This window comes from Aethalodelphis obliquidens, unplaced genomic scaffold (genome assembly GCF_003676395.1).
Source record: "Aethalodelphis obliquidens isolate GAN/ISIS:26980383/991018 unplaced genomic scaffold, ASM367639v1 scaffold118, whole genome shotgun sequence".
Lineage (NCBI taxonomy): Eukaryota > Metazoa > Chordata > Mammalia > Artiodactyla > Delphinidae > Aethalodelphis > Aethalodelphis obliquidens.
Window position 1 is genome coordinate 2,789,176 of NW_020838062.1, and position 58,369 is coordinate 2,847,544.

Consider the following 58,369-nt stretch of genomic DNA (forward strand, 5'->3'; position numbering starts at 1 on the left):
CCCCCCCAGTGCCGCCAGCGCCCCCGCCGCCCGCCCGCTCCCGCGGGGCGCCGCGCCCCCGGCCATGGCGAAGAAGAGCGCCAAGAACGGCATCTACAGCGTGTCCGGCGACGAGAAGAAGGGCCCCCTGATCGCGCCCGGGCCCGACGGGGCCCCTGCCAAGGCCGACGGCCCCGCGGGCCTGGGGGCGCCTGGCGGCCACCTGGCCGTGCCGCCGCGCGAGACCTGGACGCGCCAGATGGACTTCATCATGTCCTGCGTGGGCTTCGCCGTGGGCCTGGGCAACGTGTGGCGCTTCCCCTACCTGTGCTACAAGAACGGCGGAGGTGAGCGCGGGCCCCTCCCCCGCCTGCCGCCGGCCCCGCCGGGGCGCCCGTGCGAAGTCCAGGGGGTGGGGAGGCCCCCCCGGGACGGCCGGGGGCGGCCCCTCGCCCGCCGTCGCCGCGCGGTGGCCCAGCCGGGCGGTCTCCGCCCCCCCCCCCCGGCCGGTCATGTGCCTGGCAGCGTGTGGGGGGAGGGGGCCGGCGAGCCTCCTGCCGAAAACGCCGAGCTGCCCCCACAGACTCTGGGCCCGAAGTGATTGGCCACCGAGGTGGCAAGACGAGGCCTCCCCCTTGGGGGGGCTTCCAGAGGTGAGGAGCCCTGGCTGCCCCCACAGGTCAGGCACACAAGTGGCACATTGTGTGGGCCCCCCACGTGTGCACACACGAACACACACACAATGGGCCACTCTGTCCCTCCCTCTGCTTTCCCCTCCCTTCCCTCCTCTCTTCTCTTCCCCTCTCTCCCCTTCCCTCCCCTCCCCTCCCTCCCCTCTAGCCTGGGCCTGGAACACTGGGTGCCTGAGCCAGGCTTGGGAAGCCTGCAGCCTGGGCCGCCTGGCGCCGCCGCTGGACACACTGCATGCACACCCCATGCCCGCCCCAGCCCAGCTTAGCAACAGCGATGGGCACGCGTGTGTCCTGTGACTGCAAAGCAGCACCAGGGTTGGTGGGAAGCCGCAGGGACTAGATGACGGACGGGTGGGAAACTGAGGCCCAGAGAGAAGGCCTTTGCCCAAGGTCACAAGCAAGAAGGATGCTGAGACCTGAAGCCAAGCTCAGCTTTTGAGTAGTGGAGAGTGCCGAGCGGGGGCAAGGGTAGGGGGCCTGGAGAGGAGAAGGGCTCCCCCACCCCCAGCCTGAAGTCCCTGCCAGCCTCCCCCAACCTTGTCTCCTGTCCTTGCTCATATGCCCTTTCAGACACCCTCCACTCTGCCCACTGGCAGACGACTGCTACCCACCTACCCACCCACCCGCTCCCCTGCACCTTCACACTTGCAGGAAAGAGTCTGGGTGCCGGCACAGTCCAGGGCTCCCTTCCCCTCGCCCAAGCTCAGCACGTCCCCGGGCCTGAGCGCCGGCCACGGAGTGGCTTGTGTCCACAAGTGCATGTGTCCTCCGTGCCCGTTAGTTAGGTCACCGTAGGTGAGTAGGGGCAGAAGCCTTGTAGGGGACCCCCAGCCCAGGAAACAGGGCTCTAAGGCCCAGGGGCTGCCGTAGGCCCCTCGACACTCCACCTCCCCAAGACTGTTCACCTTGGGCCCCTGAGTCAGCAGCCACCCCTTGCACTGATTCACTCAGTGGGAAGTTATGATGGGCTCTGGGCGGAGCCTGAATCTGGGGCTCCACCCGCCTCCCAGGGCTTCTGAAAGCCAGGCTGGCTGGCCTGGCCTGGCTGAGGAGTTTGGGTCAAGTCCCCACCTGGCTAAGGGGCCACCCTGTGCAAGTGGCCACCTTGAGCTTCATCCCCCAGGTGTGTTCCTCATTCCCTACATCCTGATCGCCCTGGTCGGAGGAATCCCCATTTTCTTCTTGGAGATCTCGCTGGGCCAGTTCATGAAGGCCGGCAGCATCAACGTGTGGAACATCTGCCCCCTGTTCAAAGGTGAGCAGCCCCAGGCAGCCCCTCTCACCCTCTCCCTCCGGGACCTCTCCCCTTTCCCGCCACTGGGGCAAAGCTGGTACCCACTTGAGAAACCTCAAGTCTGAGCATCTCCTGTCTGAGCACCAGGCCTGGGATGCCCCCCAAGCTGTGAGGGAGAACCTGGAGGACATGCAGACCACCTGGCTGACCTTGGGGAGGTGGAGACTAGAGTGGGGGATGGACCTCTCCACCAGGGCGAGAAAGCCCAGTCCCAGCAGCACCCGGGACAGGCCCTGCCGAGTATACTTGGCTCGCTGGGGCTGAAAAGAGGGTGGCTGGGCATGAGACGCGATGGCAGGAGAAGCCAGAGGGCCAGCCTAAGGAGCTGGGACAGGAGCCATTGAAAGTTCAGGGTCTGAAGGGAAGGACCAGTGGGCAGGGTTACCACCAAGCCCCTTCTGTGTGTGAGCAGTGTTCCCCCATCAGCTCAAGGCCCTAGGAGGTAGGTCCTACTGTTACCGTCCTCGTTGGCTGGGGCACAGAGAGGTGAAGTAAGTGACTGGCCAAGGTTGCCTCCTGAGAGGGTGACTGTCTCCCACGCTGCCCCAGGTCCCCAGAAAACCCCCAGCTGCTGGTACGGAAGGCCATTGGGTGGGGGGCAGGTGGAGGCATGGCCTTCCTTCAACCGTCATGGTGGCAGTGGGACCCAGAAGGGGACAGGTATGTGAGACTAGGGAAACAAGAGGACTTGACTCTCAGACGGGGGCAGGATGTGTGCTCTGCTTTGGGGCTGGGGAGGATGCAGGAGGTGAAGCAGGGCGGGGGCAGGGAGCAGGGGCTGATTTGGGGGGACAGATTGAGGAGTTAGCCTAGCGCTGGGGACACAGTGCAAGGGAGACTCCAAGGGGACTTGGAGAGGTCTGGTTGGACAGCAACAGAGAAGGATTTAGTTGCACGGATGGCGGGGGAGGGGGAGGACGGCAGATGCAGGGAGCAGGATGTTGGGGTCCAGCAGGGACCGCTGGCAGTGCCTGGCCATGTAGATAGTGGGGACGGTGGGGAACTGGCCAGAAAAGAGCCTGCATGGAAACTCTGCTCCTCTCCAGGCCTGGGCTACGCCTCCATGGTGATCGTCTTCTATTGCAACACCTACTACATCATGGTGCTGGCCTGGGGCTTCTATTATTTGGTGAAGTCCTTCACCACCACGCTGCCCTGGGCCACGTGTGGCCATACCTGGAACACTCCCGACTGTGTGGAGATCTTCCGCCACGAAGACTGTGCCAATGCCACCCTGGCCAACCTCACTTGTGACCAGCTTGCTGACCGCCGGTCCCCTGTCATCGAGTTCTGGGAGTGAGTCAGGCACCTCTGGGCCAGGCCCCGCCTGTCTCTCTGGTCTCCCACACGTAGCTCAAGTCTGCATGTGTGTGCGTGTGCACGCGCGCATGTGTCGGGGCCCGCCCTGGGGGGATGAGGCCAGGGATGCGGAGCGGGCGGTGCCTGCCCACCTAGGGAGGGAAGCGGGGGGCTGCTGCTGGGCCTGCTGGGGACGGCGTGGGGCCGGACCGCCAGGGGCTCCAAGGCTCCGGGGACACAGACTGCAGCGACTTCAGGCTGCAGGCTTGGCCCGGGCTGGCCAGGTGCATGGGGGAGACCGGCTGGACGCAAGGGCTGAGGCAGCGGGGGTGGGGGGAGGGCGGGAGGCCCCACCCCAGGACCACCCCCAGTCTCCTGGCTGTTTGCTGGCACAGACCTCATGGGCTTTCCCTCCCCCAGGAACAAAGTCTTGCGGCTCTCCAGGGGCCTGGAGGTTCCGGGGGCCCTCAACTGGGAGGTGACCCTGTGTCTGCTGGCCTGCTGGGTGCTGGTCTACTTCTGTGTCTGGAAGGGGGTCAAGTCAACAGGAAAGGTACAGCCAGGGTGACGCCAGGGCTGGGGGCAGCACTGCCTGGGGGGGGTGTGGGTGTCTGCCAGCGACCACTGCTGCCACGGGAGGAGACTGCACCAGGGCCAGAGCCTGAGGAGGGGCAGGGACTTCAGTCCGGGCCACTTGATCCACACCCCCTGGCGGGAGAGTCCTCTCCACCCTGCGCCTCCAGGCCCGGCAGCCTTCCTTCCCGAGTGGAGGTGGAGTGGCCCCGGCAGCGGCTGCCCCTTCCCTGGGGTGGGGGGCATCCCTGGCTCGCCTTCCCTGTCTCGCCTTCCCTCCCTTCCAGTTCCTCTCGGTTCTGGCTCTGCGTCAGCTTTTGACCTTCTCGGTCTGTCTCTCTCACCTGCCTGTCTGCCCTCGGGGACCCAGCGGGGAGCGTGGACCCATCCCTCCCTCAGGGGCTCCCTGTCAGGTTGTGGGCACAACTGTGTGAACAGACACACAATAAGACAGCCTGCCGGTGGTTGCGGGACACGCAGGACACAGCCAGGTGTCTGGAGGGCGGGAGCGTTCCAGCAGGGTCCGCAGAGCAGCCGCTTGGCGCTGCTTGCGTGGGAGGCAGAGGCGTTTGCTGCCGTCTTGATCTTGCCTCTGTCTCTGGCTAGCTGAGTTCTAATCCCCGGCACCAAGGACCCCCGCCTCTCTGCAGACCAGGACCTGGAGTCGGCACGGGAGGCGCGGGACCTGCGTGCGGGCTGCGGCCTCGCTCCCTGCCAGGGGAGGGCCCTGCCTCTCCCTCCCTCTGCAGCTGACCTGTGCTCCCCGTGGGGCTGCTGGTGCCCCAGCCAAGCACCCAGCTTCCTTTGGGAGGAGTCGTGGCTCTGATGAGTAGAAGGGGGTGCCACTGGGTGGCCTCCCTCCTCACCACTGAGCACACCGGCCAGCAGGGACGGTGGCCTTCCTGGCAGCCCTGCGCAGGCGGGGGAGGTGGGTGCCACAGGACCCCTCTGAGCACCCCCGCCCCCCAGGTCGTGTATTTCACCGCTACATTCCCCTACGTGGTCCTCGTTGTGCTGCTCGTGCGTGGAGTGCTGCTGCCTGGAGCCGTGGACGGCATCATCTACTATCTCAAGCCTGACTGGTCGAAGCTGGCGTCCCCTCAGGTGAGGCGGAGGTCGGGTGGGGGGACACTGTGCGGGAGCAGGCCGGCCTAGCAGCGCTCCTCACACCTGCTCTCCCCTCGCTCATCTCCAGGTATGGATAGATGCCGGGACCCAGATTTTCTTTTCTTACGCCATTGGCCTGGGGGCCCTCACGGCCCTGGGCAGCTACAATCGCTTCAACAACAACTGCTACAAGTAGGCACTACAGCCCTGCCACCCCTGCCCTGCCTGCCCGTGGGCAGCAGGCAGTCTCACCAGCCCACACGGTCCCCTCTGCCCCCAGGGATGCCATCATCCTCGCACTCATCAACAGCGGGACCAGCTTCTTTGCTGGCTTCGTGGTCTTCTCCATCCTGGGCTTCATGGCCACAGAGCAGGGCGTGCACATCTCCAAGGTGGCGGAATCAGGTAAAGACGCCCCAAGCCCCAGTCCGGCCTCCGGAGCAGCGGCAGCTGCTGTCGTAACGGACCGTGTACGCGAACGCACACAGAATGACGTTCTGAGAAATGAGAACAATTCAAACTCAATTTGTCACATCACTCTGGGCCAGGAGGCCTGGCTGAGCAGCTGCGAGGCACAGCTGTGCAGCCACCTCAGGCCAGGCCACGTGGAGCCCCGAGCCCCCATCCATCTGTATCCAGGGGCCTCGGGGCATGTCCTCACACTTGCCTGAGTGTTGTAGAGGGAAAGGTCGGCCTTCTCTGGGTCAGTGGTGATCTGCGACCACAGTAGCTGCCGGAACCCAGGTACAGAAGGCTGAGCCAGACACGCCACTCATGAGTACAGGTCTACCAAGGGCTTGCGGGGACCTTCCAGCCCCTGGTATGGCGCGCGCGCGTGCAGACACACACACACACACACACACACACACACACACGCACACACGAGGGCCCGAGTGGCCCGGCAGTGTCTTGACAGAAGTGGAAAGGCCCTTGGCCACAGGGTGCCCTGGCATCGTCCACTCCTCTGGTACCGTGGTGCAGGGTGGAGGGGGACAGGTCGTGGGTGGGGGGCTCCAGGTGTCCACACCCTGCCCCTTCCCCCTCAGGGCCTGGCCTGGCTTTCATCGCCTATCCCCGGGCCGTCACGCTGATGCCTGTGGCCCCGCTCTGGGCTGCTCTGTTCTTCTTCATGCTGCTGCTGCTTGGCCTTGACAGCCAGGTTTGAGAGGGGGGATGCAAGAGAGGGGGCTGGGAGGTGGGGGGGAGGGGGACTGGCGAGCAGAGGGCACACTGGGCGACGGGAGATGGCAGGTGGGTGGGGAGGGGCACGGCCTGAGTTGCCCGGCCACAGTTTGTAGGTGTGGAAGGCTTCATCACCGGCCTGCTGGACCTCCTCCCGGCCTCCTACTACTTCCGTTTCCAAAGAGAGATCTCCGTGGCCCTCTGCTGCGCCCTCTGCTTTGTCATTGATCTCTCCATGGTGACCGATGTGAGTGGGGGCAGGGTGAGGGATGCCCCTGGCCTCAGGCTGCCGGCTGCCACCTTCCCTGACCTGGCTCCATCCCCGGCTCCATCCCCAGGGCGGGATGTATGTCTTCCAGCTGTTTGACTACTACTCAGCCAGCGGCACCACCCTGCTCTGGCAGGCCTTCTGGGAGTGCGTGGTGATCGCCTGGGTGTACGGTAGGTCTGGGCCGACAGGCAAGCCGGGGGTGCGGCACGGTCAGGGGTGGTACATCTCTAGCCCTGGCCCTCCGGCCTCACGTTACCCCAGGAGCCGACCGCTTCATGGACGACGTGGCCTGCATGATCGGGTACCGACCTTGCCCCTGGATGAAATGGTGCTGGTCTTTCTTCACCCCGCTGGTGTGCATGGTAAGGGCCGGGAGAGGCTGGGCAGGGCGAGGGACACCGAGGGCCCGCAGTGGTGGCTGCCGGCTGAGCGCGAGGCTTCTCGCCCGCAGGGCATCTTCATCTTCAACACGGTGTACTACAAGCCGCTGGTCTACAACAACACCTACGTGTACCCGTGGTGGGGCGAGGCCATGGGCTGGGGCTTCGCGCTCTCCTCCATGCTGTGTGTGCCCCTCCACCTCCTGGGCTGCCTCCTCAGGGCCAAGGGGACCGTGGCTGAGGTCAGTTCCCCGCGCCCCGTCTCCCGCACACCATCCCTCCCCCCCGTTGGGTGGAGACGTGACGTCCAGAGCGCCCTGCCCCTTCTCCCACCTGCCGGGAGGGACAGACCGTTGTGCAGGAGCCTCTGGGCCAGCTCGGAGGGGGGTGTACGGGAGGAGAGTTGGCCCTCCAGGGCCTCGCTCAGGTGGTGGCGGCGGAGGAGAGGCCTGTCCCTAGCCTCTGTTCTAGCAGCCACTCGGCCCTCCACTGAACCCCTATTTCCCTAGCGTAGGGAGCGGGGCCTGGTGAGGAGGGGCGCGGCCCCGGGCCCCAGGTTGGTGGCAGGTGGCGGGAAGCGGAGAGAGGCCAGGGACAAGCAGGTGCCCCTCCCCAGGGACTCAAGGTGTCCCTCTCTCCCGCAGCGCTGGCAGCACCTGACGCAGCCCGTCTGGGGCCTCCACCACTTGGAGTACAGAGCTCAGGACTCGGATGTCAGGGGCCTGACCACCCTGACCCCAGTGTCTGAGAGCAGCAAGGTGGTGGTGGTGGAGAGCGTCATGTGACAGGTGCCCCGGCTCACATCACCAGCTCACCCTCTCGTAGCCATAGCAGCCCCTGCTCTAGCCCCCCACCCCCCCAGGGGGCTTGCCTTTCCCTGACACCTATGGGGTCTGCCGGGGGGGGAGGGGAGGAAGCACCAGAGTGCTTATAACTAAAATAACTTTTTCCATTTTTAATAAAATGCCAAAAATATCACAACCCACCAAAAATAGATGCCTCCCCCACCCCCCTTAACCAAGCTGGTGCACACGCTGCTTCCCAAGCCCTGCCGCCCGCCCTCCAGTGCCCGCTGCCGTCACGTCTCACCTGACCCCACCAGGCCCTGCCTGCCTCTCTCCAGGCTCTGCCCAGCACACCCCTGGGTGGCCCCTCGCCCCAGGGGCAGCAGTGGCAGCTCGGGGAACAGGGGAACTGGAGAGCAGAGGGGGCAGGCGAGGGGGGGGCAGCAGAACCAAGGCGAATATTTCAGCTGGGCTAGACCCCTCTCCCCGTCCCTTCTCTAGAAGCTTAGAGAGCCAGCCAGCAAGGGAACCTTCAGTTCCTGAGCCAGTTGCCACCAGTAGCAGTTGTGTGAGCTTGAGTGCATGTGTGCGTGAGTACATAGGGTATAGACGTAGATCTCTGTTTCTTAGCCAAGGTGAATACCAGGTGTAAATTGTGCCTGTGGGCAAATGAGGCTTGTATTTTGCACATTTTATAAAAACTTGAGGAGATTTCTGCTTGTATATTTCTAAGAGAAACACCCCAACGTCCCTCTCCTTGCCACGCCCCATCCCTTTCAGCCCCTCTTACACCTCTGCCCCAGCCAAGGAGTGTGAATTTATAGATCTCATTTTCATAGGCAAAACAGAAGCTTCAAGCTGTCGAGTGTGTGAGTCTGTCGTGTGGGTATGCACGTGTAGTCCCTGGCCCCAGACTGGGGTGGGAAAAGTGCATGGTGGGGACCTCAGTGGGTGTCTGCACACTCCCCGCTCTACCCACAGGTCGGCAGGGTGAGCCGACGCAGGGTTCTGCGGGGGGATCCAGACCTGGGGCTGCTCACCCAGCATGCTCAGGCTGACCCACACCCTGCGCCCTGGGCCGGGCGCCCCTTCGGCAGGGATCTGAGGTGGGCATCCGTCCCCCGCCCCAGGGATCCTGCGCGCGGCTCCCACCTGCGAGCTTAAGGCTGACGCACTTTCCACGTCTCAAGTCCTCCGCGTAGCAGCTTCACTTAACCCACGTCTGTGTCACGTCCAATCCCGAGACAGCCGAGGGGGCCCTAGAAAGGCTTCCCTCACACCCTGACGTGGGCTGGAGGGGTGGGGGGCGGGTGAGGGCAGCGGTCCAGCGGGGACACCCCTACTGTGCTCAAAAGCCACTGCAAACATAGCAATAAAAACATGTCATTTTCCAAAAGCTGGCTCCTGCCCCCACTCTGTTTGTCAGGTGCCAGAGCTGCGGGTGGAGGCCTCCCCACCTCGAGCAGCTTCCTTGGGCAAGTATTCGCCCTGAGGGTCTCTGCACCCGGCACTGTTCTGGGATCTTGGAACGGAACAGGGAAGGAATCCGGCAGGAAGCCTTTTCCCCACGGAGCTGACATACTTGGGGAGCAAGGATATCGGCGTGCTAAAGAGGAGCACGCTGAGCGGGGAAGGTGGGTGTGAAGTCCGGGCGCTGAGGTTTGCAAAGGCTGCCCAAATGCTGCACTGAACAGGTGCTCTTCCGAGGGCAGGCGAGGGAGAAGGCTGGGGAGGAGGCTCCGATAGAGCCCCCGGAAGGAAGGTGGAGATCACTGGGTGGGACCAGGGCACTAGCAGTGCAGGTGAGAAGTCTCTGGGTTAGGGACCTGTTTGCGAGGCAGAGCCAACAGGCTTTTGGATGGCTGGGATGCCAGGGACGATGGCAGTTGCCAGGTCCTGCACCAGGGAGACGAGGAGGTTTGGAGGGGACGGTGGTGTCAACTGAGTAGAAATGTCCAGTAGGCAGGTGGACAAGGAGTTTGAAGTTCTGGAAAGAGTCTGGGCTGGAGACAGAATTTTGGAAATTCTCATTACATAAAGATGGCCCCGAGCCTGGAATGAGCTCCCCAAGGCCGGGGCCGGGGGGGCCGCGGGCAGCTGGAGAGGGAGACGTGGCCCAAGCACTTGAGTGGCCCTGGGACACTCAAGAGGTGGCAGAGGGCTTCCCTGGTGGCGCAGTGGTTGAGAGTCCGCCTGCCGATGCAGGGGACACGGGTTCGTGCCCGGGTCCGGGAGGATCCCACATGCCGCGGAGCGGCTGGGCCCGTGAGCCATGGCCGCTGAGCCTGTGCGTCCGGAGCCTGTGCTCCGCAACGAGAGAGGCCGCGAAAGTGAGAGGCCCGCGTACCGCAAAAAAAAAAAAAAAGGTGGCAGAGAAGAGGGGGGACCGGCTGCAGAGTCTGAGGAGGCTCGGGAGGGGCCCTCGAGTGCCAGACGGGTCCTGGAACACATGTGAGGACCCCCCCAACCCCGCCCTGGGCGTCAGGGAGGAGGGAGCAATGGGCTCTGTCGGGTGCTGCCCACGGTCACGGGAAGTGAGGCCCGAGATCGCCAGCTGCGTTTGGCGACAAGATAGGTGACAAAATCGCGGAGACCTGGATGAGAGAGGTCTGGTGTGGGAGGAAGGGCCAAAGTCTGATTGGAGTGGTATTAGAAAAGGAGTGGAAGCAACCCAAGTGTCCACCGACAGAGGAACAGATGAAAACAATGTGATCCATCCACACGATGGAAAATCAGCCTTAAAAAGGAAGGAAATTCTGACACCTGCTACAACACGGATGAACCTCAGACATTACGCTCAGTGGAAGGGAAGCCAATCACAAAAAGACATAGTGTGTGACTCCACTTCTATGATGGCCCTAGAGGAATCAAATTCAGAGACAGAAAGCAGAACGGTGGGTGCCAGCAGATGGGGGGAGAGGGAAGGGGAGTTAATGTTTAATGGCGAGAGAGGCCACACACAGTGTAAGTGTACTTAATGTCACTCAACGATAATCCTAAAAATGGTTAAAGCAGAGTTTGAGATTACACACACTTTAGCCCAGTGTAAGGGAAGGGGTGGGGAAGACCTGGAGAAAGTGAACCCATTCAGGTCCTTGGCTCCATCCCGAGTGATAGGAGGAGGAGCATGACGAGGCATAGACATGGGGTGGCCAGGACCAGCCCGGTCATCATCTGAGGCAGGCCTGGGGTGGGGGTCAAGGTTGGGAACCTGCTGCCCACTCTGAATGCCAGCCTGGGCAGAAGGGAGGGGGTGGCCCTTCAGAGAAAAGTGACAACTTGCTCCTCTTCAGTCCCTCTCTTTAGCAAGGCACAGTCCCCTTAGAGAGGAGCGGGCTTTAGCCCTCAACTGTACAGCCGGAGATGGGCTCCGCCTGTGACACGGCCATCAGCCCATGCTCTCATGATCACCAAGAAGAACCCAGAGAGCACAGGTCACTGCAGAGCTTGGGAAGGAACATCGGCCGAGCAGGCCCAACCCCAACTCGACCTGGGCCTTTGCTGGCGTGGAAAGGCGCCTCGGCGGTGCGACGGTGGCCCGGGCCCTGCAGGCCCAACACCTGACGACCGTTCTTCTGACCCAACCCGTCCCACCCTTCTCTTAAAAAACTTTTCACCCTACAAACCTCTGCTCTCGCCACGCCCACAACTCCAAGAACCCCGTGTGCTGGCAGCTCCCCAAACCTGCAGCCTGGCTCTCCTGAGCAGGCCCCTCACATGGTGCCCAGCCCCCACCCTGCATCCGCTCCTCCATCAACAGTCCCTGCCTCCCCTGCGGCTGGGCCTGCTGTCACCCCCAGGCCCTCGCTACTCCCCACCCTGACTCATACCAACTCCTTAACGTCTCCGTTCCCCCGACCACCGCCATGCCTTGGCTCAGATCCTCATCACCTCTTACCAAATGGCCTCCAAGCCACCTGCCACAGGCCAAGAAAGACTCAGAAAACATCAACAGCACAAAAAAGGGAACTTAGGGAATTCCCTGGCGGTCCAGTTGTTGGGACTCTGTGCTCCACCACAGGGGGGCCGGGTTCGACCCCTGGTCGGGGAACTAGGGTCCCACAAGCCATGCAGTACAGCCAGATAAATTAATTTTAAAAATTTAAAAAAAAAAACAAAAAAGGGAACTTGACAGAGGTCATGCTGCTTGGCCAGGGCCCTGAGAGCAGTAGGCTGGCCCCATTCACTTGGGAATCTGTCCGTCCAGTAGGGGCTGAGAACCCAGTGACCAGCAGCCTAGCGGGGGAGACAGGCAAGGAAATGGAACAGCCCAGACCCGTGGAGCCCACGGGGTTACCAGAGCTGGAGGCAAGACAGGGGATACTGTCGGGCACAGTCCCACTCGGAATGGAGGCTGCCGGAGGAAAACAGCCCTCAGGATGGGCCAGAGGGGGCCGGTTTCCTCAGGCAGCCCTCCAGTGTAGGCTGGGCGAGCACCTGGCTTTTCACCTGCCAGAGTCTGCTGCCCCTGCCACTGTCTCTTCCCGTCCCCAGCCCGGGGCCTGATGCCAAGGGGGTTCAGGGACCACCTGGGACTGAACAGGGAAGAACCTAGAGGCACACTGTTTGGACTTTGGCCTGTAGAAGTTCAGAGAAGAGCGAGCTCAGGGAGGCCGAGGTTGTCAGGGAACGCTTCCTGGAAAAGTGGGACTGGCCCTCAGCCTCGGCCTAGCAACCAGAGGGCGTCACCTGTGGGCTCCCTCCCCGGCAAACACCACCTAGAAGGCTGCCCAGAAAGGGGTGGCATTCCTCATGAGAACGTGGGGAAACGACAGCCCTGAAGGGAGCCACCAGCCTGCGCCTGGCAGGAGGAGCAGGTGCGCAAGGCTGGGTGTCAGCACCATCTTCAGGGGCCCCTTAATTCCAAGAGAAAACACCTCCGACCTTACCCCAATTCCCCTCGCCCAGCCCTCAGGGCCAGCAGAGGATGAGCACTACGGCCTGCCCAATGGCGGCCACCTGCCAAAGCCAGCCCAGGGGGCCACCAAGGGGGAGCCCGCTGCCAGAGCAGGCTGTCCGATCAGGGCGGTGCACCTACATGTTCACGGGCCGCAGGTGGCAGAGGAGCACTTTACCCGCCCGGAGGCCCTCCCCACTGCCTCGCTCTGCCCTGGGCCAGTCGCAGGTCACTGCCAAGGGCAAGTCTCCTCTCTTGCCAGCATTAGTCAGAGGTCATCCTGCAAACCTTCGGGAGGGGGGTGGGGCAGGGAGTGACTGGTGGCACTCTGCCATGCTCTATCTGTCCTAAATGTGATGAACAGGACCCAGAGGAGGCAGGCGAGTCTGCCACCCGGAAGCCCCAGCGGTTTACCTTGCCTCTCAAGCTTCCCCGGGCCCAGCAGCCAACCCCCAGGAAGACCGACAGGATGGACACACCCCACGTGGCCATAAAGCGGGGCCTGGCCTAGGGAGCAGGAGGCAGAGTGGCAGAGAGGGCAAGTGTGAGCCTGCGCCCAGCCTGGGATGAGGGAGCCTTTAGAGGTTTGAACAAATGGAGACAAAATGTCTGGAAGGCCTCCAGGGCAAAGACTGGAGCGGGGGTCTCTGTCCCAGCTGCCTGCCGCCACCTTCCCAGCCACTCCAGAGAAAGGGATCACAAGGAGGTCTCCCTGCGGCCTCAGTTATACGCACGCACCACGGACACAACACAACAACGTTTATTTTGCCCCAAGAGAAATTCTACTCTTTCTGCTCCACCTGCCCTCCTGCAGGACCAGAGAAAAGGGGCCTTGGAGCCCCGAGCATCAATGCGCAACACAAAGGGGCTTAACCCAGCGGGAAGCAAGACCTGCCACAGCCTTACTCATCCTGGGTGGGAACCGAGTTCCCTACAGAATGCTGGGAGAGCGTGAACTGCAAGCGGCATGAGGGAACAGAAGCGGAAGGGAGCGAGCCGAAGTACCGAGGGAGACCAGGCTCTCGGGAAGCAGCCAGCCACGGGCGGGGAGCAGGGGCCCTCACTCCTCCTTCTTGTCCGTGGGGCCATCTACCTCCGCCTGCAAAGGGGACAGAAATTGCAAAGCAGTGGGTTGGCAGGCATACTCCTCCCCTTCGCCTTCCAGCCCCTCCACCCCAGAGGCCCAGTGGGGTGCCCCTTTCTGAAGATGCCAGGCGGTCAGATGAGCAAGGGACCCCCCCACCAGCAGCACCTCACAGTCTGCCAGGGTGGGAGTGGCCCCACTCCACGAGGGCTGTAACCCTAACTCCAGCCGGGCGGGGGCGTGGGGCGAGGGGGCGAGGGGAGACAAGCCTCTGCTGTCGCTCTTTTCTCAGAGCACCAACCCCGCAGCACCACCTTCTCCTGGGCCTCACTCACACCCACCCTCGTGCCCACGGCTGCCTCCGAACTTGAGTCCCTTCCAAGTCCCAGTTCAGGCTCTTCCCAACTCTGCACACCTTCCACAGGTCCTGCCAGTGAGCCAGCCCTGCACTGAAGCTGTTGGTCCCCCTTTGGGGGCTGGGCCCTCCTTCTCCACCTTCCACGGTGCCCAAACTCAGGCCGCCAAACACTGAATCAAACCATCAGAACTTAGGGGTGTTTTCCTAGCCCTCATGCCCAATTTCCAGGCCACCTGAGCTTCCAGACGCAGGTAGCCTGGGGACTCAGACCGGGCCTGCGGGCGGAGGTGGTGGCAATGACTCGGACCTACTGGGTGGGAGCTGGCTGTGATGTCCCCAGCTCTCGGCCTCACATCACCCCGCAGCCCCTACAGAGGGAAGGCCAGCAGCCAGCAGTGGAATTTCCCCTGCACGTCTCTGGCCGGTACTTGATGGGGCCCTTCAGTAAACCACACCATGGACCAGGGGTACGTGTAAGGGAAGGAGCTCTTCTCAAGGGCACTGATGCTGGGCACAAGGCTGGGCAGGCCCACAATGCAGAGAGCTGACCCGACTGCCAAGGCGACCTTAGTAAGTGGCTGCCATCTGCCAGGCCACACCCCTCCTGCTCCAGAAGGGGTTCCGGCTGTTGGGCCCATGCTGGCCCCAGACTCAGCGGCAACAAAGGAAAAAAGGGGGACTGGGAGAGAAAGCAGCCAGCTTGCTGCCGAGGCCTCTCAAAGGGGACACGTTGGCCCTGAGGCTAAGCGAGTGGGAGGCCTGCTCTGCACCTGCGCAGGGTGCGGGGGGCTCGGTTCCAACAGAGCGAGCTGAGCGTGCTGACCTGCAACTTCGCGTGCTCCTCCAACAGGCGGTCGTACTCCTTGGTCAGGCCCTCAGACTGCTTCCGCATGGCCAGAGCCTCATTTTCAGCTTTCTCCAGTTCTGGGGATGATGCAAGTGGTGAAGGAAGGAAAATTAAAAGATGAGGATTAGGGAGAAAAACACCATTTGCTGTAGACAGCAGATGCAGCCGCCCCAAATCTGTCCCCAGTGAGGGTGTCTGGGAGACCACTCCTCTCAAGAAAGCTCCTCTGCCAGCTGCCTTGAAAGCCTCCAAAAGTGGGGAAGGGCTGGCCAACAAAGCTGGGAGAACACTGAGGATCGCCCCCCAACCCCTTTAATGGAGGGACCCTGCATGGCTCTCAGCAGGGGTGACCGCAGGGAGGCTGACAGCATGGGGTAAACATCTTGAAAAGGTTGGGGGTAAGAGCAGGAGGCAGGGAGCAGAACCCCAGCCTCAAAGCTGAGAACGAGAGGTGTGTCGAGAGAGGCCTTCAGGAAGGGAGCAGATGGGAACATCTCAAGCAGCTCTGATGCAGCCTTTCCTTCCCCACCCACCAGGCCCCTGGTGACAAGGCACACAGCGCCACTCCCCATGCCTGGTGCTGGATGAGATGCTCTGGAGTTAGCCCATGGGCCTCTGGGGTTCCTGGGCCCTCCTCGGTTGGACCCTGAGTGCACTGCTAAACCACTAAGCCCCACCGGCTGGGGCCAAGCCCGGCTGTGTTTGGGCTGGACGAGCAAGGAGCCATTTGTTTGTTTTCACGCAGCTCCTGAGCCTGCGTGTGAGCTTGTTATTAATACTTTGGCAAGAGAGGTGTGGCAGCCACTGGCAGAGGCTCCCGAGCTCTGGGGGCCGCGGGCAACCCGACGACAGTGCTCACTTTGCTTGTTGACAGCCAGCTCGTCCTTCAGCCTCTGCAGATCAGCCTTCAGGCTCCTGTTCTCTTCCTCCACCTTCACTTCAGCGTCCCTGCCATCCAACTTGACTCCACCGGCAGCTTCCTAGGAACAGTGCCAAGGGCCTGGGTTACTCAGGAGGGAGGAGGGAGGAGGGAAGGAGGGAAGGAGTCCAGCTCCGTCCTCCCCACTGAGCTGTGATTCCTCAAGCTGCCCTGGGCACTTGCCCCTTCGGAAATGTCAGCACAGAACTGGGCCACTGCTTGTTCCCAGCCACCAGGCAAAGCCCAGGCCAGCAGGGCCACCTGCTACAGCTCCCAAGCCACACGCCCTGCCTGCCCTGGCCCCCAGCCCTGCCTCCTTTCTCGGCAGCTCCTCCAAGTTGACCAGTCCATCCAACGACTCCATTTGCTGTCATCTGGGGATTGCTGCCAGTGACCCCCAACTGACCAATGCCATCGCTTCCTCTCCCCAAGCTCCACAGCTCACTCCAGCCGAGGAGCCCCCAACTCACCCCTGCCCATCCAACTCTATCCTGCCTATGAATCCAAGTCCATCCGTCTCCTTCCCAGCTTGGCTCACACCTCACCTCCTCTGACAAGCCTTCTAGGACTGCCCCGCCTCGTCCCCAGATGATAGCAATCCTCAGGGGACCAAGATTGGTCCTATCCTATCTTGTGTTCTTCTGTGCTAACTTGCCCAATGTGCACAGCACAGGGCTTGGCTCCTTAGGGAGTCAGTTTATCAGGGAAGAGTCTGGCCTGGATGCACAGCGGGTAGAGGCAAGAGAGCAGCAAGGGCGCCCCCCTTCCCATCGCGTCCCCCAGACCCCTCCAGTACCCACCCCCTTCGTCCCTCCACCCAACTCCTCCGCTTTTCAGACAACAGCAGTGTTGCACGTTTCCCAGCCTGATAGGCTAACGGCAGCTGCTGTGGCCCATAAAGAATGTCACGTGGGGGGGTCGGGAAGGCCAAACTCACCTTCTTTAGCTGGTCATTCTCTTCCATGTACTTCTTGGCCGCTTCACTAGCGCTCTCTGCCTGCTTTTTAAAGGCTTCATTGGAGGCCAGCAGCGTGGCCTGCTGGGAGATAAGAGTCACCAGGCGTCTAAGCAAGCTGTAATTGTTTACAAAAAGAAGGGAGAAGTGAGCAAAAGAAAGAGAGAAAGATGGCTAGCATGAACTTCTTTCGTTTGCTCCCACCCCATACCTGCCTGCAGCCTAGACCTGTCCTTCTGGATTGCCAGGGAGGCAAAGCAAACGTGAGGGGAAAGATGGAGCCAGGAGTTGTCCTCTGCCACCAGAAGGATTACTAGTGCCCCCAAAAGGCCGCTCACAGCCCTGGGGCTCTCCTCCAGCCCAGAAGGCACAGGAAGCAGGAGCCTGATAGGACACAAGGGGCCACGCCTAGATACAGCCTAAAGGCCTCGAACCCGGCACTTTACAGGGCAGGGCCTGGACGTGCCAAAGCAGCCATGCTGCCACTTTCCTCGCTGCGAGGCTGGGCTCGCCTTGATAAACAAGGGCAGCCCAGGACTTCCCTGGTGGTCCAGTGGTTAAGACTCCGTGCTTCCAATGCAGGGGGCGTGGATCTCAGTTCCCTGGTTGGGGAACTGAGATCCCACATGCCATGCAGCAAAACAAACAAACACACCACACAAGAGCAGCCAGTGCTGTGGGGGCTTCCAAAGGGCCGGCCGAATCCTCCAGCCCGCCTTGTGAGACAGTTGCTGCCACTGCCCCCGTTTCACAGAGGGGATGTGGAGGCTCAGCATGCTGAAGCAACTGGTCAAGAGCCAGAGACGAATGTGGCTGGAATCCGCACTCCTGCCTGTCTGACCCCAAGGCCTGAGCTGCCAACCACTACATGTTCTTGATTTCCAGGGAACCACTAGCTGGGCCAAATGAGAGAGATGGAAACAACCCTTCTCTCCTCACCCCCTTCCCAAATGCAGTCTACAGGCAGCTGCCAGACCACACCTGTTAGAAAACATCACCACCTTGAGGTTTCCCCAGGCAAGGGGGACAGAAAATGAAAAATCAGGGCCCAGGCACACATCTCAGGTTCAGGCCAGCCACGAGAGGCAAGCACGTGGCAGCTGAGCACACGCTGCTCCATTTCCCGACAGCCACCCTGCCCTGAGATGTTAGCTGGCAGAAGAGAGGATGGGAGGACTCACAGTGGGGGGCAGTGGGGGCACTTCCCCACATGTCTGGGACGGGCCTGGCCAGCCACTGCCCCGAGGAGGGTGCAGAATAGGCAGGCCCCGGGGACGAGGGGAGGACTCAGCATGTGTAGGGCGTTTCCACAACAAAGTGCTCGCTCAGAGGAGACAAAGCAGCTGAAGCCGCCTGCTCCGAGCCGTCTTCCCTGGCCTTTGCAGGGCTCCTGTGGACACCTGCTGCTCATCAGGCCCAAGGGGACGAGGGGACTAGGGAGGGATGGGAGAGCAAACAAGGCGCCCAGCTCTCCCTGGCCAGGCCCTGGCAGAGCCCCTGCTGGGAATGAGCCCGGATGGGGAGCGGCTCGCAGGGGCTGTGAGGCACCCATCACGCTTCCTGGTTTAGGGAGCGGCTCCAGGGGCCCCTGTCAGGACCGGGAGAGCCAGGCTACTGGTTCCTGGCAGGAAGGGAGAGTTTCCAGTGACATGTGCTCTCTAAAATTAGCGACCAAGACCTCGTGGCCCAGGGCTCAGGTTTCCCTGTCTCAGCCGCAACTGCCCACCAGCCTGCCCCCCACCGGGCTGAAGCCCTGGAGGTGGAGGGGGCTCCCGAGTGCCCCAGGAGCCAGAGAGAAGCAACGTGCGTGAATCACACAGGCAGAGTGGCAGTCACTGGGGGAGCCCAGAAAGAAAGGCAAGTCTGACTAAGCCCCAAGCTCGCAAGCACAGGGCGCTCAGGCAGCTCTGAGCAGATCCTGACGACGTGGAGGAGGCTGCTCCTCCCAGCCGGAGACTGGGTTGGGGGGGAGGGCACATGTGCCACCTGGCAGACCCAGCCAGCAAAGATGGAGCAGACAAGCCCAAAGGTGACGCTCCCCCTTCGCCTGCCCCCCCCCCGCCCGACGAGGCTGGGCAGGCAGCTGACATGGGGCAGGACTCCAGCAGCACCGTGAGCCACCACAGCTGTCGCCCCAGTTACCCAGGGAGGCCAGGCCCAGGATGGTGGTGGCAGCGAGGACCACAGCAGTACAGCAGGGGCCGAGCTCTCCTCGGTGCCGTCCCAGCCCATCCCCACTTATGGAGAACCAGGGTTGCCAACAAGAGCCCGGGCAAACACGCAGTACCCAGCGCCAAGAGCTGTCCAGGGGGCCTCCCGCCACCTCAACCCGCTCAGCCCCCTGCCTGCCCTCAGGGTCTCCCACTCAGTGCAGGGCAAGAGCGTCTAGGGTAGATGCCCCTCCCCGACCACGTGTCTTTCACAACATCCATCCACGCCATCCATCCCCTTCCTCTCCCTTCCTGTTAGACCTGTTCCTCCAACCCAGCCCCAGACGATTCTGGGTAATTCCTCCCTCCAGGAACCTCGCCCCTCAAGGCTCTGCCTCCCACCAGCCCAAGCCCCTCCTCTCTTCCTCCATTCCTCAACCAGCAACAACCTATATCCTGCCCTGGCCATGCCACCAGCATGATCACCGGTGCCCTAACCGCCCAATCCAAGGAGCACCCTGGAGTCCTTGGGGCACTCGTTCTGTAGCACTTGGCACAGCTGACGGGTCACCCCCTTGGAACTCTCCCCTACCCTTGCCTCAAGCAACCCTCACCGCCCACCAATCCCACCCCCGACAGGGGTTTATCTCAGCCAGATCCTGACACCCAGCTGCCGACTCACCAGTGGCTCCTGCATGGCCCCGAGACACGCCTGACTCAGCCCATCCATGACAGGCCAACTGCTCCTGCACCGCGCCATGGTGGACGCCGTCACTGAGCTACCCAAGCTCTTGGGTCTGCACGCCACCTTGGGCCCCAGACATCCCTGTGGCCTCACTGCTTCTTTCCTGGGTGACTTTAATAGCTCCTAAGTGGCCTCCTCCCTACCCTCCACCATACAGCTTTGCAATCCATGCCCCCAAGGAAAGCCAGTGATCTTTCTCCAAGACAATCTGATCATGTCACTCCTCTGCTTCCATCGCTCTGACGCACGCCCACTGTTCTGGCTGGCACACAGCCCTCTGCGAGCTGGCTCTTGTCCCCTCACCACCCGCATGGCCCTCTGCTCTACTAACACCAAACCACTGGCTGCTCTTGAACACGCCAGTCCTCACTTGCCTCATCTCCTGTCACTGCACGTCAGCCCACCAGTCTGCAGGGGTGTCTCCCCTTCTCTTTGAGAACTCTCGCTGATGACTCAAGACCCAGCTCCAGGGGACTTCCCTGGTGGCGCGGTGGTTAAGAATCCACCTGCCAATGCAGGGGACACGGGTTCGAGCCCTGGTCCAGGAAGATCCCACATGCCGTGGAGCAACTGAGCCCGTGCACCACAACTACTGAGCCTGTGCTCTAGAGCCCATGAGCCACAGCTACTGAGCCCGCGTGCTACAACTACTGAAGCCCACGAGCCTAGAGCCTGTGCTCCACAACAAGAGAAGCCACCGCAATGAGAAGCCCGCGCACCATAACAAAGAGGAGTGCCCGCTCACCGCAACTAGAGAAAGTCCACCTGCAACAACGAAGACCCAATGCAGCCAAAAATAAATTAAAAATAAATAAAATTTAAAAATAAAAAAGGGGACATTTTAAAAAATCCGCCTGCCAGTGCAGGGGACGTGGGTTCGATCCCTGGTGCGGGAAGATCCCACGTGCCACGGAGCAACTAAGCCCGTGCACCACAACTACTGAAGCCCGTGAGCCACAACTACTGAAGCCCGTGAGCCACAACTAAAGCCCACAAGACACAACTACTGAAGCCCGTGAGCCACAACTACTGAAGCCCACAAGCCAAAACTACTGAAGCCCACGAGCCACAACTACTGAAGCCCACGAGCCACAGCTACTGAAGCCCACGAGCCACAACTACTGAAGCCCACGCGCCTAGGGCCCGTGCTCCGCAACGAGAAGCCACCGCAATGAGAAGCCCGTGCACCGAAACGAAGAGTAGCCCCCCGCTCGCCACAACTAGAGAGAAGCCCATGTGCAGCAACGATAGACCCAATGCAGCCAAAATAAATAAAGACCTAGCTCCATTACCACTCTCCCCTCAAAGCCTCTCCTGAACCTCCCAGGTCCCCCTTCCACATGTTCCCACACCAGCCCCTGTGCCCCCTCATCTGGTTGCACGGTTCTTCCTCTCTTCTCCTCCCAATCATCTCCCCGCATCACACTGTCACTTGCTCCTCAACTGGCTGCCCAGCCACAAATGCCTTCAGACCAGGGAATGCACCTTCAACCTCTACACGCCCCCCCACCTGGTCCACTGGGAAGGGACCCTGCAGATGACTCCCCCCCCGTCCCCCATGTGTGTGATGCCACACCTCAGGCCAGGACAGAATGTGAGTCTGGGGCCCTGGCTCTCCCCAAACTCAGCCTTCCCTCGGCCCAGCCGCACAGAGGGGGACACAGGCAGACACGGGCGGGGCTTGCCAGTCAGTTGAGCAACAGGGTGACGAGAAACAGCAGCAGGAAGGCGCCATGTCAGACCCGTGTTGATGAGCCAGCCAGGCTTGTGACTGCAGCGGTAGCTGAATAGGCACTTGGGAAAACACTCATCACCAAAGCTGGGGGCAAAGCCCAGTGCCCCGGCCCAAGTCCAAAGGGTGCCCCTGCAGGGCCCCCGGCTAAGCCAAGAGCAGCACTCCCTAGCACGGCCGACCGGGCCTGCCCAGGAGCTGGCCTTCTAGAACTTCTTAGTGCCCCTCACACATTAGGCCCCATGCTCTTGTGCCTGTCCCCAATTCACCCAAGATCCAGCTCCAACACTCCCCGAGAGCTTCCACCCTCTCCCAGGCACATCAATGTGCCCTTTTTGTGTCTGTCCCCTCAGTGTTCTGAGTCTCCACCGAGACCCAGGACAGAGCAGGGCATACGGTGGAAGGTGCTGAGCTTCAGAATCTCCAAATTTCAACAGCCCAGAGATGTCAGCCTAGAGAGAAGGCTGATGGACTGCTGTTCCCACTCCTGCTGGCCATCCTCCACCGTGCTCGGCTGCACTGTCCAAGTACTGTTATGCAGGTAACTATTTCTAGCCATTTCTGGACAACAGGTGAGAAGCCACAAGCCGAAGGGATTTCCCAAAGGTTCAGGGCTGGTAGAGGGGCCACGGTCTGGGTTAAATGCACCCAGCGACTGGGAGAGAAGTCAGTGCACGAACCGTAAGAGAATCCAGATGTGCCCTTGGCAGACAAACGTCATCCCCAAATACCTGAATTCAACTGGGCTTTCTCGGTAAGATGTTTCTGGACGCTGAGTGGGGCTTTCATGCTTTTATAAAACGTTGAGTAAACAAGGATCGGCAGGAGAAACAGAGCCAACCATATCAAGCTATGGAGACGTGGTTTCACATGTGCTTTACACCGATCCTGTCTCCCTCCTGTGGGCGAACAGGGGGAGGCAGACTTGGACTTTACAGGAAGTGGGACGAGAGCAAGGAGGAGGGTCCTCCCAAGTCCCAAAAGGAATATTCTATGCTTGTGGCCCCCCCTTGCCAATCCTGCCCACTAGCATTTACCAGGCATCTCCCAGGTGCCACGCCCTCGGGTCACTCAGCCCTCAGGGCCCCGCAGCGAGACAGGTGGGCAGGCAACTCCCCTCACCCTGCTGCCCTGGGGAAGCGGGAAGCTGGTGTCACAGCGCCACCTGTTGACTCTCCAGGCTGACTACAGCTCTGCCTCTGGCACCGCTCCACAGGGTGGCAGGTGGACTCCGGGTGAACTCGGCCCAGCTCGCCAGCAAAAAAAACACTGAGGAGGCGGCGGCACGGTGGCGTGGGGAGGTGGCCACCGTGGCGAGGAGCCAAAAGCCAGGTGCTGCCCCAGCAAAAACTTCGGACAAAGCAGACCAGTAATAACAGGGTGGAAGCCGCCCCAGGAAACTCTCACCCTACAGAGTCTGGAGTCATGAAAATAAGGAGGCAGCAGAATGGGAAGAAGGAGAGTTTACTCAGAAAGATCCAGGGAAAATCTTTCAAGGGCTGCCCCCATCCATCTCAGGAGTACATCTCAGCACACATGCTCGGCCTTCCTCTTAGCCCTTGAGTTCGGACAAAATGGGAGGGGGCCAGGGTCGAGGAAAGGCCAAGGCCCTGCAGCAACTCCAGCTTAAGCCCAGGTGGTGCCTATCTACCCTGGGGACAGCAAGGCCAGCTAGAGGGAGCGGGGACGGGGGGCCCTCTAGAGCTGAAGAGAACCAGCGAACAGGAGCGAGCCTGTCATGTTGCCTTCTTGAAACCAGGGAGCAGAGGGATTCTGTATAAACTGGGGGACAGAGAGCAACCAAAAGAGGCCAGACAACCTAGACAGATGTTCCAACGCTAAAATATGCTGGTGGCCCCCTGGCTACTTCAAGGGGATGGGAAGGAGGGAGCTGTCGACCCCCAGATGTGCCCCACGTGGTACTCCAGTCCAAAGGCAACAAGGCAGTGTCACCAGCAGGCGGTGGCGATGTGCTGTGGAAAAAGCCCAGGAAATAGGCCTGGCCCGGGCTGGGGAACCAACAAAGCAAAGAACGAGAGGTGGCATTGGCTACGCCGTCCAATACAGAGGCCACCAGAGGTCCTTTCAGTTCAAATAAATTAAAATTACATTAAATGAAAAATCCAGCTCCTCAGTCACACCAGCCCCATTTGTTCACAGCGAGAGTGCCTCCAGCCTGCAGGCAATTGGTCACATGGCGCTGGGCTGGAGGAGCCAATCGCCCTTCCCATCTCCAGCCCTGCTCTCCGCTCACCCTACCCTCTGCCTTCAGAGAAAGGGGCCCTCCTGGAACATCAGGCTTCCGATGACCTTGGAATCAGGAAGACTGAACCCCTGTAGTTTGGCACCCTGCCCCCAAAGAGGTCATTCACCATTTGCCTTTAGAGTATGAAGAGAATTCTTCGGCCAAAATCCAGTAGCTGAGCAAACAATCCATATTTTAAAAGAAGCCAATGCGTGTCAGATGGTCTTCCATGGCCTCTTCGTAGCAACTCCCCCCGCATTAACACGGTCCCCCCTTTATCAGAGCCCCCTCCTGGGCCCAGCACCCACAGGACACCAGCACACTAGTAGCTGGGGTGAGTTTGGCTGGGGGAGGGGGGGGGACTAGAAATCAACGGACTTATCGAAAAGGCTCTTACCCAGTGCTGAGCTGTGAAGCACTACTGTATTTGTAGTCTTAGGAAATGATGGCAGGGCTTCCCTGGTGGCACAGTGGTTAAGAATCCACCTGCCAATGCAGGGGACACGGGTTCGAGCCCTGGTCCGGGAAGATCCCACGAGCCACAGAGCAACGAAGCCCGTGCGCCACAACTACTGAGCCTGCGCTCTAGAGCCCGCGAGCCACAACTACTGAAGCCTGCACACCTACAGCCCGTGTTCCACAAGAGAAGCCACTGCAATGAGAAGCCCGCGCACCGCAACGAAGAGTAGCCCCCGCTTGCCGTAACTAGAGAAAGCCCGCGCGCTGCAACAATGACCCAATGCGGCCAAAAATAAATACATTAATTAATTTAAAAAAAAAGAAAGAAAATGATGGCAGCTGATGGATGGATCGTCGGATCAAGAGGAAACAAAGGTCAAAAATCCCTTTACCTGGCCTTCTAAGGTCAGTCCTCTACTTAAATCACTTTATCTTTGGGTAGGCCCTGAGCATCAGATTTTAAAAACCCCTTAGGTTCCCTTATCTAGACACAGATTTAAACAAACAGTAAAAAAGCATAAACAAAACCTGCAAAGTAATCTGGGAAACGTGAGCAATCACTCCTGAGTTGGTTACTAAGAAGTTACTGTAAGGTTCTTGTAATAAGCAAGATACTAGTATGCTTACGGTTTTTTAATAAAGTCCCTCTCTTTTCCAAGCGATAATCCAAAATATTATTTTGCCTGTAAACATAATATTTGGGATTCGTTTCAAAATAATCCAGAGAATAATGGGGAAGGGGGCAATCAAATGAGACTGGCCAGGGAGACACTCATGTTGAAGCTGAGTGACACCACAGGGGGTTGGCTCTTCTACGCTGCCTCCAGTGCTGAGAACCGGATGCCCAGGGCCCTGAGGATTCCTTGGCTTGGCCGCCTCCAACCGTTATTTGGCCTCTCCCTGGGGCAGCCCTCCCCCCACCCTCTGCTCTGGCTGCAGTACCCGTCCTCTCTGTCCTTCTGTCCCACTCTGCTCTCCCGCCCCCACTCTCCCCACCCTGTGCCCAGCCTGGAATGTAAGACCCCTGAAGGCCAACACCAGCTTTCTCTTCAACTCCCTACCCAGGCCCAGCACAGCCTACCACGTGAGTGGGAAAAATCCCACGAAACTCTCTCACTACTTGGGGTGATGCCGGTAACAACTACCATTTATTAAGCACTCCCCACGTGCCAGGCATGATGCTGAGAACATAACCCAAGTCACCTCCACCCTCACACCAAGTGCTCGAAAGAGGCATCCTCAACCCCTGCGCAACAGGTAAGGAAAAAGGCTCCGGAGAGTTAAGTGACTTACCCGAGATCACACAGCTAGACAGTAACAGACCCAGAATCCAAACCCAGCCAATTCCAAAGTCCACTCTCACTACGCCCATCTGTCTCTCAGGACCACCATGGGCTGTTATACTCCCTTGGGCAAGGGAAGAAAGCGCCCCGTGGCCACTGCAGGCGGCAGAGCCCAGGCTGGACGTTCATCCTCGCCTGCTGGACCCACGTGGCCTCCGTGGACACGGTGGCTCTGGCTTGTCTCGCCATCAACACAAGCCCCAGCGGCCGCCTGGGCACCAACTATCTGCAGAGCTGAACGCTGGCAGCAAGCAGGGCTGACCCAAAAGCAAAGAAAGCAGAGCAGAACGTCCCGCTCACCCCAGAGGGTCTGGATGGATTCCGCCTCACCAGCAGTTTAAAGGGCACGATCACCTTCCAGGAGACAACCCAGCCCCCAAGTCACTGGTGGTTAAGCAGAGGAACTTTGTAGCAAAGCACAGGCAGCTCCATCTGGACTGACTGTGGTGACACAACCCAGCCCCAGAGAGGTAGGCAGAAAACAAGAGCTAACTGTGGACCAAGTTCAGGTCACTACAGATCGAGGGGCCTCACGCACAACGGTGGACCTTCCTGGGTCTGGATGGCGACCACTACTTGGGTCCTGACCAGTAACATTTTAGCAAAAGCGGAGAAAACAGAGCACTGCTCTCAGAACATGCAAAACTCAGCCCAGCAAGAGCTGCTGTGCAGCCACACCTGTAGCTCCAGAGGGATGCCCGCCAGAGGCGCTCCCAGAGCAGGGAAGTAGGCACTAACGCAACGGATGAGCAAGAGCCCGCGAGACAGAGCCCGCGCTGCCGAGTCCACACTAAACAGTGCCCTGCGCCACACCCATCACAGACCAGAGGCCCGCTACGCAATGCTGGGACCAACGGCATCCACATCCACATCCTCGGGGCACCCAGACATGTGTCTTCACGAGCACCGCCCCCACCCCCCGGCGTTCCTGCTGCCAGAGCTCAGGAGACCTGAAGAGCTGGGCATCCAATCTAAAACACTCGACACAGCAGTTCGATGAGTTCAACCTGGACATGGGCCTGAAGCTGTCCCTGTGTGCCCAGGACACTCCATTCAGTCCCTAAGGTGAAGGTGGCACAGAGCCAACCAGACTAAAGGGGGTGAGCCCAGGTCCCCACGCTGCCCCTCACAGGCCGCTGGGGCCCTTGGAGGACAGCTCTGTAAGCCAGCCCACAGCACAGCACGGGCCTTGCACGGCAGAATCAGGAGGGAAGGCCCAAATAAGCATGAAGAGGAGGTCTTGGCTAGACCAGCAGACAAGAGTTGGGGGGTTCCAGGCAGAGGCCACAGAAATACTCAGGGAAGGGGACCCACGAGGCTGGTTCACGACACGGGGCAGCCGAAGCAGAGACTGCAGAGGGCTGCAGGATGTAGGTTTCAAGCCTTGATGCCAAAGGTGCTCTGAAGGCACTGGAAGCAGGGGGTGGTGGAGTCGGTTTTACATGCCAGAAAGGTCACTTGGCTGGGGCAGGGTGGACAGGCTGGGAGACCAAAGCCAGCGGCAGGAAGCCTACTTGGGATGATGCAGCCCCACTGTGGCAGCACTTCCCCGGGGAACGAGGAAGAGAGGCTCAGGAGGTGAGATCCCTGGCTGTGGAGTGGGGACAGAGTTCCAGTTTTGCAGATGAAGAGTTCTGGAGGCTGCCTGTACAATAGTGCGCACGGGCCCAACACTACTGAGCCGTATGCTTAAAAATGGTTCAGATGGCCAGTTTGATGTTAATGCATTTTATCGCAATTTAAAAAAGGAAAACACAGGAGCAGGGGATCACATGGGACAAAAAAAAAGAGGCAGAGCACCCCCAGGTTTCTAAGTAGAGACAGCTGTTCTCAGACTTTGGGGCCCAGCCCACAGAGAAAGGAGCGTGAGGACATGGGAAGGTAGCAAGCTGCCCGACGTCAGGGCGACCACGAAGCAGACGCAAGACAAAAGCCCAGACCCTGCCCCCTGCCCCTCCCCAGCAGACTGTTGCAGGGAAGTACAGACTTGTTTAAGGACGTGATGCGTCCTTTAAGCCTGGGGCCCCTGTTTTCAATCATGAGGGCTGCTCAAGGTTCCCCCCAGGTGCTTTTTTTTTTGGCCGCCCTGCACAGCCTGTGGGATCTTAGTTCCCCAATCGGGATTGAACCCGGGCCCTCAGCAGCGAAAGCGCAGAGTCCTAACCACTGGACAGCTGGGGAATTCTCCCCCAATGTGCTCTTGACCCCAGCCCCATGAGGAACCAGCGCCACCCCCAGCCTCTCTTCTGAGCATTGCTCTCTGCCTCTGTGGTCCCCTCACCCACTAACCTGCTGTCTCTCCCCCTGTCTTGCCTCTCCCTGCATCTGCTTTCATTCCCCTCCATCTCACTTCCAGGGAGCGGCCAGCACCTCCCTGTCGCCCATTCCTCGACCCCTTGGTGCAGTCATCGCCCTCCTCTCCCCCGGCTTCTTCGTTCCTTCCAGCAGGCCTCACCGGCTCCCTTCCTTCCACGCGGGTGGGTGTGCAGCCTTCCTCTGGGTGCTGCCACTCTGTGGGCGCCCACAGGAGAACCCACCACCACCTCAACCTCAGAGGCTTGGCATCCCCACTAGTTCCTCCCCTTTCTTCCACCAGCACCTCTGAAACCAGGTTCAGGCCACCAGCATGTCTCAGTTCGGCGACCTCTGACTTGGTCCCCCTGCTTGCAGGCTCTCCTGCTCTACTCCACCCCAGGCGCCAAGTATGAACACGCAACTCTGACCATGGCGCAGCGCCACTGGAAAAACTCAGTGCTGTACCACACAGAGTTCGGGTACAAACTCTGAAACTGGCATTCAAAACCCTCCACGCTCTCTCTGGCCACTCCTGACCCATCCACCCTGATCCACGTGCTCTTTTCCAAACAGCCTACAGGGGTTCAGGGACTGAGCCAGTACCTGCAAGTGAGACTTGCACAAATACAGATGAGAAAGAGACAGACAGTAAGAGGGGCAGAGACACTTTGAAGAGTACCAGGCGGTCTAGCTGAGAGGCACGCAAAGTGACAATTGAGAGGGGTTTTCCCTGTTTATGATATCAGAAAAATGGGGAGATCGGCCTGATGTTCACCAGCGGGGAATTGGTAGACACCTAAGAATGCTGGCAACAGATGGGGTGTCCTAGAACAATGTTAATGACAAACTCAATGGAAGACCCATGTTCCCACGTGGTAGTTACAACCTGACCCTGTTTTGAAGAAGCATGTGGCTGCTGAGGTCCCATCACTTCAAGTCTGAATTCTCAGCTCTGCTGATGACTAGTTCTGGGAACTGGGGTCTCTGAACCCCAGTTGTTTCTTCACAGAGCTACTATAAAAATTAATGTGTGCCTGGCATACTGAACGCTTAACAAGTGGTAGCTGCTATTAGGCATAGAAAGGTCTAGAAAAATATTTAACAAACGTATGTGTCGACAGTGGTTATGATAGCATTTTAGAGGATGTATTTTCTTATGTTTATTTAAAGCCTCAACTTCCTCCAAAGGTTTTAGACTACCAGATTACTTAATAATCCTCAGATGTACAAATGGAGCTAAGAGATTAAAGTTGTTGGACTCCTAAAACTTAGACTAATAAGACTGATGTACAGATCGTGTACTTGATCCAGGCACCTTCCTACCAAAATCCAGGGGAAAAAAGCAGCCCACTATCCAGTCTATGGTCTGAGGCAGGCTATACACCAACAATCTGGCACCAATTGCTCACTCCGATGCACACTAGCTGGCATCTGAACAGAGGGTCGGAACTCGGCGTGAGCTCGGGCTGGCCACTTAGAACCTGTGCAACTCAGGCCGCTCCATCTCTCTTGGGCTGCCCTTTTCCATTTATAAAGGCCCACTGAATTATGAAGAATTATTAAAGTCCTTACTGACTTCAAGCAGAACCAGAACCCAAACAGCTCACACGCACACAGGCGAGGCCACCTGGCCATCCAGTCTTCACGATAAGCTTTTGTTTTCTTTCTTTCTTTTTTTTTTTTTTGGCCATGCTGCGCGGCTTGTGGGAATCTTAGTTCCCTGACCAGGGATTGAACCCAGGCCCTCGGCAGTGAAAGCGCAGAGTCCTAACCACTGGACGGCCAGAGAATTCACACGTAATCTTTTTTCTTCTTGGATGGTTAATGTCATGCAAATAGAGAAGTTCCTCAAGGGCCACGGCCGCCATACAGGATCTGACCCCTAGACTAGGGAGGAGTATATCATCTCAGAAAATTCTAGAAACAATTAAACAGCTCATTTGTGGGCAACTGATGAATCCACACTGATCCTTGGGGTCACTGTTTCCTTTTCTAAGAAGTCACACAAGACCAACCTCACATCCTTTTTTTGATCAGCTACTGGCCAGGAGGGACACGGGAGGGTATGGCAGGCACAGCAAGCTAAGATGGACAGGCAACAGATGTATGGCTGCTGGAACAACCAGGCCCAAGAAGTTACTATGCCCGACATGTTTTAAAGGGAATTCGATGAAGCCTTCCTTACACGCCTGTCAAATGGAGAGGTCAGAGCAAAGTGAGGGAGGCAGCTGACACGACAGTGCACAGAGTGGGATTGTGAGGGAGCATGGGACCTGTGGGCCCAAATCTCACTCTCCTCTCTCAGTCTCCGCGCGTCCCTTCAGGAACAGCCGAGGTATAAATGAGGACTGCTCTTCTTTGAATTCACCTGTTTGGGTTAGGAGACTGCCAACTACTCTGTACCCTGACGGTGGTGGTGGTGTTATCCTACTCTGCATTTGTCAAACACTCACAGAACCAGATGCCCATTTGTGCTATATGTCAATTTTTTAAAGTCAACTGCAGGAATCAAGCTGGAACACCTCGCTTCACAGTGTCACAGAGAGGACAGAGCTGAGCACACACTCACTCGTCTGGTACACCTGGTTACCCACTGTCCCCTGGCCTTGTCAGATAATACCTGCCCTGGAGATCTCCTTCTGGAAGAGATCACAAAAGCAGAGCAGTCAGGAGAGTCTCAGTCCACAAGATCATACTTCTTTTTTGGAGCTTCCTGAAACCCTAAAACTCTAAGCTATGTGTCCAACTCCTCCCAGCCTTCTCAGTTCCTGACTCTCAGAAGTTGGAAGACAGCAGCCTTGCAGATCACTCCTGTGATCAAATGTATCCCCCTGAAAAGCCCTTTCCAGCTCCACCACCCGGCACTTTCCAACTATGGAAAGTGACTTTTTTTCTGAAACACTGAAACCCAGTCATTCCAATGCCCAAGAATCCATACACTGACCCTACTTCTCAGTAACCTCACAGTAGGCTCTTCCCAATAACTCCGGAAGCCCTTGGCCCCCAGGCTCCAATAGGCCTCATGCTCCTGTGACAGACAGGTCTACATCTGGGAAGGCCCTGGGGACAGGGTCGGTCTCAGCCCCTTCGTGCCATTTCTGCCCACTCTTCTCAGGACAGGACCCCATACACAAAAAGCCCCTGTTCAACTGGTCCCTTTTTTTTTTTCTTTTTTGCAGTACGCGGGCCTCTCACTATTGTGGCCTCTCCCGTTGCGGAGCACAGGCTCCAGAGGTGCAGGCTCAGCGGCCATGGCTCACGGGCCCAACCGCTCCGCGGCATGTGGGATCTTCCCGGACTGGGGCACAAACCCGCGTCCCCTGCATCGGCAGGCGGGCTCTCAACCACTGCGCCACCAGGGAAGCCCTCAACTGGTCCCTTTTAAGCTGGGCTCCAAAGAGCCTCTCCCAGAAGAGGGTAACGCCTGTCACTTACTTCACTCTGTGTACAGAAAGCGAGCTGGTGATAAGACATTTGTCCTAAAAGAACGTGTTGCAGATTACGGCAGAGCCAGAACGTGGTCTTCTGACCTTCTAGTCAGCCCGCTCCCACCCTCCATGCTGCCTCCGGAGGTCAGGAGAAAAATCAGAGGCCTCTGGGGAAACTGTGTGGTTCCCCTAACACAGAAAGGGCCTCCAGTTCAAGGCCACAGACTGAGGAGGCAGTCATGGGCTAGGTCCCTTCACAGTCCCCCAGCCCTCCCCACTCACAAGGACAGCAGCAAGGAGAAGCCAGCAATGTAGAGGTTCCTCTGGGCACGGAAAAGCTTCATGTGGAAGTGTTCCACAGCCCCAGGGTTGTTCTGGAGGTTCACCTTCTCCGTCACGTCGTCGTACTTTCGAATCTCGCGAACAGCATCTGTGGCGGAGCAGAGAAGAGATACGGGCATTTAGCTCCCGCTCAGACTAGGCTGGCCTGTCCAGGTAAGACAGGCGGCATGAGCTGGGGCAGTCTTGCTTCCCTCGAATCTGTCTCCCCTGCTATCCCCCTTCTGTACACACCTTGGGGGATGCCTCGTCAGAAGCGCTGCCCTTGGACCTACTCTCTCCTCCAGCTTTTCTCACGTCACCCCCGGACCCATTCTACACAGGCCATGAGCCTGCTCTCCGCGTCAAGATGCTCATCGAATCTGAGACATCGCCAGCAACAGAGGCAGCTCCCCTTTCCCATGGTGCCCCCAATGTTTGGTTCTGTTTATCTCAAACTGGGCTGGTCATGGGCCATCCAACTGATAAGCCGGGGTACTCCTGTTTATGGAAATGCCCGCTAGGGAGGCATGAGCTGCCTAGGAGTCAAGACCTGAAGCATGCGTGCTAGAGATTCAAGGGTTTTCATTTCTAAGCTTTATAACCCATTTTATTATTTAAACTGTTTTATTCTGATTACAAGAGAAATTCACACTTATCAAAGGTTCAAACATAGCAGAAATGCAGAAGGAGTAAGAATCCCATAACATAATCACCTCCAGCAGGACCTGCTACATGTGGCCAGCTTAGCTAAAAAGCAGTCATTTTCAGTTCCATTACCTGACGTCATTCTCTTTGCAATACACACATCTGAAATTACCCCAATTACAGGTTTATTGTCCATCTCCCCCAAATTAGACTACAAACGCCACGAGAGCAGAAATCTTTTCTATTACACCCCTAGGGCCTATCATAGTGCTAGGCGCACAGGGGGCACACAAACACCTGCTGAATGGTGAACAGCCTCTGCTCTGGAGAGCTGCTGCTGGCCACACAGCGCTCTGGTTCACCCGTGTATTCACATCTATGTGTTTGTGGAATAGAAATGGAACCATCACACAGGGAGGGGGAAGGGTAAGCTGGGACGAAGTGAGAGAGTGGCATGGACATATACACACTACTAAAAGTACAACAGCTAGTGGGAAGCAGCCGCATAGCACAGGGAGACCAGCTCGGTGCTTTGTGACCACCTAGGGGGCGGGATGGGGGGGTGTGATAGGGAGGGTGGGAGGGAGACGCAAGAGGGAGGGGATATGGAGATGTATGTATACGTAGAGCTGATTCACTTTGTTGTACAGCAAAAACTAACAGAACAATGTAAAGCAATTATACTCCAATAAAGACGTTAAAAAAAATAAGAAAAAAAAAGAAGAAATGGAACCATCCCATACCTACCGCTTTTCTCCCTCAACCCTGAAATCTCTTTTTTCTTGAGGTACACTGATTTGTAACATTATGTAAATTTCATGTGTACAACATTTCTACTTCTGTATACCCTACAATGTGCTAAAAAACATGGAATGCTTCATGAATCTGTGTGCCATCCTTGAGCAGGAGGCATGCTAATCATCTCTTTCCAATTTTAGGATATGTGCTGCCAAAGTGAACATCTGAGACATCTTTTTAAGTCAGTACGTAAAGAGCTACCTAAAGAGGGCTCTTAATGGACCCCCATGGGAGAGGGTTAAAGTATCACTGTATGGCTATTGTCTGGTTCTTAATTTCTGGTTTGAGACTGCCTGTTTTTTAAGCTGATCTTACATTATAAAAATCTGTCCTCCTTTACTGGTGTTTTTGTGTTACATCTGTACCATGAAGCAAGCCCTCTTTCAACACTGTTGGCAGGGATATAAACCAGGACAACAATGCTTTTTATGGACTGCGTGTTCCTGGCCCCAAAAATTCCTAAGTTGGCATCCTAACCCCCAACCAGATGGTATTAGGAAGACGGGCCACTGGGAAGTGAGCACGAGGCCCTCGTGAATGGGATTAGTGCCCTTATAAAATAGACCCCAGAGAGCTCCCTTGTCCCTTCTTCCATGTGAGGACATGGCAAGAAGACAGCCACTTATGAACCAGGAAGAGAGCCCTCACCAGACACTGAATCTGCCAGCACCTTAATCTTGGACTTGCTGCCTCCAGAACTTTGAGAAATAAATGTCTTTTGTTTAAGCCACTCGGTCTATGGTCTATCGCAGCCCAAACTAAGACATAAAATTTTAAATGTTCATGCCCTTGGGTTCATCCATTCCACCTCTATGAATTTACCCTACAGAAAGTTTTGCATATATGTGCAATGATATGAGGATGCCTATAAAGAAGGAATTACACTATAACCATATGATAAAATACTACCCAATCTTTAAGAAGAATGAGACTGCTATAAGAAAAAAAGCCTAAGATACAGTAAGTGGAAAAAGCACAATCCAAAACAGTGTGTACTGTGATCTGAATCCAAGCCAAAAGGGTATGTACTAGTTTAATAAAGACGGCAGCATAGAAAATGCCTGTGGAAACATACCATAAACTTTTAACAATACTCACCTGTGAGACATGGGATTATGGGGGACTTTACCTTTCTAGGTTGAATTTGTGAACTTTTAAAGATGTGTTATTTTTGTGATTTAAACAAACAAAAACCATGTTTTCCTACACTGTCTTCTGCATCCAGAAACCCCAGCACCTCCAGGACCACCTCTGGCTGATGGCAGAGAGCAGACCGGGGATGGGGGCGTTGGGCCAAACTAGCCCAAGTCACGCAGCAGAGTGCTGCCCTCTATCTCAGGCCTCCAGCCCAGGGTAGTTGACCCTGGACCCTCATTAAGCCCACTCCCCCAGTGAGATGTGCCCTAGGCCCCTCCCAGTGATGGCTAGGGGCCAGCCAGGCCTGCAGCTTCTAGCTGGTTATGTTATGTCATCAGTATTTGCTACTAGCTAACAACTTATTTAGATAGGCCTCTCTAGATTATGCTTCTTACCCTTAGGATAGAAAGCAGCCTATCATCATAGCAGGACGTCTCTCTAGAACATCCAGGTAGTTCCCTGACCCCCAAAAAAGAAGAATGGCACCTTTGCCAACTACTGCCTTCTGCAAAGGGCCCCCCCGGCCCACTCTGCCATACTAGGAGAGTTCGTGGAGTCTGGTTTGCAGAGGGGCAAGGCCCCAAGTGAACACCCTCAGCACGGTCCCTCCCCACCCCAATTCTTGCCCCCAGCCCACACCCAAAAGCAAAAGCACACACACCCAATTCCAAAACCCTGCAGCCTGGCCTTTCCTGCTCACGGGAAGACACGCATAATCCCTACCTGTTCTGGACTCAGAGGCTGCTCAGGGAGAGAACCCTGATTAGAAAGAGCTGCCTCTTGGGGCCTTACCAAGTACTTCAAGAACAGTGAGGTCTGTGCGCAGCTGGCACCCACCCTCCACGGCTGGGAATGGATAGGCTGCACCTCACCTGTCCAGAGGCAGTCCTGCCTGAACCTATCCCATCAGGAAGGAGACACGCCTAATGCTGCAGCTGGTGGGTGGAGCCCTGCACATTCCCCTGAACTATGGCTCCCTGGCCTCCCACCCCCTGCCACATTTCTGCTGGGGACTCAGGGAGACAGAAGTGCTCTGAGTCTAAGCAGGCATCGCACCTTGGAGACAGGACCACTGTCTATGGCAGAGGTGAGCCAATACTTTGGAGACCAAGCAGGGGGATGTACTGATCACTTACCGCAGGAAAAGGCGCATTTAACAGACAGATGAGAGCTATACTGATTCCTCGGGTCTCCAAACAATCATGCCACCACCTGGCCTCAGGCCCCACCCCTGTTCATCTTTCAAGCCCCTGCTGGTGTGTACCTCAATGCAGGGTTTATAGAACTTCAGAACTGGAAGGACTTCGAGGAACCTGAAGTCTGACCCAGATCCAGAGAGGTCTGGGATTTGCCCCCTAGATATGCTATCAGACCTCTTGCCCCCCGTATACTTCAGGACATGGCGGCTTCTTTCCCAGCTTGGCTCCCTATCTATTTGGTAGCTCAGTCCCCTATCTGAGGCCTGTTTCAGGCACTGAGGAAGAGACTGACGCTGCTAAGTGCCCAAGGAGCAGCACTACTTGGACCAAGGTCAGCATGAGCCAGTTAGCTTCTCTTGGTTTCAGCTCTGGAAGGGCATGAGGAGCTGACTGAGACATGAGGTGGTCATCGCCAGGTACACAAAGGCCGCCGGTCAAAGTGAGGGCCCTGCCAGCAGCCAGCATCGCCGTCTTTGTGCATGAAAGGAGCCTCCTCCCCCAAGAGAAAGACAGGCGCCCTTCAGTGGTCTGTCTCTGAGAAGCCAAAGCTGTACACTGCTTACGGAACATGGCACGGGGCTTTGCAGCAGAGGCTACTTTGGTCAAAGGGTCTAGGTCAGGTAGCTGCCCTCAGCCACAGCTCACTCACCAATGAGCAGCAGCACAAGGATGACAACGAGAACCACAAAGAAGGTGTTGCCATAGGTCACTACCAAGTGCACGAGGCGGGATTTGAAAATCTTCTGCCATCTGTGAAGAAAACAAAAAGGCTAAGGCCTGAAGAGAAAGAACGCACGCCGGGGATCCAGGGCCCTGTGAACAGAAATACAGTTTTGCACTCGTCTCCAGCGGCTGAATATCCCATACAGATTCAGCCTCAGCCACTTGCAATTCTCCAATTTATGGCATCCATTCAAGAGTGTTAAAAAGAAAAAAAAGATACATGTCCGTGTATAGAAATTTCTAGAAAACCAGTCTTAAAACACTGGTAGGCTCTGGGGAGGGAAATGGGAAACTTACTTTCCCCTCTGTAGTATCAAAATGCTTGCCACGTACACATTTCTTTAAACTGTTTTCCCCCGTTGACCAATCGTGGTTCACCTAGACTCCCACCACCCTACATTACCATGAAGCAGACCGCAGACCTCTCTTCGTTTCCGTCCATGAATACCTCAGGATACAGCTCTATCAGAGAAGAGCCTTCCAAAATACTAATCACGATGCCATCACCAGACCTCAAAAATATCAACAAGCTCTCTCATCATCAGAACTCCAGAGCCAGAACTCCAAAGTCCAACTGAGACAATTATTTTTAGTTGGTTTGTTTGAATCCTGACAAGATTCTGATTCTGCATTTAGTTGGTAAGTATCTTAAGTCTCTCTTATTCTATAGGCTCCCTCTTCCCTTGCTCTTTTTTCTTTCCCAGTTTACTGTCTGCAGAAAACAGACTGTTTGTCCTACAAAGCTTCCCAGATTGCAGCTCCAAGGGGGCCTCTGTTCTGCATCTCCTGTGAACTGTACGAGGTGACTCACATCTCGCTTTTGTCAAGAATATTCCTTAAGCAATGTTGTATACTTTCTATCACATCACAACAGGGCCTTCACTTTTTCATTAAAAAAGAGCTTTTAAAAAAACATCCATAAAAACACAGCCTCATCTGTAATGCCCCAATTTAAGTCCAAACGTGTTCATATAATAAATGTAATTAAAATTAATTTCCAGTTAACTTTCTACAGGTCCTCTGTTCATTGAAAAGAAACATGGCTCCAGCCTTCATAGGCTGAGTAATGCTCATGAGGGCACTACGCAATGCCAGTGAGACTAGTTAAAAGAACAGAAGTCACCAAATCAATGGCAACGTGACCCCGTGATGCAAGTTTTGCAGATCCCACAATGCCATCCCCTGAACGCCAGGGCCCCCGAGGGGGTGGCAGGAGGGCATCATTCCCAGAACCATAACTAGGTCTTCTCCCCTCTGGGACATTCTGAAGACTAGAAGGCAGGGCGCACAGGAAAGGAACTCGGCAAGATGTGACAGAGCAGAACTGTGGGGAAGGTTGGCGATAATCAACGCAACCCTTGCCACCCCTACCCCAGACAGGTTCTACCTGTTTCCATCCGGCCTCAGTTCCAGGGCCCACCAACTCTGCAGGGATAAGCTGCGGAGCAACTCTCCCTGGCTCGCCTGCGCGCTCCACGGGCCATACCTTTTGGGAGAAATGAAGGGAATGCAGAGAAGCAGCACAGCGAAAACCTCTGCATAGAGGAAGGTGGCGACTGCAGTCCACTGCAGACTCATCGTGTTGCTAGCAGCTTTCCAACGGGGAGATGTGAGCCTGTTCCTGCGGGAGCACAGAAAAAACGGGAGTCGTGACAGCTGGGCGGCCCCCGCACCCGACCTCAGAACCTTCCAAGGCCTGGCTGACACGGGCTCGAGCCCCGGCAGTCTGGGCGCTAACACACCCAGAGCCGCCTTTTCGGACAATTCCTTCCCGGTGGAGTCCGGGAGGCTCCTCCCGCCTGCGGAACCGGGGCAGCGTCTGGAATCGGAAACCCGTGGAGCCCGGAGGCCGTCCTCGCAGCCCCGCGGGCCCGGGCCCGCCCCGCCCGCCGAGGGGAGCGCTGCGCCAGACGCTCCCGCCCCCCACACCCCAGCCCCCGTCTCCATAACGCCCTCGCGCTTTCTCCCGAAGCTGCGGCGCTCCCGTCCCCCGGGGAAGCCAAGGGGCCCTGGCGCCCGCGGCCCTCCCATCGGGGCCCACAGAGAACCAGCAGCCCCTCCCGGGGTAGGAGCGGGGCTCCAAGGTCTCCCGACCACTGCGTCCGCCTCCGAAGGGGCGGAAGGGCTCGGGGTACCTCAGAAAGCCCCGGAGAGCGACTCCTAGAGAACGGGAGTCGGGGCCAAGGGCAAACGCGGGTCTCGACCCTGCACCTCACGGCCCCATCCAGAGAAACTTCTAGAAGACTGTCTCCTCAAAAGCCGGAGGAGCCCCTCCCGGCCGCCCGGGTCGGCCACGGCGTCCACCCCGCTCCAGAGAAACCCCGACGTGGCCCCGACCCGGCACGCCCTCCCAAGCCCCACCCCGGCGGCTCCTCCGGATGGACTCGGCCGTCGCCCCCCGCCCCCGGAGACGGCTCCACCCGCCGCCGCCCCGACTTCCCCTGCCCGGCCCTGCCCTCGCACTCCCAGCTCGGCACTGGCCCCGCGCCCCGGGCCTCGCCGCGCTGCCCGCCGTTCCCCCCCTCGCCGAGGAGCCGGGGCACCTCGGCGACCCCGGAACCCGGCCGGGAGCGCGGGCTCGCTCACCGAGATTCCCACAGTCAACCGTCACGCCCCGTCGCCGCCGAACTCTCCCACCTCAACCTCGGCCCCGCCCCTTCCCCGCAGCCGGAACCGGAAGCGCCCGCCGGGTCCCGCCCCGCCCCCAACCGCCGCGAGGCCCCGGAGGCCCCTCCCAAGGCGGTTTTCCGCCCCGCCCCCGAGCCGAGGCTCCGACGCCCAGGACTGGGGAAGAAGCTGCGCCTCGGGCGCGCGGGGAGTCGGGGCGAGGCCTTGGCGGGAAGGCGAGGTGCAGCTTCTCTAGCCCGCGCGGTCCTCCCACGTCTCTGTGGTCCGGGGAGGGGGCGGGGCCCAACCGTGGGGCGAGAACGGGGTGGGGCGCCCCGCGCCCTGGCTCCGCCTCCCACCCCTCCTCCGCCTCCTCCCCTTCCCCCGAGTTCCCCCTGGGGAAGAGTGGGTGGGTAGGTGGGGATTCCCGGCGGGTGGCGGAGTCACAGTCGCTTCAGCCAGGCTGCGGAGCGGACGGACGCGCCCGGTGCCCCGGGGGAGGAGGAGGTGGAGAGGAAAAGACGCCCTCTCTGCCCGAGACCTCTGGAGGCTCTGACCCCAGGGGCCAGGGGACTGACAAGTTCCTCCACCTCGGCTGCCTGAAGAGGCCGCGACCCTGGAGGCCCCTGAGCCCACCGCACCAGGGGGCCCAGCACCACCCGGGTGGCCTAAAGCGACAGTATCTGGGACCACTGCGAGGTTTCCAGTTGCCTAGACAACGAGCCTGGGGTCAGAGCCTCCACCCTTCCAGCCACCTGCCTCCTCTGCTGCCTCAGGCACCAGTCCCAGACCCGTGAGTCCAGCCCAGGTGACATGACGGTGCTCTCGACCCCCCGGCCCTCGCGGGTGACCACGCTGAAGCGCACAGCTGTGGTCCTGGCCCTCACGGCCTATGGAGCCCACAAAATCTACCCCCTGGTGCGGCAGTGCCTGGCTCCGGCCAGGGGCCCTCAGACGCCGGCTGGGGAGTCCGCGCAGGAAGCTTCCGGGGCCACGGTGGGCGCAGCAGCCAAGGCCGGTGTCAACCGGGTGTTCTTCCAGCGACTCCTGTGGCTCCTGCGGCTGCTCTTCCCCAGGATCCTGTGCCGGGAGACGGGGCTGCTGGCGCTGCACTCAGCCGCCCTGGTGAGCCGGACTTTCCTGTCGGTGTATGTGGCCCGCCTGGACGGCCGGCTGGCCCGCTGCATCGTGCGCAAGGACCCCCGGGCCTTCGGCTGGCAGCTCCTGCAGTGGCTCCTCATCGCGCTCCCCGCCACCTTCGTCAACAGTGCCATCCGCTACCTAGAGGGCCGACTGGCCCTGGCGTTCCGCAGCCGGCTGGTGGCCCACGCCTACAGCCTCTACTTCTCCCAGCAGACCTACTACCGGGTCAGCAACATGGACGGGCGGCTCCGCAACCCGGACCAGTCCCTGACGGAGGATGTGGTGGCCTTTGCCGCCTCCGTGGCCCACCTCTACTCCAACCTGACCAAGCCGCTCCTGGACGTGGCTGTGACCACCTATACCCTGGTTCGAGTGGCCCGCTCCCGCGGGGCCGGCACAGCCTGGCCCTCGGCCATCGCTGGCCTTGTGGTGTTCCTCACGGCCAACGTGCTGCAAGCCTTCTCGCCCAAGTTCGGGGAGCTGGTGGCAGAGGAGGCGCGGCGGAAGGGGGAGTTGCGCTACATGCACTCCCGGGTGGTGGCCAACTCGGAGGAGATTGCCTTCTATGGGGGCCACGAGGTGGGGCAGCTTGGGGCACCGGAAAGCGTGTAGCTGGGGGCTCAGGGGCCGGAGAGCCAGGGCTGCCTATGGCTGATGCCAGAGGTGTGGGCCAACCAGGGCCTTGGGCAGCTCAGATGGCACAGTAATGAAGAGGCAGGAAGGCTGGGTGGGGACTGCCCTGGGCCACTTCTGCTTCTTCTCCGCCTCACTTGTCTTGGCCTTAGGGCTGTGGACCCTAGCGATTTGAGGCTAGAGTTCCCTGGTTGCCCCATTCTTCTAGCCAACAGAGAGGAGGCTCCTGCCATCTGGGGACGTGGCCTTATGCCTGGGCCCCCAGACCCTTTGAAGGCTGGCCTCTGGCCCAGCTGGCCGGCTGGGCAGGCGGGCAGTATGGGCATGACTCAGCCCAAGCGGAGGTTAACGAGCAGCGCGCAGCGTGCCGGCCGCAGCGGTGGTGGAGCTCAGCGCTCCAGGTCAAGGCTTCCCCCATCTGGAGCCCGAAGGCCCGCCTGGCTGTGGGCTTGGCCGCCTCTCCGAGGCCCCGGCCCAGGATGCTGGGCCCAGGCCGCCACTGCGGCAGGACGCACTTCCTGCCTGCCCGGCGGCCACCCTGCCCCCAGCGTGGCCGCCCTTCCGCCTGGGTCCCAGTCGTGCAGCTTCCCGGCAGGCCGGGTCGGGGGGCCGGGCCAGCTACGGCCAGCCTAGGAAAGGTTACTCCAGGCCAATGCTCCCTTTATCTCGCCTCGGCCCCTCCCCTTCCTCGCGCCTGGGGTTGCGGCTGCCTCTGGCTAGGCTCTCTGCAACTCTGGTTTCAGTTCCCAGTATTTCTCGGGGGAGGGGCACAATGGCATCCATCTCGTGAAGGCCCATGTGTCGTCCCCGGGTCAGGTGGCCTTGTGCCCCAGACCTTGTCTCACTGGCTGCGCATCACATCAGGCAGATAGGCAGGCTTGTCTCTGATTTTTAAAAAGGGTTTATTCCCGAGCAGATAGGGGGCATCCCGGGCATGGGCTGGGCTCCAGATTGGAGAAAAAGTGCCTGGTCTGCAGCTGCAACCCCCTCTCCTCCTCTCCTGTCCTCTGGGCCGCAGGGCCTTGGCAGGCAGCCGTGGCCTTGGGTGAGGCACTTGGCACGTTCCCCGTAGCTACATTGTCAGCTCCTGCCAGCTCCCAGCACGAGCCTGGATTGCCCGGGTGCTCATTTCAGGAACAGGAGATGGGCTTGAGGCAAAGCCACTGAGCGGTGCTGCAGACCTGGGTGGTGGGGGGTAGAAGAGAGATCACTGGCTCCTTGAAGGACTTCCTCTGGGCTAGCTTCAGCAAATCGCATGCTCACCGGGAGGATTCACCGGCCAGGGCGGGAGGGACCTTGTGAGCGTCCACAGCCTGTCTGTTAGGGCCTCAGCCAAAGGTCTGAAAGCAGTGTGGAGTGATGGGCCTTCACGGGTGGGTTGATTGCCCTTACTGTATAGGCAGGTGGCTCACCCCAGTCCCATAGGCAGACGTCCCCATGCCCAGGCTCAGATCAACAGGCTAGGGCGGAGGTGACTGGCTGGAGGGCAGACAGCAGGGTATTCTGCTGTTGCTGGGATCTCGAGGAGGCTTATTTAGACACGCACATACAAACACACAACCTCTTATTGGCTTGTGCCTAGGTAGACCTTTCTTCATAAGTGGAAGCATGAAGCATCGTTTACAAGAATTTGGTCCTCCTAATGGCTCAGCCAATGTGATCCAAATTCCATACCTCTTGCTACCTCCAGGCTGGGTGAGCTGGGGCAGGTCACTTTGCCTATCTGGGCTGCAATGGACATGAGAATACACACACAGTGGGACGTGGTGAGAATCAAATGGAGAGTCAGCTGTGAAACCACTTGGCGGAGGAAACGGTTCCAGGCTGGGCAGCTGTTGTCGGTCAGGGGTGGGAAGGCGGGGCTCGGGCATGTGCCCCCCCCCCACAAGAAATCTATGCCCCAGTGGCCACCTTGCTGTGACTGCTTCCTGACCACTCCAGCCCCCTGCCCGTCTACCTGCTGCTGTCACAGGGAGCCTCTTTCTCTCCCACTCCCTCTCCTCCTCTCTCTTCTCCAGGCCCTGCATAGGTCCCTCTCCTGAGATGGCAGGTAGTGGCCAGTGCAGGAGGGGGAGGGCAGGGGAGGCCCACTCTCTGCTGAGCGGGTGGGCCAGAGTCCTCAGCTGGCTTGGGCATGGGGCTGTCCACTGAGGGCGATGCCTGCACGAGCTGGCTTGGGAGTGTGCCCTGCAGGTTCTGGTGGGAGAATGCAGTGCAAGTGTGTCACCCAGAGGAACTGTGGGAAAGTAGAGGGAGGTGGGGCCTAAGCAGGTAGAGGTTATTGAACCAAGTTCTTCAAAACCAACAACCGCCTTTTGCTTTCCTGTGCTGTCCTTCGCTTAGTTCAGGGTAGCCCCCCAGCAGTTGCCCAAAGAAACAGGCAAGGTGGCTGCCCTCAGCCCATGTCGAGAAGCTGTCCAGGGCAAAGAGGGGTGTGGTGAGCACTCCAACTGAAGAGGTAACGGAAAGGAGATGAGCGTGGGCCTCAGGAGGTGGGGGGGGTGAGCCCCTTCACTGCCGCTGTACCCCAATGCTGTGATGTCGATCCCATACCTCCCCTGAGTTTGAGACCTGTCCCCTGTAAACGTGGCCCGGTCCTAACCCCCGGCTCTCAGCCTTGTCGTGCTCATCATACAGCATGGCCTGTGTGAGCGACACTTGGGGACTCTCGCTGTCCCCCCTGTGGGACTGACCACCAGGCCTCTGGGTCTCCGGTGCCCGATCCCTGCAGGTGGAGCTGGCCCTGCTGCAGCACTCCTACCAGGACCTGGCTTCGCAGATCAACCTCATTCTGCTGGAACGCCTGTGGTACGTCATGCTGGAGCAGTTCCTCATGAAGTACGTGTGGAGCGCCTCGGGACTGCTCATGGTGGCAGTCCCCATCATCACCGCCACCGGACACGCGGAGTCAGGTGAGTGGGGGCCTGTCCTCCTGCACCGCTGGGCTAGGCTTGGGGGGCCCCAGTGCTCAGCCGGCCCACCTGACTTTTCTACTTCTGGGGTCGGGGGGCACCCGGCAGGTCACACTCTCCCGGAGCTCCTCGCTGCCTGCCACCCTGTGTGCGGCTCCCCTTTACAGCATCTCATGCTTCTTGGTCCCACTTGGCCAGGCCCAGGGACTGCAAGTCAGGAACAGCCTTCACCAGGCGCGTGCACCCTTGCGCATCTGGCCCTGCCCTCGGCTCATCTTGGAAGTGGGAGGGTGGGGAAGTACGTCGAGGGAGCCCCTTCCTGGCTTGGGCTTTGGCTTTCCCACCCACGCCTACAATAGCTCTTGCAGGTTGTCGAGGGCAGAGCCCCCTTCCCCAAGGCCTTGGGGGGACTGGGAAGGATTCGCATTTTGTTCCTCTACTGGTTTGCAAGGAATTCATTCTGTTTGCAGTCTTTTCATGGTTGCCCTTCGAAGGTTAACGTGCTCACTTGAGAACAGTCTGGGTTAATCAGTAGCTCCTCCTCCTCTGGGCCCTTACTTAGAACACGTGGGCTGGAGGGCCAGCCCGCCTGACGTGCTGCTGTCCCCAGCAACGGGTTTGCCGTTGCTTTATCCGGTTGGTGCGTGTTCAGATTCACCTGTGAGTTTCTGCTTTCTTGGCTTCCCAGCCCTTCCCCGCGGCCCAGTGACCCTCCTTCAGACAGCCGTCCTTCAGAAGTCCTTACTGTGACGCTTTCATCATGGAGCTTCGAGATGATTTTCTTGTCTGAAAATGTCTTTATTTTATCCTCCCCCTACCCCCGAACTGAAGTTCAGTTGGGTGAGGGAGTTGAGACGGACGGTCGGTTTCTCTCAGCCCATTGACAACATCCCGTTGCCTCCGTTGGAAAATCTGTTACCAGCTTAACTGCTCTCAGCAGCCTGCGTGGTCTCCCTGGTTAGACTTTTCTCTTTTTCTGCAGTCTCTTTAGGAAGCGTTTGCCTGTGTGTTTCTGTCTATTCTGCTTGAGACTTGTTGTATGGCCGTTGAATACTCAGATTGTTCCATCGTTCTGGAAAGTTCTCAGCTGTTACCTTTTCAAATATTGCCTCTCTCATTCTTTTTACTCTTTCCTTCTGGAACTCTCACGATGTGTTGGGCTTCTCACTCCTTTGTGACTGTCCGTCTCTCTTCACTTTTCCCCATCTAGCACTGTCTATGCTGAATTCTGGGAGTTTTCCTCAGATTTTCCTGCTCACACATTTGCTAGTTTTCTCTTCGGCTGCATCTAATTTGAATTTTCTTTTTTTTTGGCCACACTGCGCGGCATGAGGGATCTTAGCTCCCCGACCAGGGATCGAACCCGTGCCCCCTGCATTGGAAGCACAGAGCCTTAACTACTGAACCGCCAGGGAAGTCCCTAATTTGAATTGTTTTTTATTTCAATGGCTATTTCTGTAAAGTTCTGCCGGCGGCCATATTAATCATGCTCGTTCCATGGTTTCTGAGCAGCTATTCGGTTGTCTGGATTCTTGGGGGTCTAAGCCAGCTTCATCTTCCGTCTGCTGGTCTTCTTTGCTCGTGGTCGTTGTGGGTTCTGCAGCCTAACTAGTTTAGTTAGTTTTTTAGTTTTAGCCAAGCAGCTGCCCAGTAATGAACCAGTTGGAGGCCACTTTCATGTTAACTTCTCTGCTTGGGGGAGGAGGGGTCCCCGCACTTGCAGGTGATATTAATTTGCAGCCCAGACACATAATTACAAATTCTTAGAGGAGACCTTTTGGTCCTTGCACCTAGAGCCCTATCTTCTCCGTCTCTGGGGATGTCACAGGAGCACCTGGCTACTGGCTTCTCTTCTCACTCCTGGGAATTTCCCTTGCTTTCCTGCAAGCACAGCTCTGATTTAAAAGGTGCTGCATTTTATGCGGTTTGGTAGTAAGAGGGTTTTCAGATGTATGTAAAGAGGGAGAGCCTGAAGTGCGTGTCTCAGAACCAGAAGTCTCTCTGATTCTCTCCCTATTGGTGTCTCTCCCTTGGGGCTTCCGTACCCTCAGCTGTCTGTCCCTCTCTGGGTGACCCCCAAGAGGAAAGATCTAATTGAGGGGGTAGTTGCTTCCACCAATGGACCTACACTAAGGGTGGCCTTGACTTAGGCCAGGAGCATGGGAACGGACCCAGGAGGAAACCCAGCCGTGGTTTCTGTGAGGAAGTGCCTGTGGCCGCTTCCCTCTGAAGCTGGCACAGGGCACAGCTCAGCCTGTCTAGTCCCCGAGGCCTCTCCCTCCTCTGAAGGCCTAGGACTTTTTGGCGCCTCTGCTGTGTCGGGCTCTGTCCCCACCCTCATGGCCCTTATAGCCAGTCACCTGTGAACACGTGGCCCGCTCCCATCCCCCTGGCTCACTCCGCTTGTCTCACTGGCCTGCTTCCGCCTCAGGCCCTTTGCTCCTCCTGGCTCTGCCAGGAATGCTCTTTCCTCTGCCACCCCGTGGCCCCTCCCTCCCTCTATGGGAGCTTTGCTCACAGGCACCCTCTAGGTGAGCCCACCGCCCCGCCTTTCTCTCCCCCTCCCCTGCCTCGCTGCTCTTCAAAGTGCTGAACAGCCGTCTACTCCACGTCTGCGGCTGCCTTATAGAGGCTCTGCCACTTTAAACTCAAGGAGGCCAGAGGTTTGTCTGTTTTGTCCCTGCTGTGTCCCCAGTAACTGGAGACTGAGAGCGCTGGGAACCGGGTGAGGAGGCCAGCGATTATCCACAGGGAAAGATACCTTTGCCTTTCTGGCCTGCCGGCATGGCGGCCTGGCCGGGAAGAGCTGTCAGGTGTCTGGCTCTGGGGTACTCATCTTAGCCCCCAAGGCTCCGAGGAAAGCTGCAGAGGGTTATGCTGTCTCCAGGGAGGGGCCCACTGTTGCCAGGGCCCCCGCGCAGACCCTTTCCCTTTGTGCGCAGTCCCTTTCCAGCTCTCAGGATGTCCGGGGAGGAGGGTTTGTGTCCCCCCTGCCTAGGGACCTTAGACTGTCAGAATCACCACTGCCCTCCCCCGCCCAGTTCCCTGGACTCCTGGTGCTCTAGCCAGCTGTCTGGCCCTATCCACCCCACACTGCACCTGCCCTGACCTGACTCCCTGGCCCTTCCCAGCCCACCCCCACCATCACATCCTTGAGGCTCCAACCTCAGATCCGTTTATGCCCCTGGATAGAGTTAGCCCTCAGAGTTGGCCTCCCCCTTGCTCCCCATCACCATTTCCAGAACATTCCTTGTGTAAAAACCTTGCCCCTCTAGGGGGTCCAACGGTCAAGGGAGTCAAGACCATTGACAAGAAAGGGTTGAAGTGAGTGACCACGGGGTCTCAACTGAGACAGAAAGGAACAAAGCAAGTCAAGACAGGAGCAGGCTCTCAGGGAGAAATAGTAGCATTGAGGACGGCCACAGAATACGGCAGCAAGGGGAGAGATGAGGGCGACACGGGGTAGACCGGAGGTCTGAAAGGGGATATTCCTGTTTGAGAGGCTCGGGAGGGGCTGCCGTTGTAGTACAGGACACAACATCTGCGTTACTGAGACATAATTAACGTACCATACAATTCGGCCTTTTTAATGGGTACAATTCAGTGGTTTTTGATGTAGTCACAAAGTTGTGCAACCATCACCACTATCTAAGTCTAGAACATTGTCACCACCCCAGCAAGAAAGCCCAGACCCACTAGTGGTCACTTCCCACCCCACCTGGCAGCCCCCAGCGACCACTAATCTGCCTGTTGCTATGGGTTTGCGTCTTCCGGACAGTTCACATAAATGGAATCACACAATATGTGGCCTTGTGTATCTGGCTTCTTTTACTTAGCATCATGTTTTTACGTTTCATCCACGCTTTAGGATTAATCAGTACTTTATTCCTTCTTATGGCTGGATAACGTTCCATTGTGTGTACATAGCTTCCACGTCGTGTTTATCCACTCATCCATCGGTAGACGTTTGGGTTGTTTCCATCTTTCGGCTCTTAGGAATAACTGCTACACATACTCATTTATCATTTTTTGTGTGGACCTCCGTCTTCACTCTTGGATATATGTACACCTAGGAGTGGAATTGCTGGGTCATTTGGTAACCCTCTGTTTAACATTTGGACGAACTGCCAAACTTGTCTTCCGCAGCAGCTGCGCATCGTTCATCGCCACCAGCGGTGTCTCGTGGCGCCAGCTGCTCCGCTTCCTCACCAGCACTTTTACTGTCTTTTCAGCTGTAGCCACATCCTGGTGAGTGTGAAGTGGTGTCTCATTGCAGTTTTGATTTTGTGTTTCGCTGGTGACCAGTGAGCATCTTTTCGTGCGCTTCTTGGCCATTTGTACATCTTGCAGAGGAAATGTTTATTCAGGTCCTTTGCGCATTGATTAATTGAGTCGTTTGTCTCTTTATTGTTGAATTGAAAAAGTTCTTTATGTATTCTGGGACCTGGGACCTGGGCCCTTAGCAGATATATGATCTGCAGATATTTTCTTCCAGTCTGTAGGTTGTGTTTTCACCTTCTGGATGACTTACTTCGGTGCCCCAAACTTTTTACTTTTGTCGAAGCTCCCTTACCTGTTTTGCTTTTGTCACTTGTGCTCTCTGGTGTCGTATTTAAGGAGCCACACCTAATCCCAGGGCACGAAGGTTTACCCCTGCTTTCTTCGAAGAGTTGTGTGGTCTTAGCTCTTCCGTGCAGGCCGCTGCGGTGCTGCACTCTGAGGGAGTTTCTGTGTGTGGTGTGCGGTAGGGGTCCTTCTTCTGCATGTGGATGCCCGGTTGTCCAAGCACCATTGGCTGGACCGACTTGCTCTCTCCCCCAGTGGGTCAGTTATGATTTTCCACTGTCCTCGCCACTCCCCACCCCACTGTGCTCCGCAGACTCGGAGGTGGCGAAGAAGGCGGCCCTGGAGGCGAGGGAGGAGGAGCTGGTGAGCGAGCGCACGGAAGCTTTCACTATCGCCCGCAACCTCCTCACAGCTGCCGCGGACGCCATCGAGCGGGTCATGGTGTCCTACAAGGAGGTAACCCCCCGCCCAGCCCCCGCCCCTACCATCTCCCCTCCCTCTCCGCCCCCACTGGCGGGGGCTGAGCCACGGTCGCCCTCCCTGCAGGTGACAGAGTTGGCTGGCTACACAGCCCGGGTCCACGAGATGTTCCAGGTATTTGAAGACGTCCAGCACTGCCGTTTCAAGAGGCCCGGGGAGCCAGAGGACACTCAGGCAGGGTCCGGGGCCGTGGTGAGGTCTGGTGTCCGTGTGGAGGGGTCCCTGCAGATCCGAGGTAAGGGAGCCCTCCCCAAAGAGGCCGCCCTGGTCCCGGCCCTCCCACAGCAGGCTGCCCGGCGCCCCACGGAGGGCTTCCTGGGCACGTTGCGGCCCCCACAGCCCTCCCTCTCAGAGCGGCCACCGCTGGCCACCGTGCTCACGTGCCCAGTCCCTTCCAGGTGCCCCGGTCAGGGTTTCCCTTTGCGAGAGAGGGGGGCGCAGCTCCAGTAGGGGCTGGGGCGCTGGGGAAGAGGCCCCAGGCGTCGCAGCCACCTTTCAGGTGGTGTGGCGTTGAGGGGCTGCAGGGGCGGACGCCACGCTTGGGCTCCAGAGGCCAGGGAACCGGCTTTGCCCCTCCGCCGCCCAGAGCACAGCAAGGGGGCTGTAGTCAGCTGGTGGGCAGCCGCACTGTATTCCCAAGGGCCCCTGGGCCACACAGTGGCGTGCCGTCACGGGTGGGGGTCCATGGCGCCCAGCGGCAGGTGGCAGGAGAGCTCTGCTCCCTCTCTCCCTTCCTCACGTTCTCTCTCCAGGCCAAGTGGTGGATGTGGAGCAGGGGATCGTGTGTGAGAACATCCCCATCGTCACGCCCACGGGGGAGGTAGTGGTGGCCAGCCTCAACATCAGGGTAGGTCGAAGGGCGGAGGGGAGCCCCAACCTGGCAGCACGGGCAGGGCCGAGCCCAGCTCTGGGGCCCGGGGCCTGGCCTTCTGCACCCACCTCAGCCCTCAGCATCCAGCCTGGCCAGCCTGCCCGCACTGCCAGTAGCCATTGACCCCAGGTCTATGTGGCAGGCAGGCTAAGCTCAAGGTGAAAGACCAGCGTGTCTCTGACTGACTGTTAGTTCTGGGGCAGTGGAATCAGAGCTGATTAAGAGGGCTGGGCTGGAGTCACCCAAAGGTTCCTGGCCCTATCATTGGCAGCACCCCACGCCCGCCCCTATCCCTGAGTAGCCCAGGACTTGGGGACTCTGGTCCAATTCCAGCTGTGATGAAAGAGATTCTCTTCCACTGACCCGGGCTTGAGGTCCCACAGATTTGCTGTGAGAGGCCCCCAGGGCGGGTGTGTGCCGGGTGCAGCCTGGCCCACTGGGAGGGCTCTCAGCCATTACGCAAGCTGTCTGTGGAGAGGATGCCCTGGGGGCAGACATCCACCAGTGACCTGTGTCCCCAGCCGGAGCTTTGGACAGGGTCAGGGAGTGATAGAGTGAAGGGGAGTCCTGGGTGCAGTAGTCTTCATTCATTCATTCAACTAATGTTCCCTGAGCTCCAGGCTGGACACTGTAAACCCCAGGTAAATCAGGGGAACCCCAAAGCGTTACAGAGATCCCGGATTTGGGACTTCCCTGGTGGTCCAGCGGTTAAGACTCCACGCTTTCACTGCCAAAGGGTGCAGGTTTGATCCCTGGTCAGGGAACTAAGATCCCACATGCCGCCCAGTGTGGCCAAATTAAACTTTAATAAAAAAGAGAAAAGATCCATGGTTAGATGGCTGTCCCGGGTGCAGCGAGGGCCACAGGAAAGGCAGAGTAGAGGTCTGCATCCCTGGGGGAGTAGAGGTCACATGAAGCCTCACCCAGGGCAGGGACGAGGAGCCAGGGGCTTCGGGCCCAGGTCCTGCAGGGGCCACGCGTGCCCCGCTGAGGAGCCAGGGCAGCGGAAGCCACGGCCAGGCAGGGAATAGGCAGGAAGGGCCAGTGCCTAGAGCACCTTTCCTTGATCTGCTGAGAGGGGGCCTGAGAGCCAGCTGGAGGCTGGACGCAGGCCAGTGGTGTGATCCCCGTCACCCCGGGCAGTAGTCACCCTTGGGGTGTGGGGCTGCCACTGACGGCCGGTTCCTGCAGGGTGAATAGCTTCCAGGCAGGCCCAGTGGAAGCCCAGCTGGGCAAAGCTCAGAGGCCATGGTGAGCAGGGGCGTGGTTGGTTAGGGAGCAAGGTCAGGCGAGGAACGGGTGACCAGGGGCTGAGCAAGAGCTCTGTCCTGGCAGAGCCGCTGGTGGAGCTGGGCTCCGGGGCTGGGAGATGTTGGGGGCGGTCAGAGAGATGCACGGAAGGAGACAAGGGAGGCAGCCGTGGAGCTGGCTGGGGCCACGCAGCTCCCCCGGAGCCAGACACACAGAGGAGCCGGGCCCTGACCGACCAGCCCTCCCACATTTGCACGGAGGTAGGCCTGGGCCCTGCCCGGGGGAGTTTACAGTCTAACGAAGGAGGAACAGCAAACGAGGGGCTCAGCCAACAGAAGTTCACATCAGGGTGACTAGGCCTCTCCCGGCTTCTGGTGTTTTGCCTTCATCTTTTTTTTTTTTTCTGGGGCGCGTTGGGTCTTTGTTGCTGCGCGTGGGCTTTTCTCTAGTTGCTGCGAGCGGGGGCTACTCTTCGTTGCCGTGCGTGGGCTTCTCATTGCGGTGGCTTCTCTTGTTGTGGAGCACCAACGCTAGGCGTGCGGGCTCAGCAGTTACGGTACTTGGGCTCAGTAGTTGTGGCGCACGGGCTTAGTTGCTCCGCGGCATGTGGCATCTTCCCCGACCAGGGCTCGAAACCCTGTTCCCTTCATTGGCAGGCGGACTCTTAACCACTGCGCCACCAGGGAAGCCCCTGCCTCCATCTTCACGTGGCACTCTCCCTGTGCACGTGTCTCTGTGTCCAAATGTCTCCTGTTTATAAGGACACCAGGTCACACTGGATTAGGGGCCCACCTCACTCCTTATCTAAATTTCATTATATTCGCAAAGACTCTATTTCCAAGTAAGGCCACATTCTGAGGTCCTGGGAGTTAGGACTCGAACACAGGACTCTTTGAGGGGACACGGCTCAACCCATGGCACTGACCGAGATAAACCAGATGGATGTGCGTATCCGCCACACTCTGGGATCTCGCGAGGACTGCACTGGCTGGAAGGCCCTTAGTGTTGCTGTGATGTCACACATGGCGGGGGGCAGCGGAAGCTGTACCCTGCGTGCCTTGACTCCGTGCCTCATGCTCTCCCCCACCCCGAGGATGGCGGGCTCCCTGCCATCTGCATGCTCCCCACCTGCTCGGGTGGCCTTTTTCCTATAGCAGGTGTTTCCAGAACACCAGTGGACATGATGTAATCGGCTCATGGCGGGCCTCAGGCGCTTGACGCTTGGCTTCCAGGTGAAGAGGGCTGCAGCTGCCATTGACCTTCTGGGGCGCGTACCCGTTTGCTGGACTGTGGCAGAACAGGCCCTCCTCCTGCTGGCCCCCTGCTCTCTGGGGACAAGGCAGTGCCTGAAACAGGCAGCCGGTTAGGGCTCCGGATACCAGAGCTCACCCTCGGGGCCCTGCCATTCCTCACCAAGAGATGGAGGATGGCATGTGCTGGGTGCGGGGGCCTCTCCGAGGCTGTCAGGCAGGCCGTGGGTAAGGGGAGGGAGGCCCGGGCCGGCTTCCACGGCTGCTGCCTCTACAGGTGGAAGAGGGCATGCACCTGCTCATCACGGGCCCCAACGGCTGCGGCAAGAGCTCTCTGTTCCGTATCCTGGGCGGTCTCTGGCCCACCTATGGTGGCGTGCTCTACAAGCCCCCACCCCAGCGCATGTTCTACGTCCCCCAGAGGTGAGCGGTGGGGTGCTGGGGCCACCGGCGGCTGGGTGGGGGTGGGGGAAGAGGGAGAGAGCCAGGGTCCCCAGGTCCGCCCCCACCCCTTCTGACCTGCGGAACCTGACGTCCCGGAGATGGCAGGGCCTGAGGCCTGGGCAGAGGACGGCAAGGTGCTGCCACCCCGCCCCGCCCGCCCAACAGCTTCACAGCTGGGGGTGCGTGTGCATGCGTGAGTGCGTGTGGGCGAGTACCTGCATGTGTGCCGTGATGCGTGTGTGCAACCTGAGTGTGCGTGCGTGTGTGAGTGGGTGGGCGCGGCACGCTGTGCGGCAGTGTCTGCGGCCTTCCGGTCAGCCCCCCTTGGGCAGGCAGGGCCCATGCGGAGCCTGCTCGGGAGCAGGGCATCGGCAGGGAAGCCGGGCCGCCCTTCCCTCGGCGGACACGTGGCTCTCCCGCAGACCCTACATGTCTGTAGGCTCCTTGCGCGACCAAGTGATCTACCCAGACTCTGTGGAGGACATGCGAAGGAAGGGCTTTTCAGAGCAGCACCTGGAAGCCATTCTGGACATCGTGCACCTGCACCACATCCTGCAGCGGGAAGGAGGTAGGGGAAGGGGCATCCCACTCATCAGTGCCATACGGGACGCCGTCGATCGATCGTCCTTTGTCCCAAGACTCAGCTGGGGAACCTGCTGCTGCCCCTGCCCGTGCCTCCCTCCTGGCCCCCGAGGGATAGTCCCCGAGGGACTGCCCCAGCCAACGTTCGCGAGTCCGAAGTGCTACGTGGCCTGGGGAGCCCCCCCTCCCCGGGGAGGACCGACAGGAAGCGCGCGGCCCCGGACCGCCCGAGTGCACTGCACTCGGGAAGGGAGCCAGGCCTGGCGGGGGCCATCCGACGGGGCACCCTCTCCAGGCTCTGGGCTCTGTGGCAGGCAGGGCCTCTTGGGCCAGGCAGGGAAGGAACGGGTCAGTTATGCATTTCAGCGAGAGGGCAGAGCACGGGTGTGGGCAGGGCAGCCTGGAGCGTGCAGAGCAGAGGTGGATGGGACGCCTGCCCACCCACGTGTCTGGCTCGAGCCTGGGAGGTGTGTCTCCTGGGAAGAGACCGCAGGAGGGAGGGACAGGCCGATGGCCAGAGAACGCATCGCCTGGGGACTTCTCAGCTTGGTCTTTAATTGCCCATCGTGCCCAGAGGGGCGGAAGAGGAGAGTGCGGCCCAGCTGCCAGAGTTTGGATTTTTATACTGAAAGCTGAGTGGCAGAGGTCCGAGCCCTTTCTAGGCTACCAAGGGGCAGCTTGACCTTGAGCAAAACCTGACCTCTTGAGATGCTTTCCACCTGTAGAAGGGGCCAGGTACCAGTCTCAACCTCAGTGCCGGCAGTAAATGAAAGAGCGCCTTTCAGGACCCATGGGGGCTCTGCAGGACATGGCGGGTGACTCGTGAGAGTCCCTCCCAGGTGTCATCACCTGGGCAGAAAGGGGGCCACAGGCAGTGGATTCAGTGGGGCTGTTCCTCCCGGGCCTGCCCTGGTCGCCACGGTCCCTGCAAAGCTTCATCCCCAGCTTCCCCCTGGCCTGGTCGGGCCTCTTTCGCTCGCCCTGGGAGTGTACCCCTCCTCCTGGGCTGCACACACCCCTGAGTGCCTGGGGCCCCTGAGGCCGAGCCCCACTCCACAAAGGCGCCAGGTCACTCTGCTATGTGTGGCTTCCTTTCCCAAGGTCACCTCACGGTCCAAGGTGGCTGCTGCGGCATCACATCGTATCCCAGGCCATAGGATGGAGAACGTGGCAGGGGCGGGGTTGGGGTGCAAATCATAGAGGGATTTAAAGAAAGTTCCTTTAAAGAAAGTTCCAGAAGCTGCCACGTGTGTTAACACACTTATACCCCATTGGCCAGAATTCAGTCCTGTGGTTAAACCTCTCATCAAAGCAAGCTGGGGGATTTTGTCTCTTTTGTGTGTGGCCACGTGCCCTGCCAAAACCTCTAGTTTTCTGGAAAGGCAGTGGAGGGAGCAGGCGAGGAGGCGTTTCTGATGAATCGCCCACTCGCCTCCTGAGATGCACAGGCCTGGCGCTTGTGGGTGAGAAGCCTTCTGGAGAGCCCATCGCAGCCATCCTTGGGGCTCTGCCATGACTGTTTGATGCCCACTGGCACCCCATTAGCACCCCGTTAGGTCCTGTGTGAGTTCGCTGGCGCCACAGACTGGGTGGGGCAAACGACAGAGACGTGTCGTCTCCCAGTTGTGCAGGCCGGGAGGCCAAGATCCAGGGCTGTGGGCAGGGGCAGTTCCTTCTGGGGACCGCGAGGGAGGGTCTGTTCCAGGCCTCTCTCCTGGGCTTGTAGTTGCCGTCTGCTCCTTGTGTCTTCACGCCGTCACTCCTCTGTGCGTGTCTGCGTCTCCAAATGTCCCCTTTTTATAAGGACACCAGTCCCATCGGATGAGGACCCACCCCGTGAGCTCACTTTAACTCGATCACCTCTGTAAAGACCCTGTCTCCAAATGCAGTGGCATTCTCATGTCCTGCGGGTGAGGACTCCCATGTGTCTTTTCTTGGAGGGGATGTAATTCTGCTCCCAACTCTTTTGAACTATTCCGGTGTCCCCACAGACGGACAGGTACCCAGAGCACACATCCCCAGCGGACAGCCTTTCTCCGAGTCACGTGCGCTGCTGTGTTCCGCTATTGTTGGTGGCCCGGCCCCTCCCACCACAGCCACTGCGCCTGGGCCCGGGCCCTCTGCCCGTGCTGCCCGGCCCTTGTTGAACTGAACAGCGACCTTTGTCTCCTGCCAGGTTGGGAGGCCGTGTGTGACTGGAAGGACGTTCTGTCCGGGGGCGAGAAGCAGAGAGTTGGCATGGCCCGCATGTTCTACCACAGGTGAGCCACTCTGTCCTGAGTGGTTGGGCTCCCTCGGGCACTGGAGGTCCTCCGAGCCAGCGGCAGAGACAAGGGTGCTGCCTGAGTGCTCCCAGGAGCCTGCTCGGCATCTGTGCTCCCTGGGAGCCCCTTAAACGGGGAGGGCAGCGCCACCAGGAGGCCTTGCCCTGCCCCCCAGGGCCCAGCAGGGATGGGATCGAAAGGACATGGGGTCAGCACGCAGATCAGGCTTCCCGCCCCCACTGGGGGCTGGGGCCGGCCCGGGCTGTTGGGGCTGTTGGAGGGTCCACAGGCTCACCCACTCAGCCCCCACCCCCAAGGCCCAAGTACGCCCTCCTGGATGAATGTACCAGTGCCGTGAGCATCGACGTGGAAGGCAAGATCTTCCAGGCGGCCAAGGATGCAGGCATTGCCCTGCTCTCCATCACCCACCGACCCTCCCTGTGGTAGGTGCCCTCACTTCTGGCGAGCGACGCGCCCGTGGCTTTGCAGCTGGGGAGGGGGCGGTGCTGCCAAACAACCTCCCTCTCCCTCTCCTGGGACAGGAAGTACCACACACACCTACTACAGTTCGACGGGGAGGGTGGCTGGAAGTTCGAGAAGCTGGACTCGGCCGCCCGCCTGAGCCTGACCGAGGAGAAGCAGCGGCTTGAGCAGCAGCTGGCGGGCATCCCCAAGATGCAGCGGCGCCTCCAGGAGCTCTGCGAGATCCTGGGCCAAGGCCCTGGAGTCCTCCAGGCCGCTGCCACCTGACACACGGCCCTGGCTCTTAGCCCTTGGCCCACGCCCCACACCAAGCCCTCGGATCACGTGAAGGAAACGGAGCGCCTGCCCACCAAGCCTTCCCCGCCACCGCCCCGCTGCAGGCCCACCCTGCATGCTTTGCCGTCCTCCCAGGCCTCCCAGAGGACAGCCAGCGAAACCCGTGCCCACTTCCCAGCCCCACCAGACTGGGACCTGGGCAAGTAGAAGGGGAGAGGGGCCAGAGGCGCGGCCCCGCTCACAGCGCCAGCCTGTGCCCAGGAGCCTTGGTGTTTGCGGAGCAGCGCCTCCTAAGTCTGGAGTCCCCCCATTCCCTCCTCTGCGGTCCCTTGGAGACATCACAGACGGTCCATCTCTCTATTGCCATCATCCCAGTGGCCCGCCAAGGCTCCCGTCCCCCGGAACACCCTCACTGCCATAAAGACGGCCAAGTGGGCCCCGCGATGAGGCAGGGCCCGTCATCTGTGCCCCTTCTCCCCACCAGTCATCCCAAAGAGCCTTCGGGAGAAAGAATTGCACAATGTTTCCTACCGAGCAATGACAAGAATGTAGTCCCTGTCCGCCTCCGTCCCCAGCCCTCCCTCCTTCAAGCTAATTTATTGGATTCCCCTTTGCAGCCCTCTGTATCGTCAACATGAGCACCCTGCTAGCGGGAGAGGTGGCCTGGGCCGCCAGCCAGCCCGCTACCCCACCAGCCTACACTGCCAACCGCCAGGGCGTGGGTGGGGGCGGGGACGCTGGGGCTGCCAGTTCAGTGCCAAAGAGGGGTCAGTGGGGAAGCTGTCTCTGCAAAGACTGCCCCCACCCGAGGGGGAGACCCCGCCACCGCGCCGCCGTGTGCCTTTCGGGTCGGGGAACCTCCCTCAGTTCCTCAGTAAAAACCTCCTGTGGAAAGTGCAGTCCTGCCTCCCAGCGTCTTTGTCCGTCGAGGCTTGGGGGAGAGGCGGGACGGGCAGCAGTGGCCTGCGTCGGGGGGAGGAGCCTTGATCCCACCCCCAGGCGAAGATGCTGCCCTGCGCGTCCTCCGGCAGACACAGCCGTGGGCAGGCGGCATCAGCAACATCTCTCGGAAAGGATGGCTGAGCCGGAAGGGGACTCTGGACCCAGCCCGACCTTGTGCCAGGGTGGAGAGGAGAGGACCGAGGTCCAGTCCACCCGTGACGAGCTCCAAGAGAGATGCTGAGAGAAAACCAGTGAGCTGCCAAATGGGCTGGCAGGGTACACGGAGGAGGAAGAGTCCCGAGCCAGCCAGGCAAGGAGCAGTGGGGACACAGTGCTTCCAGACCTCCTAGGAGGGGGAACGCTTGTGCCTAGGCCCAGGGGTAAATCAGGAGCAAGATGCAGGGGGCAGGGAGGGGCCTCACTTCCAGAGCCTGGCCTTCAGAAGCAGCGAGAAGCCACTGAAGGGTTTTCAGCAGGATGGAAACAACATGGGATTCATGCTTAAAGGAGGCTGCGTGGAGGGTTGCTTGGAGGGAGGCACGAGCACTGCGCTTGGCTCACACACTGCTGCTGGGACAGAGGTGGGGCAGCCATCGTGGGGAGCAGTGTGGCAGGTCCTGGAAAGCTAGGCAGAGTTCCCGTGTGACCCAGCACTTCCACTCGGAGATGTGGACCCAAGAGAATGGAAAATAGATGTTCAATCAAAACCTTATACGTGGGGCTTCCCTGGTGGCGCAGTGGTTAAGAATCCGCCTGCCAATGCAGGGGACACGGGTTCGAGCCCTGGTCCGGGAAGATCCCACATGCCACGAAGCAACTAAGCCCGTGCGCCACAACCACTGAGCCTACGCTCTAGGGCCCACGAGCCACAACCACTGAGCCCGCGTGCCACAACCAATGAAGCCCACGCGCCTAGAGCCCGTGCTCTGCAACAAGAGAAGCCACCGCAATGAGAAGCCTGTGCACCACGACGAAGAGTAGCCCCCACTTGCCGTAACTAGAGAAAGCCCGCGCGCAGCAACGAAGACCCAATGCAGCCAAAAATAATAGATAAATAATTTTTTTTTAAAAAACCTCATACATGAACATTATTAACAGTACTATTGATGGTAACCCAAAGTGGAAACTACTCGAATGTCCATCAACAGATGAATGGACAAGGAAAATGTGGTCTGTCCGTACAATGGAGTATTATTCAGCTTGACAAAGAAAGCAGACCAGTGGGTACCAGGGGCTGGATAGTGACTGCTGAATGGGGTCAAGGTTTCCTTTTGGGGTAATGAGAATGTTCTGGAACTACAGAGGTGATGGTGGCACAATACTGTCAGTATGCTAACTACCAACAAACTGTGCACTTTAAAAGGGTTAATTTTGTGTTATGTGAATTTCGCCTCAAAAAATAGATAATAGGTGATGGATACATTGATCATAAAGAGGTAGAAGTGATCGATGATTGATAGATAATAAAGAGAGATGATAGACTGGTGATGATGATAGATAGATGGATGGATGGATCACAGGTAAAGAGATAGACATAGACGAAGGAGCACACCGCTTGACGCAACCCAGGCCAGACGTGCTGAGGCCTGAAATCCCAGATGCACTAGAGAGAATAGAAGAAAGTCATGCGGAGGGTACCTCAGACTCTGGGGGAGGGGACGGGTGGAGTGAGAGTCAAGGTGACCCCTGGGTTCTGGCTTGGGTGGCCGGTTGGGCGATGGCATCCATTGCGGAAGAAGGGACAGGTCGGGGAGAAGGTGCTGCCTGATTAGTGCTTGCTGGGCCCAGGCCCTTGGCCCCAGCGGAAATGATGAGTAAGCGCT

The 58,369-nt window shown here is 58.8% G+C and overlaps 3 protein-coding genes and 1 pseudogene across 6 annotated transcripts; 2 read left to right on the forward strand and 2 right to left on the reverse strand.

Moving 5' to 3' along the window:
- Window positions 1-6: 6 nt before the first annotated feature.
- Window positions 7-8,958, forward strand: SLC6A8 (solute carrier family 6 member 8). The gene is made up of 13 exons (XM_027098050.1): window positions 7-326; window positions 1,795-1,926; window positions 3,012-3,261; window positions 3,685-3,817; window positions 4,807-4,941; window positions 5,033-5,136; window positions 5,225-5,349; window positions 5,991-6,103; window positions 6,236-6,373; window positions 6,465-6,567; window positions 6,659-6,759; window positions 6,849-7,019; window positions 7,422-8,958. The coding sequence occupies exons 1-13, from the start codon at window positions 65-67 to the stop codon at window positions 7,560-7,562; spliced, it is 1,908 nt and encodes a 635-aa protein (XP_026953851.1). The 5' UTR covers window positions 7-64; the 3' UTR covers window positions 7,563-8,958.
- A 4,243-nt stretch (window positions 8,959-13,201) lies between these two features.
- BCAP31 (B cell receptor associated protein 31) lies at window positions 13,202-38,520 on the reverse strand. 3 transcript variants are annotated; one of them, XM_027098006.1, is made up of 8 exons: window positions 38,429-38,520; window positions 37,329-37,463; window positions 35,769-35,869; window positions 31,302-31,449; window positions 16,605-16,740; window positions 15,608-15,728; window positions 14,725-14,825; window positions 13,202-13,558 (listed from the first exon to the last, which is right to left on the reverse strand). In XM_027098006.1, the coding sequence occupies exons 2-8, from the start codon at window positions 37,418-37,420 to the stop codon at window positions 13,520-13,522; spliced, it is 738 nt and encodes a 245-aa protein (XP_026953807.1). In that variant the 5' UTR covers window positions 37,421-37,463; window positions 38,429-38,520; the 3' UTR covers window positions 13,202-13,519. The 3 variants fall into 3 exon arrangements, with proteins under 3 accessions (XP_026953807.1, XP_026953808.1, XP_026953806.1); XM_027098007.1 differs by lacking the exon at window positions 38,429-38,520 and adding an exon at window positions 38,054-38,140; XM_027098005.1 differs by lacking the exon at window positions 38,429-38,520 and adding an exon at window positions 37,978-38,130.
- LOC113615540 (uncharacterized) lies at window positions 32,847-32,945 on the reverse strand (annotated as a pseudogene).
- A 382-nt stretch (window positions 38,521-38,902) lies between the features above and the next one.
- On the forward strand, window positions 38,903-56,503 carry ABCD1 (ATP binding cassette subfamily D member 1). Of its 2 annotated transcripts, none has more exons than XR_003431038.1 (10): window positions 38,903-40,171; window positions 42,957-43,137; window positions 48,017-48,159; window positions 48,250-48,418; window positions 48,936-49,030; window positions 51,833-51,978; window positions 52,439-52,567; window positions 54,758-54,842; window positions 55,163-55,288; window positions 55,388-56,503. XR_003431038.1 is itself a non-coding variant. In XM_027098004.1 (10 exons), the coding sequence occupies exons 1-10, from the start codon at window positions 39,263-39,265 to the stop codon at window positions 55,593-55,595; spliced, it is 2,208 nt and encodes a 735-aa protein (XP_026953805.1). In that variant the 5' UTR covers window positions 38,912-39,262; the 3' UTR covers window positions 55,596-56,503. The 2 variants fall into 2 exon arrangements, 1 of the variants encoding a protein (XP_026953805.1); XM_027098004.1 differs by having other exon boundaries at window positions 38,912-40,171; window positions 52,422-52,567.
- The last annotated feature ends 1,866 nt before the right edge of the window (window positions 56,504-58,369 follow it).

Coding starts and splice junctions, on each gene's coding strand:
- SLC6A8 (XM_027098050.1), top strand. CDS start 65: ATGGCGAAGAAGAGCGCCAAGAACGGCATCTACAGCGTGTCCGGCGAC. Junction 6,568..6,658: donor GGTGATCGCCTGGGTGTACG/GTAGGTCTGGGC, acceptor ACGTTACCCCAG/GAGCCGACCGCTTCATGGAC. Junction 6,760..6,848: donor TCACCCCGCTGGTGTGCATG/GTAAGGGCCGGG, acceptor TCTCGCCCGCAG/GGCATCTTCATCTTCAACAC.
- BCAP31 (XM_027098006.1), bottom strand. CDS start 37,420: ATGAGTCTGCAGTGGACTGCAGTCGCCACCTTCCTCTATGCAGAGGTT. Junction 31,450..35,768: donor CCTTGTGCTGCTGCTCATTG/GTGAGTGAGCTG, acceptor GCTCCGCCACAG/ATGCTGTTCGCGAGATTCGA. Junction 14,826..15,607: donor GCTGGCTGTCAACAAGCAAA/GTGAGCACTGTC, acceptor CATCATCCCCAG/AACTGGAGAAAGCTGAAAAT.
- ABCD1 (XM_027098004.1), top strand. CDS start 39,263: ATGACGGTGCTCTCGACCCCCCGGCCCTCGCGGGTGACCACGCTGAAG. Junction 40,172..42,956: donor CCTTCTATGGGGGCCACGAG/GTGGGGCAGCTT, acceptor CGATCCCTGCAG/GTGGAGCTGGCCCTGCTGCA. Junction 54,843..55,162: donor GCCCGCATGTTCTACCACAG/GTGAGCCACTCT, acceptor CCCACCCCCAAG/GCCCAAGTACGCCCTCCTGG.